Genomic DNA, 72,089 nt, shown 5'->3' on the forward strand with positions numbered 1-72,089 from the left:
AATACCGAGAACAATTACAATTTCCATTTACCAAACCATAAAATGATTCGTCAAATTAGGACCTCGCACAAGGTAGACGGGGATTTGAGTATTTAAAAAAAAAAATCATCAATCAATAGAGTTAAGTCAGATTTAAGTAAAATGACGATGAAACTTTGTGCATTGAACTCGTTAATAAAATCTCAAAAGATATTATCGTCCATACTTTCTAAAGACCTTCTTCAGGTTCAATTAAAGTGTTTGAAAACCACATTAAAAGCGTTATTTTTTTTTTAATCAAAATAATTTGATTAAAAAAAATGTTTATCTGATTGGTGACTTGAACCTCAATATTTTAGATTATGACAAAAAAAAAAATTTTGAATGTAGTTATAATCCTGTCATAATACGCACATTAATAGAAAAAGTGAAACCTCAATAGATCAAATTATTACCAACGACTTCATAAATATGATGATAAAAACAGAAATATTTAAAACGGATATTTCTGATTATTTCCCCATATTCATTATTTCACAAAAATGTAATATAGGTGATTTCCAAAAAAAAAAAGTAAACAACAGAATTAATAAACGACTCTTAAGTTAAATATTTCCATAACCTTTAAACAAGTGTTAACTGGGATGGCCTGTTACTGAATCTAAACGCTGATAAAACCTACGATATATTCATTACTGAATATTATAAATATAAGGCATTTTCTGAATAATAATAAGGCATTATAATAAGGCATTTTCTGAAATTTCAAGGAATAAGGAATAATAATAAGGAAATATAATAAGGAAATAATAATAAGGATATAATAAGGAATAATAATAATAAGGAAATAATATAGAAATAATAAGGAAATAATAAGGAAATAATAAGGAAATAATAAGGAAATAATAAAGGAAATAATAAGGAAATAATAAGGAATAATAATAAGGAAAAATAATGAGGAATTATAATAAGGCATTTTCTGAAATTTCAAAATGGGTTAAATTAAAAACTTTATTAAATCCTTTGATAACTAAGGGTGTTCTTAAATCTTCTAAAACAAATAACGATTATACAATAAATTTGTTAAACAAAACCCATTGTAATTACACTAATAAAAAAACTATAAACGCCTCTTTGGGTCAATTATAAAAAGGTCTAAAAAAAGCTATTAGTCAGATCAATTAAAAAAGCATTCAAACGATCCTCAAAGTACTTGGCGTATAATTGAGGAAGTAATTGGTAAAAAAAAAATAGTCCCGACAGAAATACTTTTCCAAAATTTCTCAAATTTAATAATAAATATGTTATAGAAAAATAACTAGTGCTAGAAACACTTAATTTTTTATTAATATTGATCCTTTCTTTATCATCGAAAATTGAATCCTCTCAAATCAACTTTAATCAATATTTGAAGAGCTCCCATGCAAAACCATACACATCCATATTTAAAAATTTTAACATATCTTTATATTTTTAATTCCTTGATTTCAGTGGGAAAAATTCTAATGTTACTAACATAGCATACATCAATAAGGGTCATGGCTCACAAAACATAGAAAACTTCCTTATAAAAACTTTATTATAGCTTTTTTTATGAGAAATTAAAATTTGGATTAGTCTGTATTTGCATCAAAATAGAGAATAGTTTGGTTTTGCATCATTTTCTCAGCACAACCAGTAACGATGCTAGTATTACAAAATGAACTTTTGTAATGACTATTTATACACCGCATTGTTTACTATTGATATCACTATGTCTTTAACTTTATTTCACTGCAGACTAATGTCCACACCACTATATTAAATTTTTGTCAAACACACGCCACGTCATCTTTGGTACTGCAGTTGTAATTATTTTTAGGATTATCTGTATCAATAATAGATTCATTTTCTGTCAGTGTCTTGTAAAAAACTGACTCTGAAACACGTACCAAATTTTCACCAAACGTCACTTAAAGAAAGTTTTTAATGTCCGATAGAAAAAGGTTGGGAACCTGTCACTTGTTTTGGCTTCATCTTTGAATGAAATGCGTTTACTTTCAATAGTGACTGAAAATTGTCCGTAATTGTTATATATCTTTCTCTTCACTTACAGTAAAGGCAAACTTTTCCTTAGAATTAATACGAATGAACGAATATTCTCTTTAGTTCTTGCAGCCCAACAAGCAGTTTGAATGTTTCTGCTATAGCTGCCTTTAAATTATGCAATACCCAGTCCTTACCGTAAACTAATACTTCATTAGCACGCATTTTGAATATCTAATGATACTTTTCAGGTGTTTTGATATTTGACTTACTTGCTGTGTCTTGTGATATTCTTACAAATAGGCGGTCACACGGTTAAAAGGAATGACCTCGTACTGGTATATAAATATTAACAACACATCTTTAATTAGGCTTCTACCACCAACAGTTATTTTGTGCAGCCAATGATGAATTATTTCCAAAAGGGTGTTGTTTTTGTTCTGCCCTCCACAACCATCGCTTAATAATTCGACACGCGACGCTCGCCTTGAACTTCCAAAACTAACAAAGACCTTACTAAGGAAATGGTACACCGCATTTGCTATCTCATTTAAACCATGTGCTGCTTCACTATAAATCCATGTTCAACAGTAATTTTTTCCTGACGACATGTCACAGATTCCAAAATCGTATAAAGCTAACTGTCTAGCATACAAAGCTTCCTGAACAGGCACTTTAGGCAGAACTTCTACCTGCTGCAGATTGTTAAGTTCAGCTACAACCTGGACTTTTTACTCGTGCACGATAAAATTTTTTAATTTTTCGTAAATGGTACATGCATCTACTAACGGACCACTAAAACCAATGTACACACAGAAACAAAAATTTCGTAAAACATTTGATACGAGACTTTGTGTTCTTCAGTACAGTTGTTATACATCTTCCTCAAGTTTTTACAACTTTTTAATTCAGACTGCAAATATATACGTACAATTTTTGTCTTTACCGTAATGACTTTCTGTGTCACTCAAGCTGCTAATAAATGTTTTAACACTATCCTTTTTTGCAACAGATTTGTGAGATATTCTGTCGCTACTTTGGCAGGTCACCACAACTATAAGAACGTTTAAGTACTCCCACCAGCTGTTTTTTTTTGATAGTTGCAATTGCATTTAAGAAGGTTGCACGACTTTTCTCTTCTTGCCAGTTAAATTTTCTTCAATGAAATAATCGCAAGCAATTGGACGACTGAATTTTCTTGTAGAAGCATTACGTATTCGACTTATCTTGGTCGAATTTGCACATGCTTAATCAGTACAGTGTCTTGATCAGTCTTGATAGCTGTCTTAAACAGACAACTTTGAAACTGCTGCACATCTTCTGTTGTAAGTTCAAAACACATGTATGATGAACCTTGTCTGTGCCCTCCAGTCTACATTTTCAGAAAAATTCACTTTCAATCTGAAACAAAACATATAAAAATTGTTGAAGATGTTATTGAAGGAAGGACAAAAAACAAGAGAGCGGAGGTAGGGAGAGAAAGGGTATTTTGAAAGACTTAATGAAGTAATGAGTAAGAGAATATAAAAAGAGGTGCTCAAAACAGATTAATGTGGAGGAAGTAGATGCCGTGAACCTACTGACACGTAGAACCCATTTTTTGCACCACATTCAAGCGTCACAGTTAGAATTAGAACTAAAATCAAAATTCCACCGGTAAAAAAAATTTTCTTTTGCAACTGACGCTTTGCTTTAATAATTTTCCGCTTTCTAGAACCAGTACTACGTTCTCCAACAAACTCTAAATTATCTACACCTTCACAACTTCAACAATCATCTACACCTTCGTTCTCTAAATCATCTACACCTTCGTTCTCTAAATCATCTACAGGTGTAGATGATTCAGAGAACGAAGTTCTCTGAATTATCAACACCTTCGTAACTAACTTACATTATAATAGGTCTAAACTATTAATAATTAATTTGCAACAACTTAAAAAATAAAATGCAGCTAGTAACCATTATCGTTTTTTTTCTTAATTTTCCGTTTTGGAAGTTGTAAACATCACGTGGTTTGTTTTGATAAAGTTGATTGGTTTTTGGATTTTAAATGTCATTAAAGTTTATAGGTGTAATTCTTGATGAAAACATTACATGGAGAGAACGTATAAATGGAATTGAGAATGAAATTTGAAAAAGTATAGGCATATTGTACAAAGCTAAATAATTTTTCAATCAATCTTGTTTAAAATACATATACTTTTCATATATACTTTGTTACCTAAACTATGGAAACATTGCTTGGTGCAGCACCAACGTAACTAAACTAAGTAAACTTCTCTACAAACAAAAACTATTAGGATTATTAAAAAAGAAAATCTTCTCTCCGATACAAAAATACTTTTTAGTAAACTTAATATACTAAATATTTTTAAATTATATCTTTATCATATCCTTATATTTATGTTGAAACTTGATTATAAACACTCAATAATAAACCGAGAACCTAAGTTATGGAATTTAATGAATTTTAAATGACGATCTTTAAACACTCACTTCCCTTAATCAATTTAAAACGACATTTAAACAAAACCTTTTACTAAACAACAATGAATTAAATTTTTTCTAAGTCGTTTAAATAAGAGAACTTTTGTAAAATGTTACACAATTATAAATTATTTATTTACAGTTATAAATTGTTTATTAATTAGATGTAAAAAAAAATTAAAAAGAAAAAAATTTCAAAATCGTATACTATGTATACTTCAAATTCACATATATATGTATGTGTTGGAATTATAGTTTTCATCTTTTATTTTTTCATATTTATTTTTCTCTTTTTTATCTTTACATTTTTTTTTTCAAATATTTTGCATTAAATAACAAACAAACAAACAAACTAAAATAAACAGTTCTATACTTTATAATACCAATGTAATTGAACGAATAAATAAATATTTAAATATTAAAATTTATATACTAAGCTGGCCTAGGCCAGCTTAGTATATAAATTAATAAAAACTAAAAATATATATTTTTAAATATCTATTTATTTGTTCAATTACATTAGTATTATAAGGTATAGAACTGTTTATTTTTGTTTGTTTTGTTTATTGGTTTTTTTATTTTGTCTTTTTGTTTTGGTTTCTTTGTTAATTTAAATTAAATATTTAGTAAATTTTAACGGCACTAAAAAATGATTTATCTTTTGATTTTGTATTTTATACGATTTTTATATGTATCTTACGTATATATTTCGAGGCTTAGGAATTAGACAACTATAGTCTTCTTTTTTCCCGGTCACGTAGATCTTTTATTCATGTTATTGTAAATATTCTTTAACGGCAATATGTACATACATATATATATATATATGTACATACATATATATATATGTACATATATATATATATAAATGTATATATGTATACATATACATATATATATATATATATATACATATATATATATATATATATAACACATTAACAACTACTGTTTTATTGTATTAATAAGATATAAATAATAAACTAAATAATTCTCGACCAGGAGGTAATCTACTATATTAGGGTGGTAGCCCTCCTTCCCTAAATCAAGTAATATCAATGGATGATCCGATTGTTTTACTACCAAACTGACCTAGTCTAGGCCAGGGAAATCATATAACAGCAACAAGACAGCACCATGACTGGTTTAAATCTCTAGCAACATCAATCAAGTTGTTACAGAAAGAGCATGTCAAACCGAGTAAGATTTTAGGAAGAATCTGATCAGAAAAATCCCAGACAATATATGAACTTACGAGTAAAATAGATTACCTGGAGAAGGAAGTTCTAAGAACAAAAAGTCTAAACAGTTTGACAACCAATTCTAGCCCTTCAAATAAACAACCACTATCCACATTTGCATCGTTATTTAGTAAAAAAAAAGTGAGGAAGAGTTAATCATGATCACTAAGATAAGGCAGGAGATAGATGAGAGCAAGCGTATTGAAAATAAAATTGTAATATGCAAAATTGAACCAACAGGGATATGAGGTTGAAATTAAGGATAAAGTTAATCAGTTTGGAAGAGAAATCTCTCATTTACTTCAAGTAAATGAAGAAATAACGCTAAAATCTTTAGATTAAAGTCTGTGACAGAAAGAAAGATAACAAAAATGATCTTAGTTAAACTAAAAGGTGAAGAATTTAGCACTAGCTAATACACGCAAATTGAGAGACAACAAAAAATTCAAAGGTTCTATGTTAACCCTGATAAAAATAGTTTTCTGCAAACAATCGAGAAGAGACAGCGAGAAAGAAGAGATGAGCTAAATGCAAACATGAAACACCAGGATAGCATGGGTAGGCGTTGTGATGTTAATAACGGAAAAAAGTCTTTCTATGTCGCAATGGAGTTTTAAAAAAAATAATAGTAGAGTTTTCAGAGTATGAATCTAACTACTATTTACAAAAAGGTTTTCCACCTGTGCAACACCAAAACCATCAAGATAATATCCAAAGTTGTTAGCAATTAATTAAAAACTTATTGTTTAGTACTAAGCATATCCAGTCAACTCTTTGTAACAAAAACACTATTTCCATAACCATCAATAAAAAATCTAGCAATAGCAGTAATCAATAATAGTAATTATACACCCTTAAGTGAAATCATTTGTTTCTATAGAAATGCTTCATCCCTTTGTAAAGTGATAAAGTGGATATTCTTGCTGCAACTGTCACAATATTGAATTCCCCTATGATAGTGGCAATTACAGAAACTTGGTTCAAGGATTACTCCAGCTTCCAGCTACCAAATTACAATCTTTTTAACAAAAACAGACCTGATGTATATAGGTATATGGTGGCATTGCAGTTTATATACGACAAGATTCCTAATTTAATGCAATTGAGCTTCATAGTAAAATGCCAGGCCAGGCATGGTGTATAATATCTCACAAAAGTAAAAAATTCCTTTTTGGATGTATTTATAGAGAGCCATCTGCAAGCATAGAAAGCAAAAATAGAACAATTAATTGTGGCCTAATAAACCTGCTGCAAATATAGCAACAAAAAAAAAGGTATGGAGTTACAAATAATTGGTCATTTCAATCACCTTGAAATACAGTGGACAACACCAAGTAGCAGCACTAAGAAAAATGCAGCAATGACGAGCACTGACTTTTTGGAATCTGTCAACACTGCAGCTCTTGCACAGCATGTCACGAAACCTACTTTTAGTAATAATACTCTTGACCTGGTGCTAACTGACAACCCCTCCAAAACTATAGAACTATTGGTTCATCTCTTGGCATCTCAATTAAAAATATTTTACATTGCGCTCTTATATAGAGTTTCTTGTTTAAACCACCAATTCACCAACCAGGGTGTTATTACTAACCAAACCAAATTATGGTAGAGGAACCTATAAAAATCTAAACAAATTTTTGCAGATGCAGAATGGAGGAAACAACTTGAAAAGTTCAAAAACAATTCTATTATGATAAACCAACTTATTGAGTTTTGATACAAAGAAGGATTAGCTAAATACGTACCAAATCAAGCTACATCATTTCAAAAACAGAGATCGAAACCAAAATGGTTTACAACAGGTAATGTTATTCTAACAAAAAAGAAATTTAACCTTTGATAAAAACTGCTAGTCAGCTCACCCATTACTCATCCATCTATCAGTCCATTCTACAAACCAACTTGCAAGCAGTTAAAAGACATACTCGCTGCACGAAAAGCTATGAATCAAAACTTGCCTCACTTCAAAATCTAATCCAAAAGTTGTAAACAACTATTCTTTCAGCCAAAAAAAAAAGCAAAGTTTACTGTTCCCTCTTTGATAAAAGGCGGCATGGAGCTTACAAAATTGCTTGAAAAAGCAGAATGTCTTATTAAACAGTTTGAGTCTGCTTTTTCTAAAATTGACCACACGAACAAGTTTACATTCCCAAACAAGACTGACCAGGTATGCGAGATTGATCAATTTGATCTTAACGAAACTGCGGTTTTTGGCGAGTTGAGTAATTTGAAGAAATACAAAGCGATTGACCCAGATGGCATAAGTCCTTATGTTCTCAATGAATGTACACTGGATTAGTTTGAACTACTTCTCTTCTGATGGTTTCATCATTTGAAACAGCTATAATACCTAATGATTGGAAAGAAGCGAATGTGATACCAATATATAAAGAAAAAGGTAAACAAAACGACCTATCTGAATATAGACCAATATCTTTAGCAGCCATAATATATAAAATCATGGAAAGATTGTTGAAAAAATATAAAATGAGTTATTTGGTTCAGCACAAATTAATCACTAAGCATCAACATGGTCTCGTAAGACAAAAATTATGTGTTATAAATTTATTAGAGACAATAGACATAACATCAGAGGCTGTGGTTTTTACGCAATCATAATCTATCTGGATTTTGCTAAAGCCTTTGTCTGTCACGAAGCGTTAGTTGTCAAATTAGAAGCCTATGGTTTCAAAGGTAAACTACTGAGATGGCTAAAAGCATTTTTTATGGACAGAAAACAAAGAGTTTTTGTTGACAAAAACTATTCTGAGTGGATAAAAGTTCAGAGTATAATCAAAAATTAATTTGACATTGAACAGCTGCAGACATATTTTAAGGCTGTGGCTAAATGGACGGGTAACTGAAAAATGGAGTTTAATCCAAGCAAATGCAAAGTATTGACGATAAAAAAAATTGTCCAAAACGAAAATCTATGACCACAAATATAGCATACAAAATCAAGATAACAGCCACACATACTTATTGTCTAGCAACCAAGAGTGAGATCTTAAAATTTTAATAACTAGTGATCTAAAATGGTCAGCCCAATCAAAAAATGAAGCAGTTAAAGCTAATGGAGCACTAGCTTCACTCAAGTGGACGTTTAAATACTGGAACCCTTCGATGTTTAAAACACTTTATACCACATTTGTGAGAGTTCACCTTGAGTATGGAAAGCCTGGATGGGCTCCATTCAACAAAGCCGATGAAAAAGTTATAGAACAAGTACATAGAAGGGCCACCAAATTATGACATTCATTAAGGGAAAAAAAGTATAAAGATCGACTAGCCTCGACTACCCAATTTTCAATCAATCAAAACTCATGGGTAGATGCAATTTTAAGGAAAACACTGGTCTTAATACTACATTCTGGATCCACGCTCCAAACAAGTCCCAATCCGGCGATTGTCCTGGGCCTGCAGGTGCAGTTAGGAGATAAGGAACGACTAATAAGGAACGACTAATCAAACAGCTCACAAATAACTGTTGTCAAAGAGAATACTTTTTATTAAATAGAGTTATTAATGTTTGGAACACACTTCCGGATGCAGTTAAAAACTCCAAAACTACTAATTCGTTTAAAACTGTTACGATGCCCATGTGAAAACAATATGAAACTTTATATACAGTTCAGCTGTCATAGTTGACTCATTTAGTCAGCTCCGCTTTTTACTCTCTCAGCTCAATCTTAATATTGTTTTATTATATATATATATATATATATATATATATATATATATATATATATATATATATATATATATATATAATAAAAAAAATATATATATAAATAATGTGTATATATATATATATATATATATATATATATATATATATATATATATAAATATATATATATATATATAAATATATATGTATATATATATATATATATATATATATATATATATATATATATATATATATATATATATATATATATATATATATATATATATATATATATATATATGTATGTATGTATGTATGTATGTATATATGTATATGTACATATATATAAATTATGTTGGTGTACTCTAAAAATAGAGTACTCAATATTCTTAAAAAACAAAGCAATAATAAATTAGTAAAAACACTTATCAAATTTTCTTCAACAACTTGTTTTGCCATCAGTAGATTCATCAGGAAGAATGTTTAAACATCAAAAGGTTCACTTACTACACTTACTTAAATTCACTTCCTTTAGAAAACCCCTATTGTATATCTGTAAATCAGTTTGAAATGTTGTAAATTAGTTTGAAATTTTTTTGAAAATGTTTTATATATTATTTTTGGTGATATATAAGGTTCTCCAACAAGTCCTTATACGATCTTATCAAAGAGCACTGCGGGAGAGCATTCAGCTAGGAAGTTCACGCCTCTTTCCTTACTAATTTTGCTTTATTAACCAAAACCAGCATCAAACCTCGGACCTCTTATTTCTGAGCTAGACCTCTAACCACTGGCTCACGGATGCTATACAATTTTTATTTTACTTTAAAAGACTTTCTAAGTTCTATAGACTATTTAAAGTTTTAGATTTTGGAGAATTTTGAGAATTGCATAACACACCGAGAAGAAACTTTTAAAAAATTTATTATAGATTACATTTATGTCATCATTAAAGTTCATATTATTCCACTTTAATAATGTTAATTGATATTTAAACGTTTCCAAATTCTTTTTTGTTTGAAACAGACGAGAAGGGGGCAGCTTTGAACATTTTTAAAAAGTTTTATTATAAATTTTTTTTTTTTATTTTTACATCTTTTTTTCTTCTAAAATAGGAAGTGCTTCATTAGCATAAGTTAGCATAAATTATAAGTTGAAAATTAAGTCAGAAATCTCAATTTAGGGTAATTCCATGTCAAAGCAACAAGTCGAAACAACTAGTGATTCTTCCCGGGAATTTGTTTCCGGGAAATTCCCGGGAAAAATTTTATTCCAATTTCCCGGAGTCCCGGGAAATTTTTTTCGGGATCCCGGGATTTTTGTACACACATTTTTTAACTTTCCCGCCAAAGTCAGAATTTTTTGTTTTCCGGACCATAAGAAATATTGCTTATTTATATTGTTTACCTATTGAAATTTATCGCAGCGCATTGGGAATTTTTAAAAAAATGTCCTTAAATCTTAAAACTTCGAAGGTTTGGAGTTATTTTGCTCTTAAAAAAGCAGACGAGGCACAATGCAAACATTGTCCAAAAATATTACTATGCAAAGGTGGTTCCACTGTTGGATTGAAGAGGCATTTAGAAAAAATCCATAATATTATTTTAAATAAAGAAGAAGAACCATCAACTAAAAAACGTTGTGTTCAATTAACAATTGATTCCATGACAAAAAAAGTTTCATTGGGAGAACGATTGGCTCGTTTTGCTGCGATTGATGGTTTTTCTATTAATGCAATAACTGAATCGGATCAAATTTGTGAGTTGCTTCGTGATAAAGGCTTCACTCTTCCTAAATCGAAAACAGATGTCATGAATCTTATATATATATATTATTTGGAAATAGTCGAAGAAAATAAAAAAAAGATACTCAAAATAAAAGAAAAAAAATGCAAGTTTTGTATAGATTTGGATGAATATTCAAAACATGGCAGAAGATTTATGAATATAAATCTTCACTTTAATGAAGGCTTTATTAATCTTGGATTAGAGCGAATGTTAGGATCGCACAATTCAAATGATTGCCTAGAACTACTCATCAAAAAATTAAACATGTTTAATGTAAGTCTTACAAATGATGTAGTTTGCATAACAATTGATGGTCCTTCTGTTATGGAAAAATTAGGATATACTTCGCCTTCTGAATATCAACTTTGTTTTGCACACGCAATACATTTAGCCGTTGTTGATGTAATATATAAAAAAAAAGGTAAAAATAATAATCAAAGTACTAATGACAAAGATATTGAAGATGATGTCTTTGATGATGAAGATGATTATGATGAGGAGGAGGATCAGCAAAATGAAATTAGTGACCAAGTTCCTGATCTTGTTCCTGAGCTTCATAAAGTTCTTGTTAAAGTTAGAAAAATAGTTGTAACTTTTAGAAGATCTCCTTTAAAAATGGATTCTTTAAAGCGTTATTCTAAAAATGAATTTGGACAAGAGCTAGTGCTAATTTTGGATTCAAAAACTCGTTGGAATTCAATGTTGACCATGATTCAAAGCTTTATTAAAGTTAAAAAAGCAGTTTTTAAATCTCTCGTGGATTTCAGTTTAGAAAACTTAATGTTGTCTGATGATGAACTTACAGTAATTGAAAATTTAGCAAAAAGTCTGGAACTTATTGTCTTAGGTTCTGAAATGATTTGCAGAAGGGAAGCAACTTTATTAACAGCTGATGACACATTAAAATTTATGGTTAAAGAACTTGATGTTCAAGATTGCTACCTAGCAAAAGATCTTAAAAATGCTTTAATTGAAAGAATATGTCAAAGAAGAAAAAAAGATCTTGTTGGTTTACTAAAATTTTTAGATAATCCACAATCTTCAAAAAGTGATATGGATGATGACTTATTTAGCATGCCATCTAAAGCAGTTATGATAAATTTAGCGATTGAAATAGCTGGTCGACTTTTTCCCATAATTGAAAATATAGCAAAAGAAAAAGATAGCGATAGAAAACTTAACAATAGTATTATTGATATAAATCAGTTATCTGAATCTATGGCTGCCAGATTTGTAAAAAAAAAAGATGTTTTTGAAGTCAAGTGCAATAAATCAATTATGCGTCAAGAATTCAATCTGTTTGAAGCTACTAATAAAAGATCGCATAACTTAGATATGCTTTATAATGCGCTTTTAACTATTCGTCCTTCCAGTGTAGAGGCTGAAAGGGTGTTTAGTTCAACTGGATTTTTTTTTAACAACTATAGAACTAGATTGATCGACATTCATGTCGATGCACTGGTTTTTCTCAGAAGTCACTTTAAAGTTGTAAACAGTTACAAAAAATAATTAGAAAAATAGAAAAGTGTATTTAGTTATTTATATTTTCTCTGATGAAGATTTTCCCGGGAATTTCCCGAGATCCCGGGAACAATGTAAATAATTCCCGGGATCTCGGGAATTATTTACATTGGAAAATGGAAAAAGTCATATTTACCTTACAAATGGAAAAAGTCCGGGAAATCGCAATCCCTAGAAACAACCCAACATCTTAGAAATACTTGAACTTCGGCACAAATGTAGTTAACAGTGCCGTTAGAAATAATTAAAAATAATTTGAGCCAATTTCATTATTTCAAGAGAATAGGTCTTTGAAGTTTGAGATTTTTTTTACATTTATTTTCCGCGCTCTTAGCAACGTCTATAGCAACAATAAAATTCTAAATTATACACAGTTACAATAACCACACGTTTATAAAATTTAATAGATGTAGAAACTTTTAAAGGAAGAAATCAAAAATAAATACCCTTAAGATGCAAAAGTTATTTCACTGCTTTTCAATGCACATATATATTTTGATATTATTTTATTTTTGCAATTTTATTTTAGCATTTTTGTTTATCGTTTTGGTTATAATCTCTATAATTACACTTATTTAGTATAAAATAAAAATGAATTTCTGGTTTCTTGTTTGATTAATTAATCGGAGCAATTGGTTCAAACATTTGAGTATTAATAATAATACTTATGCGAGAATCTTTTTTTTAATTTTTGTTTTAGAAATATAAAATATTGAAATTAAAGGTTTTTATAATGGATGTAACATCTCAATCCTCAGTTGAATCAACATTAAAATCGCTATGTCATAAATAAACATTTACAAACCACATTGGAAAAAGCTTTTTTCAAGATTTAACGCCCCAGATGAGCAAAATTTAGTTGCACTAAGGTCTGGTGTTTCTCCTGCTTTGATAGTTGACAATTGTTTTCATAAGCAAAAATTATATCTTGTTTCCTGTGTTTCAGGACAAATGCTGTGATCCACTTTTGGTTTACAAAAGACCATGTAAAAGTAAATAATTTTAAGTTTATTATGCTCGTTAATACTAGGTACATTTTCTTTTATTGAGTTATTTTTTTAGTTTAGCATTTCTCAGAGAAGTCAAGTTAAGAATCATAGCTTTAAACAACAGTTTTATCAATATTGTACCTGGTCAAAAAATTTGTACATCGCTTAGTCAAATTAAAAGCTTTCACTGAATTTAATACTGAAAACATTAATATTGATAATAACGCCATTGAATGCGAAAACATAAAAAACGTATTTAACATTCAACATGAAGCTGATATAAGTAAAAGCAAGCAAAAACTTTCTAATTGTCTCAGCATAATTGGTGTGTCACTGGTTAAGCTTCACGGAAAGCCATTTGTAAATCGTATGAAAAGAAAACTCAAAACTATTACAACAGTTTTCAAAGAAAAGTTATCAAGTTCTTTGAAAATTCCATTGATAGAAACTGAAGATTTTGATAATGAATATATTCTTGATTTGAAAAAAAAGTTGCTTATTTCGAAAAAATGCTAGTTTTGGTAAATGATAAACTTAAAAAATGCTGTTCATTTTGGGACAAGATTCAAGTATTGATTTTGTGCCCACGAGAATAGTCAATTGAAGCAGCCAGCGAGTAATATGGTGTTTCAAAATATCTAATAATTAAATCTATATCTTTAGCAAAGAAAGAACCAGTTCTCGCAGTTCCACAAAGTAAACGATGTAAAATGCTGCCTGATCTAATAAATACTTTATTGAAAAATGTTTATGAAGATGTTAAAAACTCTCGCCAGATGCCTGGTCAAAAGGATTTTGTAAGTATTATTTGGAAAGTTCAGATGCAAAAGCAACTACTTTTATCAAGCTTAAAAGAGTCATTTGTCTCATTTAAAATTCTTTATCTGTATGTAAAGTTAGATTTTTCCAAGTTTAGTGTTTTAAGATCTAAATGATGTGTTTTGCCAAACTCATCAGGCACCCATTCTCTGTGCGTTTGTATCTACCACCAAAATATGAAGTTAATTTTCTTACCCATTAAAATTAATTACCATGAGCTATATAAATTTATTGTTTGTGATATGCAAAACAATGAATGTATTTTACATCGATGTACTCAATGTCCAAAAATACATCTAAATTAAAAGAAAAATTATTTGAACTAATAGGGGAGTTTGAGGAAGAAGATATTTTTGAATTTAACAATTGGATTACAATTGTTAAATTCAATTACAATTGGGTACACAGCTCGTGAGCATACCAGATTATGTAAATATGATGATGGAAAAACTAGCACATTCATATTTTTCTAAATATTTTAAAAATCTGAAAGAAGAACTGCAGTCAAATAATGCAATAAGTCTTGTAGATTTTTCAGAAAACTATAGTTTTGTTGTGCAGGATAATTATTACAAGGTTTCCATCGGAATAATCTTTAGTGCACACTTCATCCAGTAGTTGTTTACTATAAAAGAAGATAAAGTTTACGAGGTACAAAAATTAATTATCAATAATTTAAAGCAAAAAAAACCCAGCATTGTAAATGTGATCTACTTTTCTGGTAGCTAATCATTTCAATATAAAAACCGTAAAAGTATTTTTGACATATGTTAGCATAAATCAGACTTTAGAATAGATGCAAAAAGGGTTTTCTTTGCAACCAGCTACCGAAAATAACCTTGTGATAGTATAAGAAAAATAGTTAAATGGCTTATAGCTAACGCTAGTTTGCAGAAAATTTCTACAAATCAAATATTAAACTCATGTGATATGTTTATTTCGTATCAACATCAAAGGTATAAAATTTATTTTTATTTCGTTTGATTGTATGATAGCAACAAGAATGTTACAATCTGAACGATTTTAAAATGTAGAAACAGTACAAGAGACTTCAAAATGAAGTTAAGATGAAATGCTGCAGTGATGACGCTATGCCTAGTTTACTTACAAGTTTAGAAGTTGTGAGATGTAAGGTGATGTGCAAAGTTGATGTTGAATTTAAATTTATGCACCAACATAGCCCTTGAGTTTTGAAAGATATTTGCTTGCTTCCTTGTACCAATTATTACTTAGAATCCACAGTTTGCATGTCTATGATATATATGACAATATTTTGAATTTGTTAAAAATTACCTTATTTTAATTTGTTTTACAGTTCAAAGAAAAACAAAAGAAAAAGAAAAAAAGAATACCTTTTATTTTCTGGTTGTACCTAAACATAAATATCTATCATGAACATAAATATCTATCAATCTTCTGGCTCAATCTCAATATCCTTTCTATCAAAAATAAAATTAGTTTTTTTAGATACGTAAGTTAAAAAACAGCTTAGTTTTTTCAGTTTATTTTTTCAGATATTTTTATATACTTTTAAGATTATGAAGTTTAGAAATAAATTGATCATAACCTTTTCTGTAATTCTTCTTTAGGCAAACGTGTTTACTTAAGCTCTTCTTAAGGTTAACATGTTTACTTTTAAATTTTATTAAAATACCGAATTACACTTATTAGTTTATTAATAAATAAACATATAATTTCTGAGTATAATTTTATGGTTTAGCATCTAAAAATATGTGGATAATTTAATTTATAGTTATGGTAACAACGTATATATCGATGTTCACCTGTTACTAAGGACGTTGCTAGGGGAGCGCGGTAAGAAAACATGTTACTTAGTTTTATATTTCAAACGAGCATAACTTCTAAAATATTCCAATTTGTTTACAACTTTGGGGCATTCTTTTTTAGCGTAGTTAATTATCTTTGTTCCAAAAATCAAGTAATTTAGAGACGGTGGATTATTTTTTTGAATTTTTGTTGTTGTTTTGATACGGGATTACCCTTCAGCAACATGCACAGAAATGTTTGAACCCGGGGTTGCTTTGATTTTGTAAGTGGCTGTTTTAAAAATATTATCGGTAAATAATTTTTAAAAAATTAGATTTAGAAATTTCTTTAAATAAATAGATGTAGTTTTAGAGCATTTTTACTCTTTTTTACTAGATATTTCTATTGCCACATTTTATACCTATTTCAGCTGTTAAATATTTGAAGCTTGTACAGTAGCGCATTGGATTCGTTGCTTGGAAGACTTCTTATTGTGGCCGGGGTTTCACTTTTTCTTTAGTTTTTTTTTTTTTTAATGACACATTTGATCTCTGATTTTTTTTTATCTTTTTGATATTCGAAAAAGCGTAACATCATATCACGTGGTTTTTTGGGTGAAGATTATGATTATATTATACAAAACGTTTTTTGTCAATTCGGAAAACAAAATTAATCACCAAGGATGAGGTCAAAAAAAGAGAGAGTATTACTCTTAAATCAACATAAATTATTCGCTAAATGATTTATTAAACTTTTTATTAAATTCGCTAAATGATTTATTAAATCGCCTTATCTATTGCACTTATGTTATATTATCTATTGTAGCTTTAAATATTTTTATGTTAAACCCGATTAATTACAGAAAAAAAGTCATTATTTTTTATCACTCAATACAAAATATTTCATAATCTAAATACAGAATATTTTCTATAAAAGAGTTTACACATAAAGAAACATACATACAAACTAAATATAAGATACAAAAATAGAACTTTAAACGTGTCAAGAACTCATTACAAGTATTACAACGAAGACATTGTCTGACGCAATCATTATACGAAAAAGATACCGACATAATGCAAATAATATACAAATAAAATACTGATCAGAAGTAGTAATTTACACCATTAAAATCAGTAATTAGGCAACTAGTACAAAAACAATCGTAATCGAAGACATACGACTTGAAATAAAATTAAAAAAAAAGTTTTTTTAAACATTGTAAACAATTATTAAACATAATATATAAATTATATTTTGGATGGTGATTGCAAACAATTTAGCCTGGAACGATAAAGTGTTTGTAAAGTGTTTTTAAAGAAATGATATTAATTATAAAACTTAAAACATATTTCAAAAAAATTTAAAAAAAAGTCGGATTCCCAATATGTTATACCAACCCTCCATAAGTTATACTAAAGTATACTATAATTACACACGATATATGACTCGTTTGTGACTAACTTTATAAATAAAAGAAATTAACACTAAATCTTCTACTTTTGAAATATGATCTTCTTTCCATTTTCGACTTAAAACAATAACTAAGCAACAGTAACTGTAACTAAGCAACAGCAACTGTAATGAGAGTCAAAGCAAACTACCAGTAATTTTTCTGTATTGATTGTATTTAACTTTATATCTGTTACTTACTGCGTCGCATTAAAATGTATTTTATTAAAATCCGACTTTTTTTCTTGTGTTGTTTTAGGAAAATTTAAATTCTCACGTGTAGTTTTTAACTTTTAATTTTGTTTGTAATGTTTAATTTTAGTTAAATATTTTGATGTATAATATAACTGCATAAAATCTCATTGTAAAAACTTCAATTGCTAAAATTTAGTGGATGTTGCAATAATGAAATAAAGTCACTATAATTCTAAGGCGTTGCAATAATTCTACCTATATCTCTTATTTTGTCCATCAATTTTGGACCCTGCTGTGAGTCAACTATTGGAACGCTCATTTTGCTTCTTTCGATAGCCTTATCACTTTGTACTTTGAGGATTGGGTCTTTTTTATTGTCTAAAACTTTTTCAGCTAAATTGCTTAAATCTCGTTTTTGTAGTTCTACACTTTTTATGATATTATCCAAAGGATTTATGTTTGACATTCTTTGAATAGCAGCTGTTAATGTACTATCAACCGGAATGTCGTGAAAAACTGGGTTAGCAAGACTTGCAAGAAATTGCTCTTTTTCAATTTCTTTGTTGGTCAACATTGCATTGGACATGTCTGCTTCATATGGATGACTTTGTATAAAATAGTTTTTTATAGTTCCAACTTCAACTTTAGGTTCCGCTTTGGGGTTTAAAAGCATATTATTTGGTAAATGCAGAAGACTGTTTGGGTCAGGGTTAGTTATAGTAAAAGCTGATGTTGCTTGAGACAAAACTTCTTTATTATTTGCTTCATTTATGTCACTTCGTTGAGCAATGTTTTGTTGAGGAAGTGTATCATGAAAAAATTGTGGAGAAAATATTTTGAGATTTGTAACTTTATGTCCGTCGGGAACAAACGATTTCTTTTCTAGAAACCCAAATCTGTTAAATATTTCTACATTCTCTGTTGTCTGACGACTCCTAGAGCTAGGATCGGATATTAAAGACCCCGTTGATAAACCAGGGATAACTTTAGGTAAATTAACTAAAGATTCATGACCAGTTTGAGGAAGTGACTGGTCCGTTTCACCATTTAACAAATTTATCTTATGAAATAAAGCTAAATTTTGAGGTATAACTTTTCGCTTTGTAATCTCAGGTTTTTCAATTGATTTTGCATCTTTTTGAAAATTGTTTACTTTTGCGTTGTCTTTTGAGACAACAACGGGTAGCAATGAGGAGACTTTCGATGGTTCTGATGGTTTAACTGGTGCTTGTTGAGTCATAAACAGTTTTATTGTATTTGGTATAATGTTAGATTTTGGTGCCGGCTTTACACCAAAACTATTTAATCTCCATTTGTCCATTATACCTTCTGCAGTTGCAGCCTAAAAAAAATTTTAAACTATTCAATATTGATTTTTTTACCGTTTAAATTTTGCTATACGTCATATTTATTTACAAAAGTAACTATAGTATTAAAATTAATTTAAAGACCTCATTAGCTGTTGTTTGCTTCGAATTTCTCATAGAATTTAAAGCATACATATATGCTTGCTGTTGAATTAAATCCTGAGTAGCAAGTGCAACTCTTTGCAATGGCGCTAAAAAGATATATAAATATATATATATATATATATACATATATATTTATATATATATACATATATATATATATATATATATATATATATATATATATATATATATATATATATATATATATATATATAAGTATATATATAAGTATATATATAAGTATATATATAAGTAGGGGAGAGTGGGGCACCATGATACATGGAGCACCATAAAACATTGTAGCTGTGGAGGTATCTTAAGAGTTGTGAGAACAACTTTCGTATAGTGAAACAGTTACTACTAGAGCTATGTTTTGTAAAAAAAAAAATCATTTAACATCATTAGGCTGCATGGGGTTGAAATTTGTGTTTTTTGATGACAAAGTAATTTATTAATTTTTAAAGCTCTTAAGTTTTAAGGTACCTTATTCAATGTGTCTATTTTTTTTGTTTTTTTGTTATTCACCTCCAAAAGGCCGAGAAGGCCACTACAGACGAGGAGGCTACCTAATAGTGGTTATAACCCTCTCTCAACTTTATAACTCCGAAACACGAACCTTGACCTACAAGGCCGCTGCGCGGAGAAACAAGTTGAGCGCGGTAATACCAGGGATGTGGTGGGGATCAAACTCGGAACCTCTCGCTTATGAAGCGAGCACTTTACCACTACACCACTACCACATTTTATTGGTAAGTAACATTATTTTGTAAACTACAATCCATAAGCTTATAATACAAAAAATAAAGCATTTGTTTTCTATTAGAAAGCGTGGGGTAACTTAATACAGCATTTGTGGGGAGCCCAAAACTGTAGAACAGTACTTCATTGTGTCATAAAAAAATCTAAAAATCATTTCTTCTTATATTTATAGTCAATTTTTAAAAGATTTATGTAAATACAATACAAGGAGATCCCATTCCGATACAAAGCTGTCATTTATTGACGCTTAAGAATGACACTTAAAACAATATATTATCTGGTCTTCTGAAATGTGATTTGGACCATTGGAAGCATTAATTGGGTTATAAATGATAATTTTTTTATATTTCAAAAAAAACTTTTCTCTATGTTTTACACTTTTTATTTACTTTTTTTTATGATCATAGAGTGTATCAAGGTACCCCATGGCACAGTTGAAAATAGTACTACAAAATCATACCATAAATGTTTTTTGTTCAAATTTCAATTTCACTACTGAAATTTTATTTTTATCTTTTTTAATAGTTTAATAGTCAATCTTACCTATAATGTAGTAATTTTACCTAAGTTTATGTAAAAGATCATTTTTGAAGCCCATTTCATATTTTTGAAAATTTTCAATTTAAACTTATTTGCTTCATAACTTTAAAAGTTATTTTCTATAAAACTTTTTATGAATAAGTATAAAGTATTATTTTTGAAAGCATCATGTTATGGAGATTTTAGAACAAATTCATTTTTTTAATTATATGGTTTTGTTTACAAATAATTAATTGAACTATATAGTAAGAAAAAAAAAAATTCTTAAAGTTCAACGATAATTTTGGCAGTCAGCGATGCTTCCCAACGCTTTATTTTTATAATTAATTAGTAGGTTTATAAAGTTATAGATAAAAAAGTAATAAAAGTTAGAAAATAGAAAACCGCTTTTTTTCGTGGTTTCAGACTATCTGTTTATAACAAAAGATTTTTTTGTCTAATTTTTATTGAGAATTAATTTTGATGGATATACATTTAATTATTTTAGCATTTTGTGGTGAAAATTTTATAAATATACATAATTCTACAAGCTCTCTCCTCAGGTGTTATGATAAATGCTGAAAGTTTTGGGACATATACTACAGAAACTGCCCACATTTATGTGAGTAATTATAGCTGGTACTCTAAGCCGTCTTCAGTACACAAAATTTTACTTCATGGAGAAAATATCATAAAACATTTTGCAGTACTGCCTATCGGTCAACTTTCAGAAGATGCGCAAGAATCCCGTAATAAAGATTATAAAAAATTTCGCCTCCATCATGCCAGGAAATGTTCTAGATTAGCTACAAATAAGGACGTATTTCATACTCTTCTGTACACTTCCGATCCCTACATCACCAGCATTAGAAAACCGTACATCAAAAATGTCCAAGAACTCGATGAAGATACTTTGCAGCTTTTGAAAGTCAACTTATAATTTATTCCATAAAAACTCACTGTATAAAAGTTGTTATTAATAAACTATTCTGAATATTGCTATAATAAGCATTTCATAAACTCTTGAAAATATGTCATGTAATCATGTAAATGTTTAAATATATGCAAATTAATTAATTACACGCAACTATTAAAAAATCAAATTAGTAAAGCAATTAAACCTTGCATAAGGAAAATATTTGTTTAAAAGTTTAAAAAATACGTTTGTTTTTTTTGTCTTGAGATTAGTCAAACGCTCGTATTAATGTTTTTTTATTATATAAATTTAATAATTATATATTTTCCAAATAAATATTTTTTGTCGTTTCTAATACTTTTAAAGCTTTTAAACAAAATTAAAAAGAACATGTTTAGTTGAAAGTAAAAAAACAAATGAAAATTGTGAGGATTTTGATTTTTATTTATGAGTTTTATATTAAAATATTTTTTATAAAAAATATTTCCTCAGAAGCCTCATATACTACTCTACATTTGTGCAAAATTTCAACACTTTATCTTTAGTAACAAAAAAGTTATTGATTTTTGATCCAAAATAGACCTTTATTTTCCACTGTGCATGGGTGGGGCACCTTCAAACAAATTTTTAAATTAACTTTAAATAGTCTCACAAGTTTATTTTGTTATATTTTGGTCATTTATAAATTTAAGTTTGTAGGTGTAAATTTACTCTACAAATTAAACCAATTGCCTAAAAAAAAGCATATTAAATAAGTTGCTACGAAGCAAAAACCAAAAGTGTGTCATGGTGCCCCACTCTCCCCTATATATAAGTGTATATATATACATATATATACATATTTATATATATATATATATATATATATATATATATATATATATATATATATATATATATATATATATATATATATATATATACATATATATATATATATATATATATATATATATATATATATATATATATATATATATATATATATATATATATGTATATGTATATGTATATGTATATATATATATATGTATATGTATATATATATAAGTATATAGTATATATATTTGTATATATATATATATAAGTATATATATATACATATATATATATATATATAAATATATATATATTTTATATAAATATATATTATATATATACTTATATATATATTTTATATAAATATATATTATATATATACTTATATATATATTTTATATAAATATATATTATATATATACTTATATATATATATACATATATATATATATATATATATATATATATATATATATATATATATATATATATATATATATATATATATATATATAGATATATATATATAATATATATATATATAATATATATATATATACTTATATATATACATATATATTTTTTTTAAAGTTTAAAAAAAACAGTTTTTTTAAATTAAAAAAAATCTAATTTTTTTTTTTTAATGTTATGTTGTATCTCAAATGAAGAGAAATAATATAATAATTTCAAAATTTTTTTATACATAAACTATTATTTTGGATTTTTTTGCATAAAGATGAGATTTTTAAAATAAAAATAAAAAGTATATTTTTAAAAGGTTTTAATAATATATATATATATATATATATATATATATATATATATATATATATATATATATATATATATATATATATATATATATATATATATATATATATATTGTAAAAAATAATTATTATTCATGAAACTTTTATATTGCTTTGCATTATTTAAGACACATCATACTTCAAATTTTTTTTTTTTTTGATAATATAAGGCTTAAATGGTCAAGGATCTTGTAAATTCAATCATTTGGCTACCCCTTAAAAAATTAACTGAGAATTAAATACTTGTATTGGCAAGCTTTTTTGCGACCTCTTCTCCTTTCTTACAAATCTTCATTTGTTTTAAATAGTCCATAAGAATCATCTGTCCATCTGAATATTGCTTCACTAAGCTACTGCATTTGTCAGGAATGTTCTTTGGGATAACTAATGCTAGATAATTAAATTTTAAGAAAACTTTTAAAAAAACAATTACTTTTATCTTATTAAGAAAAAAAAATGTAAAAAATTTACCAGCTGTTTTGTTTGTCACAGTTTTTACATTTTCTTTCAACGATTCTAAAATTCGTTAATGATTAACTTTTTAAATACATAGAACAACTTGAAATAATACTTATTAAAAACAATTAATAATAAGGTTATGAAAATACATATTTTAAATAATTTATTATTTAAAAAGTGTGAAGATTTAGCTAGATTTAACTAAAATACTATAAAAAGTCGAATAGCGAACTTTCCTAAACACTTTAGTTTTAAAAAATTATTGTCCTGGTCAGTTCCTGCTGTTGCCATGGTCATTTGGTGTTGTTGTCTTAAGCAGCTTTTTTGGAACAACAGTTACTTTCTATTTTATTTTGGAAAAACAAGTTAAGAAAACACACTTCTTAACTTGTTAAATCCAAAGATTAAATAAAAATGTTTTATGCATATTGTAATGTTATAACCACAATTAATAGAAAACACAACTACTTTATGATATCCATAATTTTAATAATCTATTAATAAAAAATACAACAAATTGCAATAACCACAAATAAGTCATTTGATAACAACAACAACCTTTTTCATTTATCCTCTTCTTAACTTCACAGAAACCCTCATACATGTAGTATATCATACTTGTAACCGGGAACTGAAAAATGCAATTAACACAATCCTCCATCCACAAATCATTTAAAAAGTTCTAAATAAGCTGTTTTACAACAGCTTTGACTGAACCTTTGATTAATTAAAGTACTAAGTTAAAAAAGTGTCCTAGATTGTTCGTGTAATCTTTTGGAATCACTATCCTTATTATTCTTATCACACTCTTCATATAAAATTTCACTTAGAACTAATGTTTTAATTGTTTCTAGTAATTGATCTACATTGCTAAACAAAGAAATAATTGTGCCATCTGATATTTTATCTGATATTTTTATCTGATATTTTATATTTTTAGGTTTGCTACAATTCTGAAACATTTGATCTCATATGGTACAACCATTCAAAGTGAATACTTTGTAGCTGATATTTTCAATTGCTGATATGATAAAAGCATCAAACTAATCTATTCCTTACCCCTACTACTATGGTTTCTTACATAAACTAGGCCTTTTACTTAAAAAGAACAATTTTAATTCTAGTTACAACTGAAAGCAACTTTTCATTAATTTCGATGCCGATTTTAGGATCCAAAATCAACAATAGATTTCTTAATCTTCTACCCTATAAAAGCTGAAGAAAAAAATGTAATGCTAGATGATACTTAAAGAGGAACTGACACAATTTTGTTTCAACATTTCCTATTTCCCATTTCCATTTCCTAGGAACACATTTTAACATGTCCTTTAATGATTTTACATTTAAAAGCTTCTTCACTGCCTCTACTTCACTTTCAAATTTTTCCTCAATAAATTATGCTTTTCCTCAATAAATTGTGCAGCTGCTAAGTAATTGAAACCGCCCTAAATATGTTAGCATTTTAATAGTTAACTTTTTGATAAATTGAAAAACATTTATGACTGCTTCCACATTTTGTATTATTGGTCTACAACCTTGGTTGATTATTAAACCACAAAATATTATCTCAGTTGATTGAAAAAACCTCAGTTACCTTGTTGCATGAAAAAGCACTAAAATACTTCTTGAAAAGATTCTTTTAACATTCTTAATACAAATTATATCTTGTTTAAATATTCCATGATATTGACAGAAATGAGTGTATGCCCACCTGTATCTTTACAAACTACAACCTTCCCAATAGGGTGTTGACTTTTTGGTATCTCCAGTTTCCTGTATAAAAAAAGAACTTTGGTTTGAAAGGAACTGAAAAGTCGCCATGACACTTGATTACACGCTGGGTCCCATACATAAGTGAAATTGTTAGCTTGTTATCAAAGGTCATGGTGGGTAACCTGTTTCAAAAAGTAAATAAAACCAATGACTTTTAGTTTAAAAACAATGACTTTTTTAGTTACTTTCAAAGCAAAGTTCATCTATACAGGAAATTGGAGATACCGAAAATTTACCAGAAAGTCAACATCCTACTCCCCTTATTTTATGTCCGTTTCTCTTTGATGCCACTGAGAACATTAAACTGAAGAGGAGTCAACTAATACAAACCTTGGTGCGTATTTATTGCCAGAAATTCTTGTAAAGTTTCATTTAACTCAAGTTGCTAGTAAACCTGGGACAAGTCAAGATTCATGTATTTCTGTTCTAGTGCAATAGTGGCTGATCAGTTCTTTTTGCTATTGGATAGGTATACAGATGGGCTGTTTTATTTTAATTTTATCTTCCTCATGGACTAGTAGAATTTTTTGAATCCTTTAAAATAGGCACTATAGATACCCCTTGGTCTTCTAAGCAATCAAGTTCTCAAGTTCTTTTTTATTTCTAGATCCCAAAGTAGGTAAAAGGTACAGGTCTTAATTTCAAATAGTTTGGTTGTGCACCCTCACGTACATGCATGTAGTACTTTCAAGCACACTAAACTATCACTAAACACTTCTGAAAATTTCTCTACGAACACTTCTACCCTTGACTCACCTCTAATTTTTTTGTAATTTTGAGTTTTTTCATTCCTTACACAATTCTAACCATTCCAGATTTAGTCTCTGTTATATTACAGTTATAGGCAAGCTGCAACATTGTTCTTTATACTCCAATTCAACAAGCCTGACTCCTGCTGGTTTAACAATTTCTCTTGTGTATTTAACACTGAATCAGTTCTTCTTAATATTTCCTAATTCCCTAATTTCCTAAATTCCCTTTCACTCTTCTGAAGACTGAAATACTAATTACAAACACAGCAGCCCCTGTGTCAAATTCCATACAAACCTACTTACTTTTGATTTTTTCATTAATAACTACTGCCTTTGAGATTCCTTGCGTAATAAATACAAGGTTTAAAAATCAACTTTATTTTCATCTGCTTGGGCAGCATTTTCCTAAACTGATTTCTCCAAAATCTTACTTTGTTTCAACACTAGAAATCAAAGATTTTACCTTGGAAATTGAAAGGGAACTTTTTAAAAAAGTTTTCTCTTCTTTGATTAACAATAAATCTATGAAAGTAAAAACAAGCAAAATTTATCTCTAAATAAAGTAGCTTTAAAGAATCACATGAACAGAAACAAAGACAACAGAAAGTACTGAGTGTGATAGTGGTGGGATTAGAAGTTTTAGATAACTATAATGCAAATAAACAGGTAGCAGACAAATTCATTAAAGCTGTTAGTATCAATACATCACTTATCATAAAAGTCAGAGGTTTTAGTTTCAAAAAACCCAAAACAGAATTCAGAAAAAACTAACTCATGCAGGTCACAGTTAAAAATTCTAAAGCACATTCTCTGTCCTTGTTAAAAGACGAATATCACGATCTTATCACATCTGAGTAAAAAGAAATGCTTGTTAGGGAAGATCAAATGGAGGCAGAACAGTACGAACTAAATTAAGTTGAGAAAAAAAAAGAGCAAAATAATGAACATGTGAATATAAAGCTGATCAATACTCCATTTTGTTTAGTATTATGTCGACACTTTAACTGTGTTAAGCCAATTGATGCAAAGAGCTAATTACTCACCTGAGATCAGTCTTTGCCGACATCAAGAAAGTTATAGACACTGTCGCTAGTGTTAAAAAATCACAAATCACAACAAACATTGTTATCAAAAGTTCACCCCCAGCTAGAACCAATGAAGCATCAGCCTCAACTATCCTAGACAGTAAAACAATCGACAACAACAACAACAGTAAAACCATCAACAACAATGACAGTAAAACCATCAATGACAACGACAGTAAAACCATAAATGATGACGACAGTAAAACCATCAAACCTCAATATTATAAAAAAAATGCTTAACTTAACTATCACATTTAATTAGAAGTTTTCCTGTCATATCAACTTGTTTCTCCGCGCAGCGGCCTTGTTCGTCAAGGTTTGTGTTTCGGAGTTATAGAGTTGAGAGAGGGTTATAACCTCAATTAAGTAGCCTCCTCATCTGTAGTGGCCTTCTGGGCCTTGGGGAGGTGAAATAACAAAACAAAAAAAAAAATATCTCATCAGTCTGAATTATCAAAAACCTATTAAGTAAAGGTTGTCAGGAACATCAACTTTTGGGCAAACAATTCATGCTTACAAAATCAAATCAAAACTGACAAGTTGAAAATCAGAGTGTAATCAAACATCAAGAATAAATGCCCACGCTATATTTTCATTGCTAAGAAGTGGTTGAGGTTTCAGGTACTGCTATTGAAGAGTATAACATCATATATGAAACAAAGCTGGAAAGATAAGAGGTAGTGCAGCTGCCTATATCAAAGACAAACTCAAGAGCATGCTCACAAATATTGAACAATTTAACAAAAACTCTATTGAACAGCAATGGATAAAGCTGGATTTAGAAAAAGAATCACTCCTTCGGGGGTGTATCTACCGAGTACCACATAAAGCTAGCACTCCATATTTACCAAATCAATTCAGATTGCTACAGAGCTACTAAAAACAATTGGGAGTGACTCCATAAATCTATATGTTAACTTCAATTTCAAATACATAAGTTATGAAAGTGTTAATGCTAGAATAGATGTTACAACAGCAGTCAACATATTGACTAAAAGCTTACCTGACATAAAGTCTTAATTAGAAGAAAACCATCTTATTCAATTTTCCCAATCTTTTTGAATTCATATCCTAAAGATTAAAAGTCCATCTTCCACTTAATTATAACAAGCAAGCTAGACTGGTTAATTAACTTAACTCAGGCAGAACTGTTGGGGTTGGCATTAGGTCTGAAAGGACAAGATTACCTAACTATTGTAGGTTTAATGGCAACAGCAATAACAAATAAAACACCAAATATTTCTCAGTTAATTTAGAGCAGAGCAAACTACTTGTATTAGAAGTTATGACTGGAAAACAGTATTTAAAAGTTGAAAAATATACTATACTAATATTTTAGGGGCCAAACAATATACTTTTGGGTTTTATGCTAATTTATTCTAAACCAGTTCATTTAATGAGAAGTTGTTTTCAACAAAATAAAAATTAAAAATTATTTTACTGATAATTATGACTTATTAAGCCATAAAAAATTGAACAAGTCTGAGATGTGATGTTCTTTGGTAAACATAAATATTTAGTTGGTTGCCTCAATAGATCAAGTAATTTTGTTTGGCACTTTTTGATTTAGTTTTTAAAGAAGTTAAATTGTGACGATGAAAGGTGGTTCAAAGATGTTTTATTTATGAGAGATTTTTATTTTATTAATAACAATTACTTATTAAGTCATAAAAATCATTAAATTAAGCCACTTATTGTAATGATATTAATATTGTTTCTTTTTTTTAAATATATATTCTATTTTGAATACAAAAATTACCATTTAAAAATCTATAATTAAAACAAACCAATCATTAGCAGCTGTATTTTAAACAAAATCTATCTTCATATAAAATCTTATTTTTACTTACTTGTTTTAACAGGAACTTTTTCGACTTTTAGTTGAACTGGTAGACTTACATTCTTACTAGTAATTAGCTCTTTATCTTCGTCTTCTGGTTTTTTTTCTTCAGCACTATATATCCTCGAAAGATCATTTTGTGTTTCAATAGATTTGTTAAGAAGAGCAGCTGCTTGTTTGGTGATATCAGAGCGGCTTGCGCCATTGTGCAGAATCTGTATATATAAATGTACAGTTTAAAAAATAATAATAAAATTATGGGTTATAAAAACAATTACTGTAATATTTTCAATTCAAATAATTTACTGTTATTTGTTTTTCTTTTACATAAAATTATCTTGTTATCAAACAAGCTTTTGATAAAATAAAATAAAAAGTCAAAGCACCATCCAGTATTTTAAGTATGTAAATATATTACATAGAGCATAGTCTGTAATTTAAAGATTGAATAAAGTACGATGTCTAGTGTTTAACGTTAAAAAGAGCGCCATTACTTTATGCCTTTTTATACAACTTTATTTCTTAATAACATTTTAAATCAATTTTATCTAATCTTTACATGTATGTATATCTATATCTATTATATATATATATATATATATATATATATGTATATATATATATATATATATATATATATATATATATATATATATAATATATATATATACATACATATATATATACATACATACATATATATATATATATATATATATATATATATATATATATATATATATATATATATATATATATATATATATATATATATATATATATATACAACCCGTAGATGTTGTCCGAAAGTTTTTTCCATATTTTGTTGACAAAAAGTAAAAATTAAAATGCAGGACTGGAATTATTTTTTTTATTAATTGAGAGACTGCCTGCCCCAATTAAACCCTCAGTCGATGTAGCAACACTCCCTTGCGGGTCAGGCTATTTGTCAGTCGATGTAGCAGCACTCCCTTGCGAGTCAGGCTATTTGTCAGTCGATGTAGCAGCACTCCCTTGCGAGTCAGGCTATAAGATAGTCGATGTAGCAACACTCCGCGCATGATTTACAGTAAAAAAAAATAAAAATAAAAACATTTTATTAAAAAAATTAAAAATAAAAACATTTTATTTAAAAAAATAAAAATAAAAACATTGTTTATATTGTTAAAAACATTCAGAATGTTTTTAAAACATTCTGGTCAATTAAATTTGCGTTTTTGTAGTTTTTTTAAAAAACGATTTATTTGTAATTAAATTAATGGTTTTCACTTTCGTCCAACACGCAAATGTTGGACGCAAGTCAAAAGTAATTAAAAGTGACGTATGTGTTGGCGTAAGAATCACTTTTTTCCTTCCGCTCTTCCCAAAGACAACAAACTATAGATCTATATATATATATATATATATATATATATATATATATATATATATATATATATATATATATATATATATATATATATATATAATAAATGTATATTATTGAATCCTTCCTTTCCAATTGTAGCATAAAAGTTGGCCTTGATGGACAAACTTTTATGCTACAATAAACTCTTCTTTTTATTCTGTAACTTTAGGGAAACCTCAAGATTCAATCCTTGGCCCTATACTCTTTTTAATTTACATTAACGATCTTCCAGACATTCTCACATCATTCGCTGGGATTGATGTGAGAAAAACTAATAAAAATTTTTTATTAGTTTTTTTAATTAACTAAATGAAACTTTATTCCTTTCATACTAAAAGTCTAAAGTAATTTTATAATTATAGATATAAACCTACCTGTCTTGCGACAGAATGAACTCAAATCATGTAAGATTTTAAAGGTCAAACAGACCTACCCTCAATAACTACTGCATTATTAGGACATCTTAATTCAACATAGAGGTGACAAACTTTGTTTTTGATGAGGACTTTAAAATAGAATTATCCTGTTATCCCTAAGGTAGCTTTTATTAATTAATCATTATCTATTTTTTATTATGATAACGGGTCATTATAGCCTACTATAGTAATTGTTAAATTGTTTAATTATACAACAAATTTAGTGTATTGCTTATTTTTTAAAAACAGTCACCCAAACTTTCTAATTTTAATAATTTTTTATTATCTTTCAAAAAAAAGTTTATAGTAAAGCTCTATAGGGTCTCTTCGCCTTCCAATTTTAAATAGCATCTTAACTATTATTTCAATTTTAAAAACTTTTTCTTAAGACAGTGAAAAATTTGTATAACCATTCATTCTCTCCATCAATTAAGTGACAACTAATTATGCTACTTTATTACAGTCAGAGTTATTGCATCCATTTAATATTATTAAAATTAGGTTATAATTATCTTTATATCATTGGGCAGGTTTCACCTTCAATATTTTAGAGGGCTATGTTTTTGGTAAACAGTCGATATTTTATTTTGCCAAGTTCCTTGAGAAAAAATTAATTTATTATTTACCCCAACTTGATTTAGGATTTTTTTCTAATCTTGTCTTTCTAACTTTTCTAACATTTATTCTTGCCTTTCTAACTTTTCTAATTTTCACTTTTAGACAAGGTGCAAAAACGCATTGTAAACATAGTTAAACCTGCTCTTGCAGCCAACCTCCAACAATTATCACATCGTCATAATGTTGCTTCTCTTTCTCTTTCCTACAAATACTATAATGAGCACTGCTCTTAAGAGCTAGCGTCTCTTCTGCCACCTACTAAAATTCATTTTTTAGTTACTCGTCATTCAATTAAGTCTCATCCTTTTTCTGTGACTGGTCCTAAGTGCTCCAAAAACTCTTATTCCTCTAGTTTTTTTCCTCAAACATCAGTTCTTTGGAATTCGCTTCCTTTATCTTGCTTTCCTGATTTATATAAATTGCAATCCTTTAAGTCGCCTGTCAATCGTTATCTTGCTCTACAATCTTCATCTTTTCTCTTCCAGTAACTTCCAACTCTAATTAGTGGTTGCCTGCAGCCTTGTTGGAAGTGAAGATGTTTAAAAAAAAAAATCTCACAAAAGTTCCACTTACCGTTACAAGCTTATAAAAAAAACAGATACAGAAAAAATTAACAATGATATTTTTGTGCACCTAATGTTTTGTCTCTATAAGAATTGCTTTTTTACTCAAAAAAAAAGTACTAAGCAATTTTTATAAAAAGTGAAAGGTACATACTGACTTAAAGAAAAACATGCAAGAAGTCATCAACTGAGGGTGAGGGTTGGAGCAAAGTTAGGGTTATATTTTTAATAAAATATTGATATATTTCTATAAATATTTGCTTTATCACTAAACAACTTATTAGTTCAGTATTGGTAGCAGTATTGTAAAGAAGAACAGCCTGTATCCTTTGGACACTGTTATGCTCCCCCCCCCCACCTACTAATAAATCATCACATTTTACTGCTCCTTTCCCCCTAAAATTAAGCAGCAAATATGTCCCCCGCCCCTGAAAATTTTTTTTATGGTTTTAAATATGATAATATTTTTAATTTTTTAGATGTTTTTAGTTATCTAATGAATACATTTTAACACATAAATATTTTTTATCATTAATATTACTTAGAAAGTCATTATTTGTACGTGTGTGCAAATAAAAAGCCCACAACTTTTTACCTAAACTACATATTGGTGCATGCCCTGGATAATCATAATGGCATAATTTGAGGCGCAGCTAATGGGATGAGGATGGGAACAAATTTTGGATTTTGATGTTTTATTTAAAAGTTGCTTTATATGTTTTAACTAATACTGTTGATCAGTTATAACTTATTATTTAAACTTTTTAAAGTTTCATACAATAATAATAATCAATACATACATAAATTGACTGATATGGCTGTAGTAGCAGTGTAGTTAGTTCGACTGACTTAAATATGTATGCGGGAAGTGTACATATGTATATGGAGTGTACATATATTATTTTTTGCGCTCCTATAGTTTGATATAAAGTTGTTCAAGTTAATAGTGACTACACGGACAAAATATATATTTAATTTTTGATAAATATTTTATTTAAATAACTTCTTTAGCAATATGTTAGTGTTGCAGTGCAGGTTATATTAACATTTTATTATTTTATTTTAATGCGTTTTAACTATTGTTGTTTAATAATTATTATATTATTATTTTTATTTAATAACTACATTATTGTTAATCATTTTTTAATCGATGATAAATCGGCTATATCATTGACTAATAAAGCTGTAGACACAGTGGACTCATTATTTGATTAAAATTTACAATAATTTATAAAAAGTAAATTCCAATTTATGTTAAACTGTAATAGCCACAGCCAAATGTCCATCACCTGAAGCTTTACGTTTTAGGCTAGACACTCTTTTAATCAATAGAAAAGATTTTCTACATTTAAATCTTGAAAAAAAAATGTTGTGCCACAAAACTGAATAACTTGTAACAAATCGTCATAAAATTTCTAACCCCTCTTCCCTCCCCCTACCATATGACATAATTTACTAACAATTAACAACAAATAACTGATTTTCCACATCTTTACTAACAATCTTTACTCTAGAATGGGCTCTATCTCATTTAAACTTGTCAATCTTGACTAAATGATGCTAAACTTTTCTTTACTTAATGTTGTTAATATCAGTCACTTGATGTGACTGATATTAGCATCATTTAGTAAAGAGCTGCTTTTAAGCTTGAGGAAAACTAGTTTCTGACAAGTTACATAGCAAAACTAAGTTGTATTTTGTGGGGAAGACTTTTTTTTAGTTGCCATTCACTTTGATCCTAAATGATTATGAAAATCTTTTCCATTTAATTTACAACAAATATTTAAAAAATACAAAAAAATTAATTATGTATTAAATAAACCGCTAATTTCTTCAGATGAATTATCATGTGAAATTAAGAATTAATTCTATTATGGACATTTCTCTTGTAAAAAGAAATGTCCATAATAGAATTAATTCTTTTTTTTTTTGAACGCATTTTCAAAAGTCATGAAAAAGTTGGTTCACTACTTGAAATTTTGATTCTGTGAAAGTAAAAACAACAAGAGATCTTAATTATTCTTTGAAAATAGTTCACAAAATTTTATTTTATCGGTTAATTAAATATCCATATATTTTTTCATAAGGTTTTTTTATAGCACAAACTATTGTAATATTTTAAATTCAAAATGGCTGAACTTGTTTTTCAAAATATTCAGTGCAATTCCATACAGACTCAAATAAAAAGTTTTTTGGGAGAACTGAGTTTCTACAATGCAATAAAACAACAAAATTTTAAATAATACTTACATCAAAAATGACATTTTTAAAAATATATGATTCAACACTGCAATAAAAAATTTTTAATTACTTAAAAAAAAACTTAAGTGCAGCAGGTCTTTTAGTTTTTAATTATGCAAATAAACAAAACATCAAAAAAACTGAAGATATGTGTTTAGCAGTTTATCAGAATTGCCAGATGCAACTCAGATGAGTCTTGGGACTTTCGATATTACGTTACAAGCGGGGCTGTACCAATACTGAGGGAGAAGCAGATGAAGATGATTCTTTAATTATCCCAACTCAAAATACAGAATGTATGTTTTCGTCTTTACAATGACTGACGAAAATGCTTGCAATACAAGACCACTTGAAAAATCTGCAATGCAATGTTACTTGTGTTTAACTAATAGAGTGATATCAGCTAATTTTGAAAAAAAACAGTGGACATTTTATCAACTTTGCATGCAAAGAAATCTTTTTTTAATTAAGGAATACAGTGGAGGTTTTGAAAATTCTAAAAAATATCTGCTGATATTCTAGAAGTAGATAAAAATTTATAGAGTAATCTATTTTTGTCTACACCAGTGTAAAATATAGCTTTGAACAATGCCTACCCATAATTTCCTACCATTTTATGCTAATTAAAAATTAAAACATAAATTTTATTTAAAACAGAAATTTATTATTTTTCTTTGATTGAGGGTACATTTTTAAATTCGAATACACACTTTTGAAACAATATTTTAAAAAGTTATACTTTTTTCTTTGATAAAAATTCTTGCTTTTTCAAGTGTTAAAGCACTTTAAATTTTTGTTAACTTTTATTCAAATTTTTTTTTTTTAGGCTGAGCTTATCTAAATAAAAAAGATTCTTTATTTTTAACTTTATGATTTTTTAAAATAACTTTAAACAAAATTTATGTTTTTTTCATCAGGATTTAGTAATCTGATAAGTAATATTCAATATAGTTAGAAGTTTTTTACAGACACACCTGTTGTTTTAATAATATTTATACTTTTTTAGCAAGTATTATTTGGTCCAAAGAAATCTGGGGAAAGAATTGAATTTTAATTTTCCTTCCGGGTGTTATGTATTCACTATAAAATAATTCACTATTCATTTATAAAAGCAAAACTGTAAGTCTCTGGTAAATATTGATTATTGTTTACAAAAAATACTTTGCACAATTAATAAAGCATTTGTTAATCTCCAGAGCAAACAAACAGATCTCTCTAGTGCGACTATTCCCTATGGCCCATGTCAAGCTTTAATTTATTTGTAATATACAAGAGAAAATACTTTAAACTTTTAATTTTTTTAAATACTAGCAAAAAATATAAACACAACAAATACATTCACCAACATCAGTAAGAGAAATTATTTCCATGAAAACATAAAACAAGATTAGAAATGTTTGAGACATTTTTTAATTTTAGAAAAAGAAAAATTACAGAAGAATTACAAAAGCAATAAAAAATCTTGCCCCAATAAATTTACTAAGTGAAATGATTCTTTATGAATGTTATCTGCACTTAACAGTGATTAAAAAAAATGAATCCAGTTTGTACTTGTGGTTGTACTGAGGTTGTACTATGCATTAATCTTGTGGAAAATGTATAAAGTATGGACTTATAGACTATTATTAAAATACTAAATCAAAAGTTTTTATTCATGTTTTTAGTTAATTTTACAAAAACAGTAACAATAATTAGGTATAAAAAAAGTTAAAGACTTTATAAACTTTAAAACTGTCATTACACTACAGGTCATAAATAAATTATATTTTTCACATTAGTCTATACTGAGATTAACTGTATCAAATTTTTACAAACTGATTTAAAAAATTTCTAAAAATATTATTTTGCTGTTTAAAAGTTGAAACAAGATAAAATGATTGTGATGACATCATAGAATTGATAAACTACATTTGGCTGCAAGATTTTTACTAACTAATTTCATAGCTCTCTTAGACTATAGTATAAGAATCATTAACATTTTAAGAGGCCATTTAGCACGGTAATTTAAAGTAAATCTGTTTTTCTTAACATATTGGCTTTTGTATTTGCTTACATATAAAAATATACAAATATATCAGTAAAGATGTATATAATTAACATAATTAATATCAATTATGTGTATACTTATTAAAAAAAGATATTTACGTACACTATTTTTAAAGCTAAAAACAAATAACTTATGGTAAAGTTTAAAAATAATGATAATGTCAGTTTAATATTTGATGAGAAAAGAGATGAAATGGTGATAATGAAACTTTAATTTTTGGTAAGCATCAATTAAATGATCTAAAAAAAGTTTACCTGTAATAGATCTTTAACAGGAATGTGAGAGTCTTTTGCTATTTTTTCAACAATGCTCGTATTGTTTGCAATAAATTCCCAATTAATATGTTTCAAAGCCAGCTCTGTTTCTTTATGATTATTCTGAATTGTGAAGAAGAAGATGAAGGACCTTTGTTTTCTTACACTTAACATGTGTTAACTTTTTAATGAATCACATTATTCAAAATTTGTCACAACATGTGTCATAATGTGCATGGCAAAATGTATGTTGATATTAAAAAAAAAAAAAAAAGATATTGCAATTTGTAAAGAAAGTCTGTTTTGCATAGTAAGAGTATAAATAAGTGTGGTGATTGTGAGAGCACAACTATTGTGTTGTAATAATTGATAAATAAGAGAAGAAGTTACAAATATTACTAACATATTTTAATAAATTTAAAATTTATAAATATATATATATATATATATATATATATATATATATATATATATATATATATATATATATATATATATATATATATATATATATATATATATATATGGCACTTTTTGTTTATATTTAGTACATTGTAATTATCTTATTTTCTTTATTTTACTTACTGCATCCTTATTATTTTTTGGACATTGAGGGTGTAATTAAATTTGGTTGATTGATATATATTCATTTATTTTAACTATTGAAATGTGTATCATAACGTGTGTGGCAACATAAATGTTGATATTTTGAAGTAAAAATAAAAGATATTTCAACTTGTAAAAAAAGTTTGTTTTGCGTGTTATATATTAGTATATTAATATATTTTGGCTATACATTATATACAAAATTTAAAAAAAATACTTAAATTAATAATATTAATTTGAATATTGATTACCTCCTCTTTATTTGTTGAACTTTTTTTTTTCGCTTTCTCGTGTTTTTTATGGTGGTGCCGATGATGGTGGTGGTGGTGATGATGGTGATGATGGCGTTTAGCAGAATTTTTGACTTTTGATCTTTTAATTGTTGTATTATGAACTTTTATATTTGAAGCAACATCAGCTTCATTACCAGACCCTGAAACCTCAGAATCTTCTCCTTCTAATTCTAAATTTTAATTTTTAAAAATAAATAAACCATTTAACTTTATGTTTTTTAGTTATATATATGAAAACATAGTATTAATAATTTTAAAACAGGTTTTATTAATTTTTTTATAACTATTTTCCATTATATTTTAAGTATTATTAATATATTCAATATATTAATATACTCATATTGTATTTGATAAACATTTTAATCGTTGTGTAATCCAATAGACAAGAGAGAATTTTAATAGTTTGAAATGAAAATAAATTATCATTAACTATCATAAACTGTTAATATTGTTATTAATGTTATTTTTTTAAATATATTTGCTGATTTATTTACTTAAAATTGCAAAAAATAAATAAAATAAACAAACAAGCTAAAATAGTGGTAAATGGTTCCATTTGCCACTATTTTATTTATAAAAAAAAATGTTGACTGTTTTTTTTTGCTTTGTTGTCTACTTATTTTTTTGTGGCTTCTTGTAATTGAATTTTCTATAAATATAGGAGGATTGTACCAATTAATTACATTAATAAGTTATTCATAAACCTGTATAGTTGCACTATATCACCTCTTGACCATTTATTTTTCAATGTCAAAAGATTAATTTTATTTAATCTATTTTCGTTTGATAAATCAAATCAAATCAAATCAAATCAATATATTTTCACTTTAATATTAACTGTATATACAATCGTGCGGGACATTTACAAACAGTTATAAACTGATGAAGCATAAAGACAAAAAAAAAAATTGTTATAGAGAATTAAGCGGGACGATTGCATAGAAAATAGTTTGTTTATTTATTACATGTTATATGGTTTAGTAGTGCCACAAATTTTAGAGCCATATAACTTTACAGGATGATGAAAATGAGGGTACTTAATTGTGACTAAATGAACATTTATATGTTTTTATGTTTTATTTCTAGTTTTATATTTTTATTTCTATTTTATGGGTTTTATATTTTTATTTCTATTTTTGGTTTTATATTTTTATTCTTATTTTTATTTTTATTTATGAGTTATTTTTATTTATTTCTATGTTACTTTTATTATATTAAAAATTTAGTTATAGAGAATAACTAGGAGGTGATTACGTAACTGATAGTTCATTGATAATTTTTACTGAAGATAAATTTTTTTACATGGGTTATAAAGGCATTTCTATTTGATATTTTGGAGAATATTTTTTTTAGTTTCAACAGAGTTCCAACATAGAATTGATTGATACTTGATTGACTTTATGCCATACTTTTATTTTTAAAGGCATAGAAAGACTACAATAAGATACAGACCTAAGTTTATAACTATGAACATCATTTGTGAATTTAAAATAGCTAGTGAAGCAGCTAGGCGTATTATGGTGGACAATGTCCCATACAAGAACACAGTTTGATAAGTAGATAAGTTCGTCAAGCTTTAAAATTTTAGAAAGATTATATAGTATGTCAGAACAAAAACTGTTAGGTTGAAAGTGAATTATTCTTAAAGATTTAATCTGGAGATTTGTAAGGTTTTTTTTATAAATGGATGGACTTTGCCCCCATATCTGACAACCATAGCGTAGGTGGGAGTTAAAAATAGCATGCCAAATATTCACAAGGGTTTCATAATTCACAAAATGCCTTATTTTGGTAAGCATTCCATTTGCTCGACTTAATTTGTTTGATATGGACTTAATTTATTGAATGAACAAAAGATTTTAATCTAATAATATGCCCAGATATTTTATTTTATCTACAATATTTAGTTTTTGACCAGTAATTCTAAAACTAGGTTTTTTGGTAATTATTTTGCCTTGAGATTTAAATAGAACTAATTCAGTTTTTTTGACATTCAAAGATATTTTGTTTGATCCCAGCCATTGAACCAGTGATGCCAGGTCATAATTCAGGTACTTATTTAGCTTTTTTAAAGACTTATCTACTTATCTACTATTTAAACTGTGGATTCGAGTTGCGCTTTGTTGGACTTGTTTGATCATATTAATATGTTTTTGTAAATGTGGATTCCACAATGATGATCCATATTCAAGATAAGGTCTGACATATGAAGTAAATTGTAATTTTATATTTCATTCATCTAAGTATTAAAAAGAGTGTTTTATTACTAATAAAACACTCTTTTAAATATCTAGATGAAAGAAATATAAAATTACTTTTTACTTCATTAGTCACACCTTATCTTGAATATGGATCATCATTATGGAATCCACATTTACAAAAACATATCAATATGATCAAACAAGTCCAACAAAGATCTTGGTATATATGTATCAAATGACCTTAACTGGAATTACCACATTAACTCTACAGTCAATAAGGCTTACCAAAAATCAGGCTTAATAATATCAGGCCTAATTATTGGTAAGCCTTATTGATTGAATAGTTAATGTGGTAATTCCAGTTAAGGTCATTTGATACATATATACCAAGATCTTTTTCTAAAGTTTTTTTTGATAGTTTGGTGACATGTGTTTTATTTTTGGAATTATTAAGCATCAAGTACTCGTTTTTAGGATTAATTTTACTAATATGCATAACCTTACACTTGTCATTTTTAAATTCTATTAACCAAATTTTCATTAAAATTAAATAAGTGTTAAATACAAATAGCAATATGAAAATACAAAAAAAAATAATTTCACAAAAAAATAAAAAATAAAAGTAAATATTTACAATAAATAGATATAATATAAAAGACATGAAAATAATAAGCAAAAAAAAATCCAAATACAATAGGGATGCTCCAAACGGCTGTTCGGCTTGGTTTGCCGAACCTTCGGTTCGGTAAAAGTTCGCTTGAGCATTAAAAAAATGCAAATTTTGGAAAACATCTTTTCTTAGATTAGACTTCAAAATTAAATCATTTGTACCGTATCTGATAGCTAATATAAAATAAGTTTAATTATAATATAAAATTTAATAATAAAATGAATTAAATTTTTTAAATATCACCATTTTTAAAGGGGCCATTAGTAAAGGACGTCATGCAATAGGGGAGGGAGTGAGGGGTAAAGATAAAAAGGACAAGGAGGAGGAGGGGGTCATCAGGAAAAGACGTCACGTTATGGAACTTTTTTATTTTAGTTTTAATAACATGGAAAGTTATGTAAACATTTGTTTTTATAAAGTCAAATTCCATGGCCGTAGACAAGCGGAGGCTGGGGGGGCCTCCCTTAGTAGCCCACCCACCCCCACCCCACTTTTCGATTTGTTGCGCCTCTGATAATATTTTTATAAGCAATTTGAAAACATTTATGTAACCTTCGTTGTTTAAATATCTAAAACTAATTTCTTTTATTGCGAAACAACTATAAAAAAATATTTCGCAATTAAATGAATATTAAAAATAAAAATACCGCAAATATGTAAACTTTAGTAAATAACAGTAAATTTTACATTTCGAATAAAAAAAAAAAACTCGTTGTATATACTTGTTACAACGTGGTATTGAACTTGCTACAACTAATAAAAAGTTATTTTGTTCATGTAAGGCGTTTTTTTTTAAATAAATTTGCATTTTCCTTTTTTTCTTGAGAGTTTTAAGTTTCATGAATTTAATAATTAAATTTAAATATTATTAGATAATATTTATTATCTAATAATCAAAGTTTGCAAATTAGATTTAAATAAGTTTTTGATAATTATAGTAACATTAAATAACAATCTATTATATGATTTACTTCAGTGGTATGTCTTTAAAACGAAAATTGTCTGGTGCGGAAGGGAAGCGTCGTAAACGACTGAAGGAAATGTTTGAAGGGGCAGATACCAACCGCACTATTACTTTTTTCTATGCAAGAACTGTCGTTTCATTAATTTCTCCTAACTTTGCCTCTACCTCTAGCCCTGAAACTACAGCTACTACAGCATTTTTTTCAGATAATACTTCGAATTCTAATGGTTTTAACAGTAATTTGACTACTGCAACTCTTGATAACCCTGATTCTACTGCTAATCCTTCTTCTTATGCTGGCTATGTATCCACTGTTACTTTGGCATCATCTTCTAGTTCTGTCTTTAATTTTTCTTATTCGATTACTAACTCTGCCAACAATGATGTTAACTCTGTTAACTCTTTTGAAGTAACTAATAAGTTACTTCAAAGACCTACAAGATATCACAAATCTTGTAGGTCTTTGAAGTATATCACACAGTATAGGCATTACTACAGAGTTCCAAAGAGTTTTCTTGTTGAGACATGATGTTATTTGCGCCCTACTCTTTCTAGACCCCCTAACCCCCCCTCTCCCTAGATTAAATAAGTTGTCTATATGTATACATATATATATATATATATATATATATATATATATATATATATATATATATATATATATATATACATATATATATATATATATATATATATATATATATATATATATATATATATATATATATATATATATATATATATATATATATATATATATATATATATATTTATATATATTAGGGTGGAGCGATTTTCATAGCAAAAAAAAAGAGTTTAAAAACCAATATTACTGAGACACGAATCAATGTCTATTAATTATAAGATAAAAGCAAAAAAATATTTTTTGATTTTGATGAGATCTTGAGGGTCCTCTTTGGAATTTAAATTTTTGACAGGTCCTAATATTTTTGAATTTTTTTTTCTAAACCATATCAACCTTGTACTCAAAAAAAGCAGAAAAAAATGCTTGTTTCATAAATAATAATTTTATTAAAAAAATTTTTTAGTGAAAAAAATACTTGCAAAAATATACCTTAAAACCCCCGTTTTGTTGAGGACGGGGGTTTTTAATGAAAAAAACAACTCTACTTTTTTAATTTTAGTTTTTTAATAAAAACAAATATTATTTTCAAAATCAGCATATTATTTTGCTTCTTTTAAGTATCAAGTTAATATAGTTTAGAAAAAAAAATTTAAACAATATTAGGACCCATCAAAAATTAAGAATCCAAAGATGAACCTCAAGAACTCATCTAAACTAAAAAAAAAAAAGAGTAAGGTTTTTTTTTCACCAAAAGATATTGATTTGCTGCTCAGGCAAATCAAATTTCAAAAATTTTTAAAATCGCTCCACCCTAATATATATATATATTACCACCCTAATATATATATATATATATATATATATATATATATATATATATATATATATATATATATATATATATATATATATATATATATATATATATATATATATATATATATATATATATATATACAGTGGCGGCGTTAGGGTAGGGCCTGGTTGGGCGATGGCCCAGGGCGCCGAATATAAAGGGGCGAAACTAATTGGTTATTTTACCCTTTGCCTTTTTTTTGAATGGGGTTAAATTGAGCTGGGGGCGCCGTAGAAATCTCGCCCAGGGTGCTGGTAGTGCTAAAACCGGCACTGTATATATATATATATATATATATATATATATATATATATATATATATATATATATATATATATATATATATATATATATATATATATATATATATATATATATATATATATATATATATATATATATATATATATATATATATATATATCAGCATAAATAAAATTTTTTTTGAGATAAACATAAAATATGCGTAAAACTTGCATTTTTTGAATATTGCATTTTTTTGCAAAAAAAAAAAAGTATTTATTGTAATACAAGTGAGGTTTTTCACAATTCGATTGTCAAATCGAATAATGTTATTATCAACATTTTTTTCGAATAATGTTATTTCGAATAATGTTATTTCGAATAATGTTATTATCAACATATATTGTAATACAAGTGAGGTACATCACAATTCGATTGTCAAATCGAATAATTTTATTATCAACATTTTTTTCGAATTTTTATCAGTATTCTATTAGAAGGCAATTGTTTGTTTGCTTGTTTTGCTGAAAACAAGAGTTGTTGAGATAATTAAAATATATATTTATATTTTGTTATTTATATTTTTAAAATATATATATAGATATTTAAAAGTATATTGTTTTAAATGGTCATTAAACTTTTTAAATTACTTCTCTTAACTCTGCAATAAGTGTACCCAAAAAGTAATTTAGATTTGTTTTAGTTATTATAAGTTATTATTTTCAAATTTTTTCTTGATCATATTTCCCCCGGCCCCCCCCCCCCCCCCCCCCCCCCCCCCTTAATATCAAAATTGTGGTTACAGCTCTGTATATATATACATTGAATATATTACAATTAATTATATACGTGTATGTAAGTGAACTAGTCGCCCTACTATTGAAGTAGAACAATCTGAGCTATTGCGGATCATCATTCAACTTGCTGAACATGGATCTGCTGCCTATGATAAGAGACAATTTGAAGTGTATAGAATGAGAGTACAACTTCAGTTAATAAAAAACTCTAACAGACTATATTAGGCCTAAATATAACTTTTTAGCCTCTACACTTATTCACTTATAATTTTTAAATTACTTTATGAAGAGCCTCAAATCGTTGAATGATTGGTGCCGAACTCGAAAAGAGAGGCTACAATCTTAGAAAAAGTGCTTTATATACCTGGTTAATGCTAAAACGTATAAACAAAAAGTCCTTCTAATGATGTATAATAATCTATATATATAAACGTATAAATAAACGTATAAACAAAAAGTTGTTCAAAGTCCAATTCATGAGCATACCCTTACGGATTGGACTTTGAACAACATTTGACTCTGCCAGAGTTTAATTCCATTACGAAAGACTCTTTGACCAAGTTGGTTAAGTCAGTAGTTTCTTCAGTGTTAATTTAGCGGGATTAATTCTCCATCATGATCATTAGAGAACTTATCTAGACTCTCAAGGAACTCAAGTTTATTTTTAATATCAACTCTTTATCAAAATGCATTTATAGCAAGACTTAACGAATTAATTATCTGCATTCTCGGTGTAGGTAAGACAGTTTTATAATATTATCGCGTCTGTATAATACTTTGTTGACTCCGACATATTTCCGTTAAATGATCAGGCCTGTGAATTATAAAAAGACGAAAAAAAATTATAACGATTTATTTTGCGGTATCATATATATATATATATATATATATATATATATATATATATATATATATATATATATATATATATATATATATATATATATATATATACATATATTAACAAACGCATTATGTACTAACTACTTTACATTAGGAGTTTTCATTGATCTGTCAAAGGCTTTTGATACCATAACATACTAATAAACGAACTTGAATATTATGGAGTAAAAAATAATAACTTACTTTGGTTCAAAAGCTATTTGACCAATAGAAAGCAATTCATCCAATATGTACAAAAACAAACAATTCCATATGCTATAACTTGTGGTGTACCCCAGGGCTCTATTTTAGGACCCTTGTTATTCTTAGTATATATAAATGATTTAAATTTAGCAACAAACTTCTTAAATTCTATTCTTTTTGCAGATGGCTCCAATCTTTTTTATTCCCACAGAGATATTAAAACACTTTTTAAAACAGCTAACGAAGAGTTGGCTAAGGTTAATGAGTAGTTTATAAGTAATAAAATGTCTCTAAAGGTGGATAAAACCAAATTTATTTTATTTCATAAAGTAAATAAATTAAAGAATACTCCCATTAAACTGTCAAATCTAATAATTAATGACGCTAACATTAAAAGAGAAACTTCAGTTAACTTTTTGGGCGTAATACTAGGTGAACATTTACGTTGGAGTGAACATATAGGCCTAATAAGGGCTAAACCATTTCTAATTAATAAATTTTTAAAAAGTTTATGCTTTTCTTTCATTCATTGTTATTTGATTTATTGTAATATTGCACGGGCAAGTATAAATCATACAAAATTAAAAAAATTGTTCAGTAAACAAAAACATGCCAGCAGAATATTATTTGGAGCTGATAAAATTGTACCACGCGAGCCTCTTCTGCGTATACTAGGCGCATTAAACGTTTATAAAATCAACTTACACCAAGTTTTAATGTTCATGTATAAAAATATTTCAGTCTTATTTTGAAAAAGTAGTGTATAAATACCCGACAAAATTTTCAGATAATTACTACATTGTCCCTAAATGTAATTCAAAACAAATTACATATTCAATTCAATATTGTGGACCTTATTTGTGGAAAAAGTTTCCTAATATTGCAAATACGAAAAAATATAGTATACAACAAAAAAATGAATCGAAACAGGTGTTATTACTTATGGATTTTAACATATCCGATTTTAAATGCTTCTGTTAGACTAAAATTCAATTATATAAAATATGTCTCAGACTTTATCAACTTTTTTTTTTTCATTATGGTGTTTCCTCTAATCTTAAAAGTTATTGTTGAAATCGAATCTATGTTCTTGAATATTTAATTTTTAACTATTAATGAATTGTTATTTTACTTTTATTCAAATTGGTTTTGAAATATACATAAATATTACGGTTTTTGTAAATTAAGTACTTTTTTATTTTTTAATTTTTCATTTTTTATTTAAATACTACTTTATTACAAATTGTTATATATTTTATTTTCACATTTTTCAATACATACTTTACGTATGTATTGAAAATACAAAATATACGTATATACAAAATATACGTAGATAGTGTGGCTCTCGTAAATACGTTTTTTTTTTTTTCTTTCTGTTATTCACCTCCTTAAGGTCTAGAAGACCACTACAGATGAGACGGCTACTTTTAACCTTCTTAAAAGGCTTATAACCCTCTCTTAACTCTAGAACTCCAAAACACGAACCTTGACGAACAAGGCCGCTGCGCGGAGAAACAAGTCGAGCGCGGTACTACCAGGGGCGTGGTGGGGATCGAATTCGGAACTCGGAATGGGGAGTGGGAAGAGGAGGGGGAAAAAATGGTCAAAAAAATGTTGACGCCCTTTATGGACGGCCCCAAACTTAAACTTCAAATAGAAATTTGAATAAAAAAGATATTTCATTAAACTATATTTTTAACTATATTTAAAGAGATGCGCGTTGTTGCTGTTGTAAAATAAATAAGTATTTCTACAGTTTCTCTATTTATGCTTATGATATATTATATCTTGATACGGAACTCTATGATTATTTATTATGGAGTTCCATAATAATGCTCCTACTTTATTATGGAGCTATTACTATATAATCATACTATGTAATAGAAATAACAATAAACAAATCAATAATTTTAGTCTCTCACATAATCAAGTAATCGTTTAGTAAAAAAATAAAATATCTTTTGCTGTTTTCAATGCTTGCAAAATTGCAATCATTTTTAATTTTTAGTTTGAGAACTAGCAGGAAACATTCTTTACATTTTGAATAAGCTGGTTTTACAATTACTTCATTTGCGTTACTCTCTGTGGGTTCTTCACAATTAGAATAAGAGGATTAAAACTCTGAACTATGTTGTTGCATTTTTTGTATCTGCTCATTAATTCAATTTTTTATTTTATTCTCATCTTCCTTATGATAATTTATATCCAAGTTCACAAAAAGTGGAAAGACATAAATACTTATTATGTAAAAGTGTACAAAGTCTTTTGTCTTATTTAATTGTTCAACTAAAGTAATCATACTTAAAAAAGTCTCACATGCTTGATTAAAAAAGTCTCACATACTAAGCTTGAATAAAGAATTTTTTAAGAGCCATAATTGAAAGAATAACATCTGAAATATATGCTTCACGTTTGCTGAAATTAACAGTTAAATTTTTGAATGGCTCTAAAATATGAAATTTTTTATCTATAAAACCCCATTGAAATAAAACTAAATGTTAATTGGGTGGCATGATCAGCTGTATAGGTTGCCAAAGGAACTCTCTAATCAAGCATTCTTTCAATCATATTGTTGGAACTATTCCATATTGTACTAACAAGTCTTTCCTGGATTGCTCCTAATTTTGCTGCAGCTGTTGGTAAAAATAAGCTGCAAGACGTCTGCAATAAGCTAAAATATCTTTCACAGATTTTTGCGACAAAACTATGTCATGTATACATAACTGTATTGTATGTATAAAACATGGCAGCATCGACCTAAAACCACTGTCTTTAACACCAGCTACCATATTGGCAGTATTTTTATGTAAAACAATATGAATTTTTGTGTGCAATTTCAAAACATAATAAAACTTTATGTAGATACTTATTTGTGTTTTTTCCTGTGTGACTTTCGGGAAAATGAAAAAACTCAGAGTACTACTCTTTGTTGGGAAAATTCAATATTGAGCCAGTGAAAGGAAACATTTGAACTTTTTGTTGTCCAAATGTCAGTTGTAAGTAAGATATAACTCACAGCAGATAAATTACTCTTTATGGGGTTAAATTACTCATTATATATTTGTGGAACAAATACTGGGTATTTGATAATTAGGACACATCTCTTCAATTAATTTTCGAAAAAACCAAGATCTTCTACAATTGTGAAATTACACAAAAGTGGATTTTGATCGCTCTATAATCATTCAAATTCCATATACACATTAATATTTCACATTAATATTACACATAATAACACACTAATTTCCACATTAATTCACACATATTAACACGCTAATATCCAACTTTATTTTGTTAATACTACCTAGTAATGTTAATTGTTATTTAATTTGATGATTACTCGATGTAGAGGGGGTGGATGTTACAACATTATTTTTTCATCTCTTTTTCAGGTAATGTTTATTCTTCATGGTGTTATTTTGAATGGCGTCTAATTATATTGAATGGCGTCTAATTGCACTAGTGGTGATTGTTTTAGGACAACTCCCACCTCTAGAAAATTATGCTTTGCATAGTAGGCAAATGCAAAACAAATGCCTTTCTTAGAAACTAAAAAGTATTTCCAAACATATAATTTTTGTTTTAGATGCCTTAAGACGGTCTTTTCACAGAGCACTGCCAAAGAGCATTTAACTAGAAAGTTCACGCCTCCTTTCTTACCGGTTACGCGAAATAGCCCAGAGGTCGTTTCAAACCCTGGATCTCTTGCTTTAAACTTCCTATTAGGTTTGACTTTTAGGTTTACTGCATTATATTTAGTTATTTTTAAGTTAGTTTAAAACTAGCAACTGTTATTGCAAATTTTAACCACTTTATTAGCAGCATTGCTGTTGCAATTTACATGGTATTTTCTACTACACAATTATTGCATTTTATTTTTACTAGAGTTATAAATGAAAACTTAGTTCAAATTGTTGAATTAAAAAAAAGAATTCAAAGAGCATTTTTCAATAGCTTATTTACACAACATTTTTGTGTGTTTTTATTACCTATGTATTGAGTTATTATTACAAGGGCCACCAATAAGGAAGGGTAAAAGGGGCATACGTGCCCCGGGCGCCAAGATAATAGGGGCGCCAGAAGAAAAAAGACAAAAAAAAAACATCAGATTTTCAATCAGATTTTCATAATGAGATTTTCATGAGAAACTCAATTTAAAATTCTTTGAAAACTGTTTCTACCAGTTTCTCTTTCATCTTTCATTGAAAGATCAAGTAAAAATAAAAGCTTGTTAATTGAGGAAAATGGAAGATCTTAATGCTTTGAAGGAGTCTTGATTTTTCACTTCTGGAAACACTTTAGGCTTTCTTAATCAAATATACTCAAAGGGCTTAAAGCCTTTTTTCTGATGTAGATGAATTCTACTACGAATTTCTTAACGCAATTCCAGTACTAAGGTATTTCGAAGGAATAATTATGGAGCAATTACGGGGATAATTGTTAGTGAATTATGAGAAGTCTTTCAGATATCCTTCTTTTCCCATTGCGTTAAAATGTAAGATATTAAGTTCTGTCAACATAATGCCTGCCATGCGGTTAGGTTTTTAGTAGACACTATCTACATCTCATTCTTTATATGACCGAAGAGTTTATTATTCTGCAAATCCAAAATAAGTCTGTTTAATAATAAAATTATATTTTTGTGGACTCTGTGTTTTTATTACAAAAAATGTTAAAATAGATTAAAGAGCACCAGAGGAACTTGTGTTTTTAATGTCAAAATGTCTTTTACTTTATGTGCTTACTGTAAATCATTTAAAATCAAAAAATACAACAACATCGTTAAATTAAAAAAGGTTTTCACTAACTACTTTTGAAATCTTTTATCACAATTTTATAGATACTGTGTGTTTATAACAGAAAATGTTAAAATTGATCAAAAGAAACCAGAGAAATCTAGGTTTTTAATGTCAAAACCCCTTTAACTGTGTTTAAAATTGTGTGGGATTAAAAACGCAGTATCAAAAATATGAACGGGTCTGCTTCTGAAGATAAGAAAGGAATTGAAATTGTTCAAACTATAAAAACATTAAATGACTTGGTAAAGAATTTTAAAAGATTGGTTACAATCTCTTCAGATCAAGAGTTTACTTAAAATTACTTCCAAGCACTTCATTGAGCACGGCAGGAAAAAGACATGTAAAAACTGCATCTCATATTTTATATCAGTCATAATGGAATCCTAAAATATTTTTAAGAATTTCTTAGGACCTAAAGAATTTAAAAATTTAGAAATTTTTTTTTTTCGGACACTCTACTGGAAAAAAAAAAGCTATTTATTTTCAAAAGTTCCAATAAATAATTATGGAGATCAATACTAAAAAAGTTTTTCTTGTCAAAATAACTAAAATAAATACAAGGTTGTTTTAATGGTTGCAGAAAAGATTTTAAGTTTTGTTATGCTGCTATTTTTTTTTTTCAGGTATGTTAGTCTAATTTTACATATTTTTCGACACTGGGAAAGAAGTACTTGGGATAAAATACTTTTCATACCATTTTTGGACAGAACTTTGACTAATTTTTAGCGCTTTTTAGCAACCGTGGCGCAGTAGTTAGAACGTTTGCTTCACTAGCCAGAGATGCAAAGTTTAATGCAAGCTCTGGACATATTTTGCGTCATCGGTTAGGAAGGAGGCTTGAACTTTCTATTTAAATGCTCTCCCACGGTGCTCTATGACTAGACCGTTAAGTCTTCTCGAGGCACCTAAAATAAAATATAAAAAAAGTAACTGTAACATTAACTTATTTATTGTTCAGCTTGCTATAGACAATAGACTGGTAAATATTTTGCATTATCTTCTCAAACAAACTCATTTGTAAAGCTTAACTTTTAATAACCAATGTTTAGCAAATTAAAGTAAAATACTATTAATCCGACGCAGCGTTTAAGTAAGTGATCAACCAAGAGTAAAAAGTACTCATTTTCAGAAAAAAATGAATTTAAATGAAGTGGTCCTCATTCATCAAGCGATAAATAACATCGCTAGCAGCAGTTGATCTCTTCCTCTGTTTGATTAAAATAAATTTTCAAATTTTCAAAAATTGTCTTAAAAGAAAGTAAGCAAACTTTCTTTGAAAGAAAACGTACTAGCGTGGTTTTTTTAGATAACTGTTTTTGTGTAAATGTTAATTAAAAAAAATTGCTCTGCAGAAAATAATTTTTTTAAAATCAGGGGTGGACTGGCCAGGGCGGAAAGGCGGAACAGTCTACCTGGGCCGGTCAATATAGAGGCACTAAATTTAAATTATAAATTTGTGATATTATGGTAAATTGATTGTCTATCATGAGGTCTAATCTATTATTTTAGTTTCATATCCGCTGTAATCAATAATCATATAATAATATGAATATGACTCTTTATATAGCGTTATATTATTCAGTTATTAGCTTAGTGTGTTGGCATTATTGTCAATGAGTTTAGCTGTTAATAGCTCTTGATATCTACTTATTATAATGTTGTTATTGAATCAGCCGCCACCCAACAGCCAATACATATTCACACATATGCGTGAAGTTGTAGAGTATCTTAAAAACAGCTCCAGTTTAATGTATAAAATGTTATCCTAAACTAATATTATATGTTGTTCCTTAATAATATATTGTCAACTTTTTTTTTCACCTACATCGATTTATTTTCCTCATATTTAAGTAATAATTAAATTACTTTACTATTTGCTTCTACAAGAAACTATCATTTATTTTATATTATAAACAATAGCATAGGCATAAACATAATTAATAATAAATTGAGATAAAAATATTACTAATACTACTATTCAGGTGTGGCAACAATATTTAAATTAGAAAAAATTGGGAAACTTGCATGTTTTTTTAGTAGGAGGGGGAAGATTGACAGCATCGCTATATTTATACTAATACTTATAATAAAGATATTATTACTATACTTTTGGCCCGGTATGATTCATCTCCACCTGCGCTGATATACTCCCAGTCCGCCCCTGTTTGAAATTCTTTACTTCTAAAAGTTTTGCTGCACATTATCTGGTTTTGAAAAATGTTTAGAAAGCGATAAGATTTTCAAAAAGATGTTTTGCCATCACGTCGCGTTTGTGTTTAAAGGTTAATATTTTATTAATTGTGCAAAATTACAGAAAACTAAATACATAGATATTTAAACTTGAATGTAATTAATTCCCAAACAAGTTATTGTTTAAGATATCTACATACTTGCTTATTACTTTTTAAAGATTCTTCGTTATTATTGTAATATTATTGCTATTATTAGATTTTGAATTGTATTAGTCATGAAAAAGGTTCTTCAAGGCAGAAAAAATTATAATCAATAACTATCTAGAACTCTACAGGCTGAAATATGTAATTGTGTAGAAATTTAAATATTCTTCGATTTTATTTTATCAACCGATGAAATGTCAAGATTCACTGTTTATCTCAATATATTAACAACTTTTTATATGTTAGCTGCTAAAAACCATTTTGTGAATATTTTGAATTTCAGACCCCAAAAAACCCTTACATAATCGTTCGTCCTTAATTTGCATATCTTAAAGATTTCTTCTTTGTCTCTTTATACATTTACTTGTTTTTGTATGCATATAAGTTGTTGTTTGGGTACGAATTGTTCTTTGCACAGTAATATGTATAGATATAGTTCTTTGCATAATAAGTGAATGTGTTGTGCTATGAATGAGTACTGGTAATTAAGTTGTTCAGTTTAATTTAGATGCTTTAACATAAACAAGCGTTTAAGTTTTCATGGCTTACCCCCTGATCCTGAACCATCGTCAAAGTCATGAAGTAAAGGCATAGGCTGACGTAATGAAGCATTATTTATATTTGAAATTTTGTCTAACGTTTTCGTCATAAGTTTTTTCTTTTTTTCATTTTCTTCCGATTGATGAACTTCTTTTAGGGCTGATGCTACAGTGGCCATTGCGTCCATCGATATTTTTTGAAGTGCAGCTGCAACTATAGGATGACTTAGAATATTGTAAGTTGCTTGTAATGTTTGACCTGCGTACGGAATGTTTCGTTTGTCTCGAACCCTACTTTCTACAAAATTTGAAAAATTTAAAGTTCGCATTAAAATAAACAGAATCATGGATGAAGTACTCAGGGTTTTCACATTATAAAACAATTATATCTCAATATAATAAAGATTTGAAATTAATTTTGATGAAAATTTCTAAGTTTTGTTTCCCAAGTCAGAAACCTTTAACAAAAATAATAAAATAGTGTGTTAATAAAAACTTTTCAATTACTAACTCAAAAGTAGAACAAAAATAAATAAGTATTAAAAAGCAATAAACAGCAAATGATTATTTATACAAGATTTTTGAAACGCAGCAATTTTTAAACAAAATCTTTTTAGATTTTAGATTTAGGCATACTTTTCAGATTTTTCTGGCGGCCAAACAAATAAAATATTCATAAACAAGTTTCATTATTTGCTAGAAGTTCTGCTACTCTTAATGCAGAAAAACATCGAAAATATTATTTATCTATTAAATATAACAACAAATCAAAAAATATGCGTCAAAAAATTAATTCAATTTTTAAATAGAGCAAAAAACTTCACGAAAAACAGTAAAGATCATTAAAAATAGGTTCAGTAACTTTATTAGAAAGCCAGGAAACCTTATACAAAACAGAGTTAATATTTTATAAAAATTTAAAACCATTTTTACAACAATTAGGGGAATAATTAATGAACAATTGAAGGAATAAACATAACATTAGCTTATAATACTGACTGGTGTTTGCACAGTTTGAATAATTTAATTCAACGAACAATATTAACTAGTGGTATTTAAAAAATTGTCTTTTTTCATATTAGAAAACAAGATAAACGTTAACGCATTTTTTTTTTAAAAAACTGATTTATGCACCATCTAATATCTAAAGAAATATTCATACTTTTTTTTACGTATCAGTACGTAAAAACGTTTTTATACGTTTATAAAAATTTTTACATATCCTTTTTGGAACCATATTCTAAAGTTTACTATACATTTCCTCTGTAAATCTTTGCTAAATAAATCAGATTTGCTTGATATTTGAAGATAATAAAAATTTTTCACTGTTATAAGTAAAAAAATTAGGCATACATCAAGTGATAATTCTGATTTTTTTGTGCTGAATCATTTTGCAGTAATTAAAACTTGATCCTTATTTTATGATGTTTAATTGATCAAAACAAACATCATCATTTCAAATTAAAATATTGAAGAGTTTTAATTTTTTTTTTATAACTTGTGAAACCTCTAAAAAACAAAAAAACGTTTGTGTTTAAAAAGCAGCGTAGCCTTTTTATTTTTTCACAATTGTTCGAGTTTATATTATTTTATTTTAGATGAACATTACTTTTTACAAAAGAGTTCACCAGAAAATAAGTTTCTTATTTTCTAATTTAGGAAAAATAATATATTTTCAAAACAAAGTTTACACAAATCCTCAGTTTTAAAAAATTTTCCCAGAGTACGAACTACAGTTCGTACGCTGGAATAATACTGGAGTAATACACTTGATTTTTTATAAACAAAATTTTTTTAAACTACTATTATATTACGATTGCAAAGTTTTTACTTTTTCATATTTAATTTAAAATTGAATATGACATAGTAAAAACTTTACAATCACAAAAAAAGCTTGCATATAAATTTTTTTCACCTTTCTTTACTGTCATTTTGGAGCAACACCCAAATGTTACGCAACAGCCATATGTTACCATTAAAAATATTAAAATAGGCTTTACACCCATTTTAGCAGAAAAGTACGCAATTAATGTTCCACACAAAAGCACTAAAGAAAATGTGTCACGCACAAGACAGATATTTCTTTTATGTACTTATTTCATAGTATACTCAAAGAATTTTTATATAAACTTATTACTTGCATTTTTTTCGCTGATCGAGGCTTTTTTGCCAATAGTCGAGTGTATATCTACTTTATGCATGGATGAGTTCTTGCCAACCTGATTTGCACGCTCTATTGAATTTTTGGAGGCTCGTTTTAATTAAACCTTACTGAGAACTTAAAAGTTTCTTTATATATACATTCAAAACAAAATAAAACAATGTTTATAAAAAAAACAAGGTTTTTAAACTTGTTTTTTAATGCTGGCAATTTATATATATTACATTTAAATGTTGCAAGTAAAACATCATTCTAAAACAAAATATTTAATGCTTGCAAGTTAAAATATCCTTTTAAAACGAAGTAGCTTTTGATTTTTATTTACAATGTTTAGGTTTTGGTGAAACTAAAAAAATAATAAAAAGAAACTAATTAATAATAAATAATCAAAATAGAAAGTCAAAATGCTTTGGACAATAACAATTGTCATATAAATAAAATTGATAATAGCTTTTTTTATGGTTAGTTTTACCTTTATAAATTAAAGCATTATTTGGTTATCTATTTGGTTAGCGTCTAAACTGTTATCGCCATGAACCCACAAACAGTAACAGTGCTCCACCAATAAACAACTCTAAACGCAAGATGATAGCTCAGCGTGGCACCACAGGAAGTAACCAAGAAATTAGATGTTAGAAGTATGTATATATTTTTTTCTCGTAGCGATTTTAAAATAATAGACTAAGAAAAAACGAAAAGAAAAAAATAACGTTTAGTAACGTCTGCAAACTTTGTAAGTTTTTTTTATTTAAAAATGAAAAAAAATAGATATTAGATAAAAATGTTACTTGTTTAATATTGACTATATGATTCTCAAAATTACTTAACATTTATTAAAATACAATTTACAATAAGTTTAAGTCGTTAGAAAATAAAAACCTTCTGCAAGTAGTGCTAAATTCCAAATGCAATTTGATAAAACTTGCATGGCATAAAAAATCTTTTAAACTTTTAACTTATCAGTTAAACCACCTTATTTGCCATTGGATTTTTTGATATTAATTATTTTGTATATATTATTAATTATTAATAATTAAATATAAATAATATATTTTAATATTAATGTTAATAAAACTTAATTTTACATTTTAATAACAATCTCATAGTTTTACAGACTTAAATTTACACGTCATAGTTCAAATACTCCTATTTTACTTAAAAAAAAAAAAGTCCTTTACACGTGACCTAAAACATATAAAACACGTGACCTTGAAACATAACATCGGCATGGTTACTCCTTATAGAGTTAAAACATTTACCAAAAAATTAAATAACAAATTTTTAACATCTGGTGTATATTTAGACGGTCTCATGAATGTCAGTGATTGTTTATAGGGTTTCTTGGTCACATAAAATAGATAATTTCCTCAATACATTTAATAGGTGGGTCACCGCAAATAAAACTTTTGATTTGTAAAAAGTGTTGTTGTAAAGTTGAAAAAAAAAATATAAAATACAAAACTTTTGATTTTAATATACTAAAAACTAAATGCGGGAAAAGTCTTTAATTTCATTTTACTCAAATAATGATAAAATTGCTCAATTTTATCTTATCTATTTTTATCTTTTTTTTTTATATTATCTATTTTTTTAAATTGATCAACATTTTTAAATGGATCAACAAGCACTCACGACTGCTTGTTATAAATGTTTTGGATAATGTAAATACGTTTGGAATAATATCGCGTTGAATGTTCATAAAAATGTTGAATACTAGATAAGTTTTAACTTGAAATTTATATTATCATAGTTATCATAATTATCATAATTATCTTCTTTATAAAAATTTCACTCATAAAAGTTATGTTATACCTCACTCATAAAAGTTATCACACACATAAAAATGGTTTTATGTTTAACAAATTTGGTGGAGAAAGGAGGGGGAGGGGAAGTGGTTATGGAAAGGGGGCAGGGGGACAAATGGATGTAAAGGGGAGCAAGGCGGACAACTGGGTATGAAAACTCCTATTCTTTTCCATAACGGCCATTTAAAAATAAAAAATGTTTTTTAGTGTGTTCGTTGTATCATAACGAGTTGTATTTCTATATGATTTTCAGCTGACAAAATAAAAATTAGATACAAAAATTAAAATGGAAATTTCTTTAGTTCGTTGTTTGGTCACGTGGTAAAATAACTTTCTCTTTGCTTTATGCCACAAGATTTATTAAACTTCGAAAAACATTTATTTCAATTATTCCATCCAATATATCAAAATAAAGATGCGTGTTGTAATAAACTATACCTAAATCAGTACCATTTGCAGTAAAAATAAAGAATTTGGTGAGGAAAAAAAAACATTGGCGTATAAACTCACTTAAACAATGTTTCAAAAAAAAAAAAAGTGTAGTTTTCAACTCAATATAATTTTAAAAAATCCTTCTTTAAAAACAAATGATAATGTTTACAAGCCTCTTTATTAGAAATTTAGCCAAAAATAACTTAAGATAAGTTTTTGAGTTTCTTATACTCGCAAAATGAATTGTAAAAATATAAAAAAGTTTACAAATGGCTGGAGCAAGAAAAAGCCGTAAATTAGCTTTATCACCGAGCCTTATTAGAAACGCTTCTAATTATCCGTATCATATAAGAAACAAAGTGTAAAAAAATGATAAATTTGAAAATAATAAGAAACAAAAAAAGTGAATGACTATTTTTTTTAAAAAAAAAAAAAAAAGAAGAAAGAATTAGATATATTAATAAAAAATGACAAACTTTCCTATTTAGGGTTTTAGTAAATCAAAATTAAAATAAATAAAATATCTGTTGCAACATCATAAAATATAGGGTAGAGTGGGGTAATGTGGGTTTAAGGGGTAATGTGGGTCTATTCAATTAAAATATTTTATTAAAAGCCTTAGGCTTCAGAAAAAGGGTATCAAAAACTGGGTCTAACACATAGAAAATGTTTTATCTTATAGAAAAATTACCAGATAATTTGGTTTAGTTAGTTTTAAGACGGAAAGATACATAATTTTTAAAATTCTTCCTTACACATAATTTTATCATGCTTTGATTTTTATAAATTTCGACTTTTATATGTGAACACCATATATTCAATTTGGAGAATTATATTATGATTTATTCTATATTAGGAAAATTCGTAAAAAAGAGAAATCTATGGAAATTGAACTACAAGAATGTTCTACATTGTTTTAGAAATTAGCTAACAGAAAAAAATATTCATTTTGCGTTTCTAACTTAGTGCTTTGAACGAGTAAAGTTTTGTTGCGTTTTAAAACATCTATTAAAGTACTACCATGTTTGACCTTTTAATGAAATAATTTAAATATAATACATACTCAATGACTTCAGTCATTTTTTAATAGTTTTTAGCTTGATATTAAACTTTTATGCATTAAGTTTGTTTTTATATAAACTGGAACTATTAAACAGTAGTAAACAAGATGAATTTAATTTGATGAATTACCTGTATAAAGATATGAAATAAACAAATCTTTTGTTGCTAAGTACTATGATAAATAAAATAGGCTCAGGAAACTTTGCTTAAAATTATATATATGACAAAGTTTTCTAAATACACTTGTTTAAAAGCATCTTAAAAGTTTAAAACATGTTAAACAATTGATCATAAAAATTTATTAAATTTTTTTGTAAAGGTAAAGATATATAAATATGTTAATTATAGATATTGTAATGAAAGATGCCGAATGACGACAATAGTGAATATTCAACATCATCAAATTCTGCAGAAAGCAGCTATTCAAACACTCGATACGTTTGCAATCCATGTCGTCTGTGGTTCAGCAGAAGATCTCACCTTTTACGTCATCTTAGAGAAGAGCACGAAAAGCTCTATAGTAGATGTCGTGTTTGTGGAAAGAGTTTTGAAAAACATCGCGAAGAATCATGGAAAAAGAAATTGTGGCATAAATTTATGTCTGTCCTTACACTAGAGTAAAAGTACATAAACTTTTGTGCGCGTGTGTGTGTGTGTGTGTGAGTGTGAGTGTAAGTGTGTGTGTGTGTGTGTGTGTGTGTGTGTGTGTGTGTGTGTGTGTGTGTGTGTGTGTGTGTGCGTGTGTGCGTGTGTGTGTTATAAGATTTTACATTTATTCAGTTTATATTATGAAACTATAATATTTTAAAACAGCATAATATTTATTGAGATATTAAATGAAATATATATTTAAATTATATATTTTTAAGTAAATAAATGCCAAAAACTTTGTGACGTTATATTGAGATATTAAATGAAATATATTTTTAAGTAAATAAATTCCGAAAAACTTTTTAAACGCTTTTTTTTCAATCAAATTTATACCTTTAAAGTTTTTGATAAAATAATCTTTATTTAAATTAAAACACTTTTTTAAACAAAAAACAGTGTTAAAAGAAATATTTTTTAAAGCAAAACCTACGATTGGATATCGTTTATAATAAAAAGTCTAAAAAATTGATTGTAAATTTTTATCCATAGATGCGATTGTAATTTAAAGTAGATCACATGTGTGGCCTAGTGCGGCCTAGTGTTTTTTTGCTTGAGTAAAGGTAAGTGTTAAAAAAAATGTTGCGCATTTTCAGGGGTTTTATAGAAAAACACTTTGACAAAAAGCAAGTATAAAAAATAAATTTTCATATTTCTTCATCTTACTTCAATATATAATGTCAACGGACCAATATAAACCTTTAAGAAATTAAAATGTTGTATAACTCTCTTGCTGGCCTCATATTTCATTTTTTGAATGATTTTTTACATTTTCACCAATATTTGAAAAATAAAATATTGCCGCTTTTGTGATAAAATTAATATACTGAGCTCAAAAAACACAGTAGGGGAAAAATTATATCAGTTTTAGAGTGCTGGGGGTCTCTAGATTACATTTACAAAAAGAAATTACTTCAATATAAAAGTTGATTTTGAAGGGTTTTGCTCACCTCCGGCCCACTATGCGTTGGCTGACGTAGCATTTATTTGTTTAATAAAGTAAGCCATTAATAAAACATTTACTACTTTTACATTAATAATATAAAGTAAGTAAGACAAAAAAGTTGTTTATCTTGTCATTAAGGCCCTGATATACCGGAAATAACAAATATTTTCACATACACATAAATGATATTAAATATAAAATACAAAAATTAATTTAAAAGTAAACTCCAAAATTTATTTCAAATAAAAAATATACAGCTTAAATAAAAAAATTTTTTTTAATTAATTTCAAAAACATATGCATTTTCTTTTTTAATCATTAAAAAAGAGTATTTAGGATTTATAATATTATTATTATGAAAAAATGTTAGATTTTTTCACATTTTAAACATTTAGGATAACATTTAGAAAACATAATATTATTAATTTGAAAAAATGTCAAATGTTTTGACATTTTATTCATTTCAATATAAAATTTAAAAGTTCAGACATTTTAAATTTTATTTTAGTAATTTATATTCACAAACAATATGTTGTTAAATATAAATCACAAAAAGTAATTTTTGTTTCCCATTTAAATCGTCAAGAAAACAATTTCAATAGTTTAGTATTTAGTGGCAGTCCATAGAACTTGTCTCCAATTGTTTTGGAGTCAAAATAAAGTCGTAGACAAAATTTGGAGTCACTCTTAATCCCATGGTGTTAGAAAGCAAATAATCAGAAATTATGCCAGGGAAAATAATCTATGATTGATTACCCTTTTTGACTCGGCCCAAAAGTAGAAGATGCGCAAAGTCTGTCGTCATTTTTAGCTCTAAATTAACAATTTTTAAAAAATTAGCTTTAAATCTTTTTTACGTTTATTATTTTAAAACAGCTTTTTTTAAAACTCATTATCTTAAATTACATTTCTTTACATATTAGTGATAATATAGGTCTAAAATTTTAGTGAAAAAAATTGTTTCAACGCTCTGAAGTGCTTAACAACTGCTGAGTATATTTTACTATGCTTTGAATGTCTTGCATTTCAAACATTTACTGAAACCAGGCCATAGATCTGAAAAAAGAAAAAACCAGTTATAAAAACCATACCAGATCTAAAAAAAGAGTCCCAACAAATCAAACGGAACCTATAATGAAGGAAGTTCTTGTAAAGCTGCAAGGTGCTGCTGTATAATAATAAAAAAAAAATTCACTTTTAAGAAGATGCCTCTGGGATTTACTGCATTTTTTTCATAAGCGCATTGTTGAACCCTTTTTCAGCCTATTTTAAGGACAAATAAAAGAGTCTTTTCATAGATTCAAACTTTCCTCACTCTACCGTTAATAATTCCTGACACTGAAGATATTTTCTGAAATCCGAGATGATAAACTAATTATTATAAGCAGTATAAAAAGGGCGTTCTGGGCTTTATTTTTGACCATTTATCCAGCCACAATTTTATATATATTTTAAGATATAAAATTGACCACAACTTTTATGATCGATTTTAACTGTAATAGTTAGCTACACCAATGACATGAAAACTTCCTGATTGTCCAACTTGTTCATCATCAGAGTTTAATGTGACTATCAATCTTCTTCCTTGACCAACACTACGCATAGAATCTTTAAAATTTCTGTAAAATGAGATAGTAGTTGCTGAATCAATTGATGATGCTGTAGTACCATTAGAGTTTATTTGAGCTAATAATCCAGATTCTTCATTATTAAATGAAGTAAGATTGGTACTATTCCACGATGTAAGATAAAAATCTTCTAATCCAGATGATATGAAAATACATGTACTATTACTAGACTGATTATTTGCATCTACATATCCACTAGATAATGAATAATTACCATAGTTGTATGGAGTCCAAGGTGTTATAGTATTGTTAGCATGTTTAGGAGGAGCGCTACCATCATACATTCGTACTCTTGATTCCCACCAATTTCCAGATATAACAATAATATGCATTCTAATATATTTTAAATAAACCCTATTACCCTTTCCTGCAGTATCTATCAATATATATTAACTACCATAAGATGTGTTAGTATATCTAAATACATCAGGCCGTAAAGTAAGATCTACGATGTAAGGTGGTAATGATGGATTTCTAGCAACAAAAGGTTGTATCCAATATTTAAGAGCAGCTTCAGTAGCGTTATAAAGTTCAATTTTTAAAGTTTGTTTAAATGGCATATCAAATGTAAAATATCCTCCAAATTGAGTAGGAGTATGCATATTACATCCTTGCAAAGAGTTAGCATAAAATGGGCCACCAAGTGGAGAACATAATAAATCACAGGCTAGACCATTAGTATCCATTCCAGTATTAGTTGTAGTATAAGCTAAGTTTCCTATGCGAAGTTCGCCATCTGCATATATTTTAAGAAATACGTTATCTGCTACAGGTGGTCCAGTAGTAATAGATTTATATGATGCTAGCCATAGTTTTCTTAGGATACCACTGCTATTGTTATTAAATGATATAATGTATGCATCTGTTCCCTTATCACCTGTACTTGGTGGAAGAGATTGATTTTTCGATCCAAGACATGTTAAACTTGAATCTGGTACTATTTTTAAAATGTGAGAAGTAGGTACTATATGGTCAACATAATCTTTTGTAGCAACATCATTTGGATGTATAGGAGTTGGCACATTTTCTATTGTATTACCAATCATATCAAGTTTATCAGTCATACTATTTAGTCCATCTCTTCTAAGAAATGTGTTATTAGCTTGAGACATTGTTAATCCGTTTACTATTGATTGTGCATTTGAGTTTGAAGTTCTTCCGAATATATTGACAGGCATTTTATATATGAAAAATTTTTTTAAATCTTTTAGATTCATGAAAAATCTTTGATTTTTTATATTTTTGCATTCAATAAGTTTTCAATAATATCTTGAAAATCGTATCCTTCATCTAATTTCTTCTTTTTTTTTCTATCTAATTTCTTCTTTCTCCTTCACTTTTATAATAAACAGGATAGCGTAAGTATTCAACAAGTTCAGATGGTGGAGGTTGGCTATAAGAGTCAAAAGTGTACTTTACTTTATCGTCTTTATACCAACAAATCCAATGAAATCCATTAGTACTTGAATCTCCTGTATTTAATATTCCACATTCTTTTTTGCGGCTTCTATCAATTGAAAATTAGTTAGAGGTTCATTTGGTAAGGCTAATCCTTCAACATTAATAAACTTGTCCATTTTATATATAATAAACTTTTTATTATATAAATTAATGAATAATTGTTAGATTCTTTAGTTTCTTAGAATTAATTACAATATTCATATTTACATTAGTATTATCAGTCTCTTCAGTCTCTTCAGTCTCTTCAGCTGACTCTTCATCTGACTCTTCATCTGAGCTTTCATCTGACTCTTCATCTGACTCTTCATCTGACTTTTCATCTGACTCTTTATCTGGCTCTTCTATTTCTTCTTCATATTCTTTACGAACTATTTTATATTTACTAATACGTCCAGTTTTATATATTATGATATCATCATAATATGAAATTAAGTCATATTTATCAATGTTTCTGATGTAATGGATTTCTAAGTTTACGTTATCATTATTACAGTAAGCGTCTTTTACTATATCTTTTATATCTTTGTTTATTAAATCTTTATCAGCTCTATTAGCAAATATAATTATTTCATTTTTACTAAGTAAAAGAGTTTTTAATTTTAATTCTCTATTTTCCATTTTATATACGCAAGAAAATTATTTATATCATTTTTTTAAAAAATTTTTTTTTGTAAATTTATATGTACACTTCTATAATATTATACAAGTTTATAAATGGATCATATTTATCAGTGTTTTGTATGAAATAGATTGAAATATCAACATTATTAATACATTCTTCACCGTAGTATTTGTAATATTGTTTTACAGCTTTTATTATTTTTTGATTAATTTCTTTAATATTATTTGTATATATCTTTATTAATTTTAATTTATGATCGTCTAATAACAAAGTTTTTAATATTACTTTTTGTTTTTTATTTATTCTCATTTTAAACATATAAAAAATATTTATGTCATTTTTTCTATCTTGTTTAGTATGACTTTGGGTGAAAGGAGGTTGTGTTTCTTTAATGCCTATCGTCTCAATGCCTATTGCCCTAATGCCTATTGCCTTAATTTATAATGCCCGTATGCTAAAGTGTGAATTCCGTCTTCTAAAATAACTCTTTTATTATCGTCTGCACTTAATGCAGTTTTATTTTTTTCTTCAGTATATACTTCATGTGAATGGGATCTTATTACATTCATTTTCCTAACTTGATCTACTTTACTTAATAAACAATGTTTATAATCTTCATGTGTTATATATTTTTTAACAACATTCTTTTTTACTCCCTTACATTTTTTGTTTTCTTTTCTATGAATTTTGTATGAATACAACTTGGATCTGAGTCCTACAAATTCTTCAACTTGTTCTCCGCCTGCTTCATCTTTGAACATTCCAATTACTTTTTTATTTCGATCAATTTTAAATCCATTATTTATTGATGGATGTTTTGGATCAAATTCACTTGTATCAAATTTACTTTCAATATCATTTTTAATATCATCGTAGAAATCTTCTGTTTGTATTTCATATGCTAATGAATCAGTATCTGTGAATAATAGTTTTACTCTATCTGAATATTTTTTCTTTATATTGTCATAATGAAATTCATACATTAAAGTTTTTCTCAAATCTCATATGCACATTCCTAAGTAAATTGGTTTGTTGTACATTAATTTAGTTCTTTTAATGTGAATCGCTATTAAACTTTCGTCAAATATTGCTCTACTTTCATAGTTTGGTCTTGATGCTAACTTAACAGCTTCATCCCTGTTCGTTACTAATCTAACATCGACTCTGTTTTCAATATTTTCCATTGTTTTACCAAAGACTGAATTATTCATCAGTTTAAAAAAGTCTTTTTCAAATTCATTTGTTGCTTTAGTTCTAAGATTAGTATTTAGTTCAATGTAATCACTTAACCATGCACTTTCTTCAAAGCTTATTCCTCTATGGATTTTTGTTATATTCAATCCTAATCTTTCATACAATTTTAGATTTTCATAATGTATCACATAGTTTTTTTTATGATTTAAATTTGGAATTAATTTATCGACTTTATCCGATTTCACCTTTTCAGGAGCAAGTGGGTAGTCATTATGATCATCATGCAGATGTTCAGGATAATCTATACCTACTTCTAGTATACATGGAGTGTTTTTCCAGTTTTTCAACTTATCTTCATCCATCCATTTAAACCCATGTGTTGGAAGTGGCTTACTTATCGCCCACCCATATAGATTATTAGCATCTAAATATTGAATGTATGTTGATGGTTTTGTTTTATCATAATTATCCATATACTTATTATTATACGTTCCTAATCTATTTGATATCATACTCATTCCGCCTCTTATACCATTTTTTATCATTAGTATCATATCATAATCGCTTTTATCATTAGTATCATATCATAATCACTTTATCATTAGTATCATATCATAATCGCTAAGTAATTCTAACTTTACTTTTGTTTTTTTCAATGCAGCATCCCAAGCTAATCCTGGTGATGTATAATACCAAGCTGGATCTAGCTTATAAATTTTCATGCAAACGTCTCTAAAATATTCAAATACGTCAGCTAGTAAAAGCACATCTGAAACATTGTATAAGTCATGATAGTCTCTAAAAGATTTACAATTAAATTCATTCCATACAGTTTGTGCATGTGAGTAATCATCACCACTAATACCTTCATCGTTCAATTTAGAAAAGAACGATTCTTTTGGTGGTAATTGGGTTTCATTAAATTTATCAACAGAATCTACCCAATCATAAGGGTAAATACCTTTTATTAGTAGTAAATCTAATTGTTTCCCAGAATACAATTTTCCAATATTTTTACATTGATCTTTTGTTAAATTTTTTGATAATGCATCTAAGCTAGATGGCATAAACCTATAACTGTCTAAGAAACGAAGTTCACGCTTAATTTCAAAATTCTTACCTTCTTTATTAGTAAATTCTCCAATTTTAATCTCTCTAGAAAAACTAATATACTTTTCTTTGTTGTTAGGAAGGCAACTTAATTTTCCTCCAGATAATTTTTTTTCTAAATAAGTGACTATCATAACCTGATAAATTGTGAAATAGTACTGGAATGAATTTTGGAATTTTATATTTTAAATTACAATTATTATGAGCAGCACCTCTATATTTTCCAGTAATGTGACAATGATCTCGCACTTTGTCTTCTCCTAAATCTTCTCCACAAATGTGACATTCAGTTGCTTCATTAAAGTCTTTCTTATTTTCATGAGTATATATCATGTCCTTTTTAAAGTTGATCCTATTACAAACCTTTTTAATATCTTCTTCTAATCTGTCAACAAATATTTGCGCAACATTATCTTCTTCACTATTTGCGGTAAATGTTTCTAATTTACCTTGATAATAACTCTCATCAAAACATTTAATATAGTAGCAGAAAGAGCTAGGCAAATGTTTTTGGTATTGCTTAGTATAGGATTCATTTGGATTGGGCGCGCAAGTCTTAATAGGTTTAATAAAACTTTCAAAGTCTGCATACACTACAAATGTAACTCTAATTGATCTATAATAATGGACAAATTGGATTGTTGAACCTGATTTAGGAAGTTCGATGCGTACTGAATCATGTGTTTTACAATACGATTTATGATTAGATAATGATTCTTCAGAATTAAACCCTAATAAACAATTTCTACAATAGTGTTTTTTGCAATGTTTATTTGATGTTTGCAATGAAAGTAATCTGCTTAAATTTTTTATTAAACAGTAATGATTTGTTTCTCCATTTGAGATTAATAGTAAATCTATTAAATGTTTGCGATCATTATCTTTTGAAATGCGTAAAAGGATAAACTGAATTCTCGCATTTATAGTCCTTTTCATATCCATATACATTGACACTGATATCAAGATTATTTTTCTCAAATAGTGTAATTTGATTTAGTGAAACTGGAAATTCTATCTTATCCCAATTTATTTTTTCAGCTTCATTTTTAAGCTCTTTATCAACTCTTTCAGGATGATTATTTGTTGGATTTAAAAATCTAGCTATGCATCATTTAAAGCAATCATTATCTTCATTTTTTATATTAATAACAGCCTTTTTAGCTGCTAAATCTTTATCTAATGGAACATACGATTTTGCTTTAAGAGGATTATACTCTATCATATTTATATCCATCTTTATAATAGAAACAAATCTCCAATTTGATCCTAGCTGTTGAAATGATGATAAGTTTTCTAAAATTTTAGACTTTGCTTCTTCATAAAACTCATCTAAATTTGTAGATTCTAATACTTTTAAACTCTTAGTTGTAAACGGCACATCTGCAGTTATAGTTTCTCCTGTAATACTCGTCTTCTCCATTTCACAAGTGATAACTATATTCACTTTCAATCCTCTATTTTTATTTAGTATTTTAATTGCATTTTTCTTAGCATCTTTAATGAATGAAGAAACATCAAATCCATCTATACCTTTAACTGTAAATTGTTTTGTCACATTTTTAACTGCTGATTGTGACAATTTAAATTCTATTTGTTTTTTGTACATTGTATTAGAAACTGTAGATTTTATTGATTCTATTTTTCTTTTAATATCAGATCCTGTATCTTCTACTTTCTTCTTAATTGGATTTGGAATATATGGTTTAACCCACTCTAAGACATCATTATAACTGTTGACGACATAAGACCATACATTTTTTTGCAGCTGTTGTCAACTTTGAAAATAGTCCAGGAACTAAAATAGGTGCTTGAACTGATAATGGAATTGGTTCATCAAGTATATTAGTCACATGCGAATGTCTCGATTTATTAACTGGTCTCGGAGATAATGGATTAATAAGATCACTTTTTCGCATATAATATAATTTTTCATCAGTTGATTCAACTACTTTTGACATTATTTTATCTTTATCTATCAACTTATTATCTATAGCTAGCATTAATAATGTTACATAATTGTCTGATGTTTTTGTTATACTATTTTCTCTCAATAGATTTTATAAATCTTTTCTAGTATAATACATTTTTATTATATAAAGAAAAAAAATTTTTTAATTCATTTTTATATAAAATTAATGAATTTGAGTAAACCTGTTTCCATCTGATCGAAAGTTTAATAATTTATCTGATATTATAAGAGCATATGCCATAGTATTTGCTGGTACTACAGTATTAAATGTTGCATTAATTGATATATTTACTATTGATGAATCTAATCTTTTTCTTTGATTACTAACATCAAAAACCATAATTGGAAATAAATCTCTATATTCAGTATATAGAATGTTTCCATTTGTAATCAAGTCACTAGTTTTATAAAATTTTTCACTAAAATCAGATGCAGTACCATAAGCTAATGAATACTTCATATTTGGAAATGATAGATTATAGTTAAGCTCAGGATAATTTTTATTACTAACAACAACTTGCATATTTTGCAAGTCGCAATGATCGAATAATGAAGGATTTGTTGTTTGATCTAATAACTTATTTGTTTGAAATCCAACAATGACATATCTAGGTCTTTCAAAAGATGCCTTTGGACTAAGTTGCCAATTAAATAATGTAGTTTGTGGTACTGCGATACTATTAAGACGACGCTCTCTGTAAGCTGATTGGATAGTTACTTTTGATGATATCATACTGAGAAGTTTAGATTCTTGTTCAAATGATGGATCTAACTGTGGAATGTATAATGCTACTTTATCAAGAACAACTTTACCAGCAACTACATTATTAGCTCTAAATATGGCATTATTGTCACTTCCTCTAGTAAGAGTTAATGTTTGTATAAATCCAAAAACAGATTTGTCATAATTATCGCAGAAACCAAAAATGTGGTTTAAAGGTATACGAAATGAAAATGCTCCCTTTGTAGTTGGTTTTTGTATTATTACTCCTTGCCTAATTGCAAATCCAACGTTATCTGTTAGCGATGCTGTTGTTGAGAAATCTTTATACCATAATTGATTTAATCCCTTTGAAACTTGAAAGTTGTTAGAATATTTTAACAATCCAAGCATTGTTGTAGCTACACCTGGATTATCAATTGTCTCTACATCTGTAGATGATAATTTATATGAAATCCTATCGAATAGATACATGATACCATTATTTATTAAAGATATTACATCTGTATTAGCATAAGCTGCGCCATCATTTTTAAGAAGTGTCCCTTTAACTAAAATATAAGCTTTAGATAGTATATAAATTAGTTTGATCAATTGTAATTCTTATGTCTCCGCTATTTAGATTTGTACCAATTATCGGATTATAGGCATAATATTGACATCTTTCAATTCCTACATCTTTCACTGGCTCATCATAATTAAATACTTCAGAAGTTGTCATTTTTATATAAAATAAAATTTTTTTTTTTTATCTGATACTGAATTTTTAAAATAATTTGACCCCATTCCCTTTTTTAACTAATTCTTCAATTCACTTCACTTCGAATTGATTTTCGAATTGATTTCGAATTGAAAATTGAAAATCGAATTGATTTCGAATGCATTTTCACTTCGAATTGATTTCTTTGGTTTTATTGAAGATCCATATACTAAATTACTAAGATTTGCTTCATTACTTTGTGTTCCAGATCTAATTAAGTTTGATAATATCTCTTCACTTTTTTTATCAAGATTTGATTTAGATACTTTATCAATTAATTTTTTTCCTTTTTCTATTGCAGTATTTTTAGCAGCTTCTATTGCTGATAATGATAGTTCTTTTCCTGCTGATTTAGCAGCAGTTAATGCACCTTTCCTAAATCAGTAGCTGCAAGCTTTTTAACCATAGCTGATGATACTTTAGTTACATTTGATGCTCCTGCTCGTCTAAACATCTCTCTTAGAGTATCGAAAAATCGACTTCCTCCAATAACATGCTTCTTAATATATCTCTTATTTTTAATGATGATCATTTTTATATATACAATTTTTTTTTATTCATACTGCTAGAATATTTTGTATTGCTTTATATTGCCTGCCTTTGTAATTCATCGCTAATTGCTACAGCTTCATTTCTTGATGAATTATTACCAGCCTCCCAAGCAGCTATTCGCAATCCTAACATTTCAACTAATACATTAGGATCGCTTGAAAGAATTACAGTTTAAATTACAGTTTGAATTCTTCTCTTATCTCCAACTCCACTTCCTTTTCTCTTATACTCTAGTTTTCTCCTTGCTCCCTTCATATCCTTCCAAATTGGAGATATTATTTCATTGTATTTTTCACTTCTTGACGACTTTGGTTTGTTTGGATTACTAGAAGTAATTGCATCTGTTTGTAGTAATATACCTCTATAGTTTTTAATATCTTCATCATTATATACTTCTTTATTTGGTTTAAATTTTGTTATCAATTACCACAGACCTTTTGTACCAATATATTCTTTTCCATCAATATTTATATTATTTTCATCAATAGTTATTGGCTTTTTACTAATGTATAACTCTCCATCTCTAGAATGTATTCCAAATACTGTATCTGTAGACTTTTTGCTTGATGTATATAATCTAAGATAATCCGTTGCAATTTTGCCTAACTTCAATAACTTTGAACTATCAAACTCAATCTTAGATGCATAAGGATCCTTTTGATCCATACGGAGTAGATCCTTTTGATCCATACGGAGTAGATCCTTTTGATCCATACGGAGTATCTCAGTATTTGGAAAAGTAAGTGCTAATTGATCTTTCAACTTTGATATCCTTTTACTTATACCAGATTGACTCTCAATAAGTGGACTATACAACTTTGTCAAGTCTTATTAAAATTAGATTCACCAATCTTTTCATTAAGAGCATTTTGTTGTACTATTTTTTTCAAAGCTTTGTATTCTTCAATAGCTTGATTTCTCTTTTCAGGATCAGTAATTTTTAAAAACGACATTTTTATATTGAAAAATAAAATAACATAACACAACATAGAATTTTATGTTATGTTTTTTTATTTTTCAATATTAAAAATATTTTTAATATTGAAAAATAAAAAAACATAACACAACATAGAATTTTATGTTATGTTTTTATTTATATTTTTCAATATTAATTATATTTTTAATTTCATAGTCTTTATAAGTGACGTCATCGGATTCTAATAATCCTGTTTGTACTGCAATTGGTAAAATACTTTTTATTAATTTTTTTTCTTTAAAGTCACACTCTAATTGAAGTACATATTTATCTATAATTCTCAACTTATAATTCTTTTTAACATTACTCCATTGTTTATTATGCTCTTTAATTTCACTTTCTACTTTAATCAAAAATTTAAAATAATCAAACCATATAAGTTTATAAAGTTTATTTCTATCATCGTCACTATAAGTATCTGGTATTTGAAAATTGCCTTTTTCAGTAATAAGATTATAATTATATTGACATTTTGAATCATATCTTAAATCCAAAGGACCTATGCGAAGTAAATCAGTAACACATGATTTACTTCGCATTAATCCTTTGGATTTAATAATCGCTCCTGCTTTTCCAAATCCTAAAAGATCTAAATATATTTTTTTATTCTTATCTTCTTCGCGCTTACTACATTCTAAAAAGAAAGGATAAAACATATTTATTAACAAGTATGAATTAATTTAAGTTATTATTTGTTTTTAATAATATTTTCAAACTTACTTCGTCCTTCGGATTTATTAAATCTCATTTGTAATAAATTAATCGCTTCTTCTCTTCCTTGATTAATTAATGATATCTTAGTTTGTTCATCAATATCTTTTTTAATTTTTGTCCTAATATCTTCAAGCATAACTTTAAACTTTTCAAATTCGCTAAGTATCAGCGAATTTGAAAAGTTTAAGTATCAGCGAATTTGAAAATAGATGATAAAGAATTTGAATTCTTTATTATCTATTTTCCCATCTACTGAAGCTTTAGAAATATGATCGCTTACCGTATTCAATTTTGAACTAGCAAGTATTTTAATGCTTTTATGCTTTTCTGCTTTTAAATTTAATTTTTTATTCACTTGACCTCCTATCAATGAAAGAGCTCCAATTGCTAATGCTGCACCTTCACATGCACTAGCTATTGGAGTTGCTACTATTGTGACTAAAAAACCAATTCCAACAGTTCCTAGTGCCATTGTACTTCCAATTAACGCTACATCAACTGTAGAAATTACTTTTATTGCCTTATGGTACTTTTTACTTAATGTTAATCTCTTTTCTCTCTCAATTTCTATTTCTTTTTGAATTTCACTAATCTTATTCAGACG

The 72,089-nt window shown here is 27.4% G+C and overlaps 4 protein-coding genes across 7 annotated transcripts; all 4 read right to left on the reverse strand.

Annotated features, from left to right (window-relative positions):
- Window positions 1–18,040: 18,040 nt before the first annotated feature.
- LOC136071787 (uncharacterized) lies at window positions 18,041–54,940 on the reverse strand. 4 transcript variants are annotated; one of them, XM_065797065.1, is made up of 9 exons: window positions 54,640–54,905; window positions 52,735–53,022; window positions 37,546–37,757; window positions 36,689–36,811; window positions 29,152–29,356; window positions 23,704–23,748; window positions 23,476–23,622; window positions 19,390–19,496; window positions 18,041–19,280 (listed from the first exon to the last, which is right to left on the reverse strand). In XM_065797065.1, exons 1-9 carry the CDS (start codon window positions 54,728–54,730, stop codon window positions 18,171–18,173), a joined length of 2,328 nt encoding a protein of 775 aa, XP_065653137.1. In that variant the 5' UTR covers window positions 54,731–54,905; the 3' UTR covers window positions 18,041–18,170. The 4 variants fall into 4 exon arrangements, with proteins under 4 accessions (XP_065653137.1, XP_065653140.1, XP_065653139.1 ...); XM_065797068.1 differs by lacking the exon at window positions 52,735–53,022 and having other exon boundaries at window positions 54,640–54,940; XM_065797067.1 differs by lacking the exon at window positions 36,689–36,811.
- An 8,074-nt stretch (window positions 54,941–63,014) lies between these two features.
- Window positions 63,015–63,485, reverse strand: LOC136080088 (uncharacterized). The gene has a single exon (XM_065796696.1). It carries the CDS (start codon window positions 63,483–63,485, stop codon window positions 63,015–63,017), a length of 471 nt encoding a protein of 156 aa, XP_065652768.1.
- Window positions 63,486–65,273: 1,788 nt separating this feature from the next.
- LOC136080089 (uncharacterized) lies at window positions 65,274–66,735 on the reverse strand. Its single transcript, XM_065796697.1, has 2 exons — window positions 66,006–66,735; window positions 65,274–65,908 (listed from the first exon to the last, which is right to left on the reverse strand). Exons 1-2 carry the CDS (start codon window positions 66,733–66,735, stop codon window positions 65,274–65,276), a joined length of 1,365 nt encoding a protein of 454 aa, XP_065652769.1.
- A 1,190-nt stretch (window positions 66,736–67,925) lies between these two features.
- On the reverse strand, window positions 67,926–69,204 carry LOC136080090 (uncharacterized). The gene is made up of 2 exons (XM_065796698.1): window positions 69,114–69,204; window positions 67,926–69,034 (listed from the first exon to the last, which is right to left on the reverse strand). Exons 1-2 carry the CDS (start codon window positions 69,202–69,204, stop codon window positions 67,926–67,928), a joined length of 1,200 nt encoding a protein of 399 aa, XP_065652770.1.
- Window positions 69,205–72,089: the final 2,885 nt, after the last annotated feature.

This window comes from Hydra vulgaris, chromosome 05 (genome assembly GCF_038396675.1).
Source record: "Hydra vulgaris chromosome 05, alternate assembly HydraT2T_AEP".
NCBI classification, from domain to species: Eukaryota; Metazoa; Cnidaria; class Hydrozoa; order Anthoathecata; family Hydridae; genus Hydra; species Hydra vulgaris.

Coding starts and splice junctions, on each gene's coding strand:
- LOC136071787 (XM_065797065.1), bottom strand. CDS start 54,730: ATGGGTGTAAAGCCTATTTTAATATTTTTAATGGTAACATATGGCTGT. Junction 37,758..52,734: donor CGATGGTTCAGGATCAGGGG/GTAAGCCATGAA, acceptor ATTAAAATTTAG/AATTAGAAGGAGAAGATTCT. Junction 23,749..29,151: donor AAAAGTTCCTGTTAAAACAA/GTAAGTAAAAAT, acceptor AACGAATTTTAG/AATCGTTGAAAGAAAATGTA.
- LOC136080088 (XM_065796696.1), bottom strand. CDS start 63,485: ATGGAAAATAGAGAATTAAAATTAAAAACTCTTTTACTTAGTAAAAAT.
- LOC136080089 (XM_065796697.1), bottom strand. CDS start 66,735: ATGGATATGAAAAGGACTATAAATGCGAGAATTCAGTTTATCCTTTTA. Junction 65,909..66,005: donor CATTACTGGAAAATATAGAG/GTGCTGCTCATA, acceptor TCACTTATTTAG/AAAAAAAATTATCTGGAGGA.
- LOC136080090 (XM_065796698.1), bottom strand. CDS start 69,204: ATGACAACTTCTGAAGTATTTAATTATGATGAGCCAGTGAAAGATGTA. Junction 69,035..69,113: donor TGCCTATAATCCGATAATTG/GTACAAATCTAA, acceptor CTTATATTTTAG/TTAAAGGGACACTTCTTAAA.